At 37.3% G+C, this 72,089-nt stretch overlaps 1 long non-coding RNA gene across 1 annotated transcript; it reads right to left on the reverse strand.

The window, feature by feature from the left end:
* Positions 1-20,041: 20,041 nt before the first annotated feature.
* LOC118629268 lies at positions 20,042-48,734 on the reverse strand. The gene is made up of 4 exons (XR_004959464.1): positions 48,715-48,734; positions 34,346-34,417; positions 27,776-27,856; positions 20,042-20,141 (listed from the first exon to the last, which is right to left on the reverse strand). It is a non-coding gene; the product is annotated as an uncharacterized LOC118629268 (long non-coding RNA).
* Positions 48,735-72,089: the final 23,355 nt, after the last annotated feature.

Raw genomic sequence — 72,089 nt, forward strand, 5'->3', positions numbered from 1 at the left:
ATATTTCAACAAAATAAGAAAATATTGCAACTAGGTTTTCTATTACATCATTTGAAAATTATTAATATGCTCAATGAAAGCTTTTTAGGTATAAATGAGCAGCAAAGAGATAAACGATTTATGAATGCTATGACATAGTCTGTGGACTTATACCAAAATTACTTGATCACCATACAGTATCTATCTATATCAATATTTATATCATACCTATATCTATATCTATCTATATTCATATATGCTTAATGTGTATATATACACATATATACTTAATGATTATAATATACAAAAAGAATGAGATGTTATTACATTTTTCCTAATAATAAGGATACTCTCAAGTGTAAATAAAAAGTGATATTGATCTCTTCAATTAATGCCTCTTTTATTTTGAGGACCAGGCTTTTCTTTCATTGTTATAATTTCTTTTTAATTATTATTTTTTTATTGATATTAGAGAGAGAGGGGAAAGAAGAGGGAGAGATAGAAATATCAATGAGAGAGAACATCGATTGGCAGCCTCCTACATGCCCGTCACTGGGGATTTGAACCACAACCCGAGCATGTACCCTGACTGGGAATCGAACCAGCGACCTCTTAGTGCATGGGTTGATGCTCAGCCACTGAGCCACACCAGCCAGGCCATTGTTATAATTTCTTAACATTCCTTTTTCCTCTCTAAAAATGTATTCTTTTTTTCTTTTTTCTTCTCATAACAGACCAAATACTGCCTCCTTTCCGTAGACATCTGTTATCAATACATACTGTAATTTGACTTTCTGATTCACAGACCTGTGGGAGACTTTTTGCATGGCATCCATTTTGTTAAAATCTGCTCTGCCATCTCCTGCCCCAAGGCAGGATATCTCTGCATTCTGCATACCTTTAAGTAAAATCTGCTCTGCCATCTCCTGCCCCAAGGCAGGATATCTCTGCTTTATCTCTGCATTTTGAACCATTTACTCAACAAGCCAGTCTTTGCTGATCTTTTGTTCCACCCGTGATATTTACTTGGAATTGCTTTGGGGTGGTTACTCAATAACTTATCGCTTGGCAACAAATGATCTTGTTTTTCTGTTTCTTCCCCTATATATTGTGTGGATTTCCCCTGAATGAACGAGACTTGATCAGAAAAAATAAAATAAAATAAAATGTTTTATATGCCCTGGCTGGTTTGGCTCAGTGGTTAGAGTGTCGAACTGCAGACCAGAGAGTCCCAGTTTGGTTCTTGCTAAGGGCATGTACCTCAGTTGCAGTTGGATCGCGGTTGGGGTTGTGTGGTTGGCAACCACTCAATGTGTCTCTCTCACATGGATGTTTCTTTCTCTTCCCCCCTCTCTCCCTCCTGCTCTATCTGAAGATAAATGCAAAAATGTCCTTGGGTTAAGATTTAAAAAAGAATTTTAAATGTTTTATTCCTATGTAAAGAAAGCAAAGATCATTTTAAACTTCCTATAGTACTTATTCTTAAACTATATCTTAATCCAAAGTTAGACCTATGTAGTTATTAGAATCATCAGTCCAGGTATGACTGATTCTGTGGTTGCATTTTTCTGTAATTAACTGAAGGAATAAGTAGGTCATATTCTAGTATGTTCTGAAATATTTAAGACTGATCTTAAAAACTATTGCTAAGATAACTCTCCTTGTAGCATAGAATTTTAGTTTACTTATTTTGTACATATATTTGAAATAGACTACTATAAGAAATAAACAAGTCATTAGAAAAATTTGCTTTACCTTTATCTTCCAATGGACTTATTTAAAATTTTCATTTTTGTCAGATGAGTTTTTAAAAATTAGTTTTTGTACAAAATAAAGCAGTAATTATTTTATTTGAAATGGTCAAATGTTTAGATTACTGGTAAAAAAAAAAAATATTTAGAAACAAATGTATGAGCTTTAAAGGTTAGTCAGAACTTAACACATATGATATAGTTATCATAGCTCAATATGCATCAAAAATGTACTCTTGATATGTCTAAACAGTTGTTAATTTTTTTTTCTGTATTCCAACTGACTAAAACAATGTTAAGAATGTATCTTTATAAATGACTGCTAATTGATAATGGAAATAATTTAGTAATGGACTATATAGAATGTTAATATTGAAGCCATATATTTATGTCTAGATTTAAAATTTTTAAACTCATTTGATGTCATTTTGCTTTACCTTGATGGATATAAACTGTTGTTTCAGTTATACAGAGCCACAGGATTTAATTTATGGCAAGAGCCCTGGCCAATTTTGCTCAGTGGTTAGAGCATCGGTCTGCAGACCACAGAGTCCCGGGTTCGGTTCCACTAAGGGCACGTATCTCGGTTGCAGTTTGTCTCCAGATCCGGTTGGGGTTGAGTGGATGGCAACCACTCAGTGCGTCTCTCTCACATGGATGTTTCTCTCTCTCTCTCTTCCTCCCTTTCTCCCTCCCTCTATCTGAAGATAAATGCAAGAATGTCCTCCGGTGAGGATTAAAAAAAAAAAAAAAATAGCCCAGCTGGTATGGCTCAGTGGTTGAATGTCAACCCATGCATCAAGAGGTCACCAGTTCAATTCCCAGTCAGAGCACATGCCCAGGTTGTGGACCAACTGCCTAGTTGGGGGGCATGCAGGAGGCAGCCAATCAATGTTCTTTCTCATTGATGTTTCTATCTCTTTCTCCCTCTCCCTTCCTCTCTCTCTAAAATCAATAAAGGAAAAAAATAAAATAATAATAATTATTATTATTATTTATGGAAAGAGCTTTTTCATTGAATTGTTGTGCTATATAATGTGGGGAAAATGTAATTTTTTTTTTTATGGTCTCTGTAAATGTGAAAATAAGTCTCATTCTGACTTCATAAAAAAGAGTCAAAGAAATATAGTGTCCCAAAATATGTATATGCACACACTTTGAATAATTTGAAAGCCAGTGTTTATTAAAATACATTTCATTTTCAAAATGTAATAGAAGCTACAGATACCCTGTATCTTCTCCCCAGGAGCCTCCCAGAGAAACACAAACCTGCTTCCACCTTGGCTTTATCCAGTTGACACATTCCATACTTAAAACATTGAGGACTCTAAGATAATAAATTTGTGTCACTTTAAGAACCAAGTCTGTTACAGCAGCAATGAAAAACTAATGCAAGTACATTTTCAAAAATATATTTCTAGTAGCTCCTGGATAGTTTATTGGTAACAATACTCTTAATACCTGAGTGCCTGGCACATTGCTGAAGTAATTATATTTGATTGATTTCCAGATTTAACTTCTGTAACAGGTCAATCAATCAGATATCATTTATTGAGTTCACACTTTATAATCCCTGAGAAAAGTCACATGTGTAACTTGTTTTTGGAAAGAGTTTGGAAGAATTTTAAAGAAGACAAAACTTTATTTTGAATATTACCATTGTTTCTGATAGAGACAGCAAAATTTCACGTGGAAATAAAACAAACAAAAAATACAATGACATAGACATCTATATAGCAATACAGAAGCAATGCCACCATAGTCTAAAAGTCAGTAATTTTATGAGTATATAAACCAGAATATTATTTTAGAAAATCTCTCTCTTAGAATTGTAAATGCAGAAATGGAGTTCAGAATCTCCATTTTTAGCAGAGATCAGCTAAAACTGATGACAATTAATAACGCCTACTAAAAGTAACCTTAGTATCTGTGTTGTTATCTATGTCTATATAATAGTGAAAATAACATTTTTTTAAAATTGGGTGGAGGGAGGGAGGCAGAGAGAGAGAGAGAGAGAGAGAGAGATGGATCAGTTGTCTCCCACACATCACTTCCAGGTCTGGGATCGAACCACAACCAAAGTGCATCCCCTTGACTAGGTATTGAACCCACGACTCTTCAGGCCAACACTCTAACCACTGAGCCAAACCAGCCAGGGCTAAAAATAATATATTTATGATCAATAATTATAAGGCAAATTACTCTTTTGTCTCAAAAAAATATATGGTCTGCTATTTTATTGTCAATACTACTACAAAAAACATGATTGATAAATGATAAAAAAAATGTATAGTTATTAGTTTTCATCATATATAAACATCTCTCTTTTGTTATTCCTCAATTCTTCTTAATAAAAGAAAATAACACAGAGGAGAAAAGAATAAGAAATAACACGAAGCACACACAGGCTCCTCTTCTCTGATGATAATGGACAAGGTTCATATAGGGGAACACTTTCTGTCACCTTTTTTTTTTTATAACAAAGCACAATTGGACGTAATGTATTAAATGTGGGATCAAACATAGTAGTTGCAATGGGATAAAGATATGGTCAGAAACACCACAATGCATCGGAGCTGTTCTGTTTGCCTCAGACAACAGGACAAAAATAAGACACCAGAAAAGACAGAAATATAAACCTCCTACCTCCCTCTATACATTATGGAAAAGGTCTTGTTGGCTTGTTTGTTTTTCAGATTTTCACAAACTGAGGTCAAAATGTTCCTATTTTGAGACTGTATAAGGAGTCAAATTGTGTTTTTCTCTGGAGTCCCTCAATGTCACGTGGGTCATAAATCATATTTGCGAGAATTCCCCAAATAAATAAGAAACCTTTGAATTTGTCTATTCCAGGTTTTGTCATTAACCAACAAAATGCTAGTATTTCAGGGGAAAATTACAATCCATCACAATGGGTTCAGTTGGTAAAATTGAGGGGGCATTTAAAGTACTCTAAAGGGTTGGTAAATAGTAACTAGTTGAAATTAGGGAAGCAGCTGAGTGTGAAGGGAACATGAGAAAGAAAAAGCAGGTTTTAATGTATAATGATACACTTCATTTAAGTAATAGAAGACTACATACCAATCTCACTCGTGAGCATAGATGCAAAAGTCTTCAACAAGATTTTAAAGAGCTACGTTCAGCATTACAGAGAAAAGGTAGTACACTGTGGTCTAGTCAAGTTAACCCAGCAATATAAGCATGTTTTAACATCTGTATGTCCTTAGATTTTTAGCAAATTGAAAGGGAATACTGTATGATCATCTCAATCTTTATGTTAAAATGATAAATTCAATTTTTATAAGTTATTATAAAACTCTTCACAAAATGTAAAATAGAGGGAGGAATAAAGAACTTTAAAAATGTCTGTTTTTATTTGTGGAATATAATGAACATAACAGTCTGAGGAATGGGGTAGTCCCAGAGACGTGGAAGTGGGGTACAGACTGACTAGCCCTAGAAGAGGGGATGGGGGAGAGAGATAAACCACAGAACTTACATGCATGTGTGCATGAACAGTGGACAGGGACAACAAAGCTGGGGAAATGGCGGAAAGGGAGGGGGCGGGGGGAATCAGTGGGGGAAAAGGAGAAACATCTGTAACACAAATAAATTAATTAATTAAGAAAAAATAAAAATACAAAAGTCTGCTTTTCTAAAAATGGATTTTGTTTTTGCTAATCCTTGCCTGAGGATATTTTTTCTGTTGATTTTTATAGAGAGTGGAAGGAGGGGAGGAGAAAGAGAAACATTAATGGGAATGAGAGAGACACACTGATTGCTTGCTTCCCACTCGCACCCTGACCAGGGCCGGTGCAAATCTGCAACCCAGGTACATGCCCTTGACTGGGAGTCGAACCTGAGACCCTTGAATGCGTGGACTTACACTCTAACCACACAGGCCAGGACTAAAAGTCTACCTTTTAAAAATCAAGAACATAATAAAGATGGACATTATCATTGTTTTTATTTACTGTAATTCAGAGAGTCATAGCACATTGAAAAAAAGGAAAAAAGTATTTGAATTATTAATAACAAAAATCATTATTATTTTTAGGTACTATTGTTACAGTATATAGATAAACATCAAAAGAATCTATAAAAAATGTTAGAGAAAATAAGAGAGTTTAACAATGGCTTATATACTACAATAAAATGAGTGCTATACACCAGGAGGGTACAGTTAAAGAATGCAATCATCATATTACCATTTTTATCAAAATCACCATTTATAATGCTATCAAATATAAAGTTCTTAGAAAATTTTTAACAAAAGATATGTAAAATGTTTACAGAAAAATATAAAATGTTATTGAACTATATTAAAGAGGATTCAATTAAAAAGGTACATCATTTGCATGGATCATAAGTCCTCCAAATTTATATATAGATTCAATATACTATTGATCAAAATTCTAATACAGTTTTTTGGGAAGTTGACAAGTTAAATCTGAAACATGTAAAAAAATAGTTACCCAAAAGTAGCTTCACACAAATAACTTGTATTTTAATAATTAAAAATGAAAAGTCAAAAAAGAGATGAAGAAATGAATGTCTGGGAGCCATTCCCTATAAAGAAATTTCCACATACTGCTACCATGTTTGCCATTGCACACATGTTTAATACATTGCAGAAGTGTTTTATTTCACCGCCTTGATTTATTTTACAACTATGGAGGTGCTATTATTTTCCCCATTTTACATATAAGAAGATATAGTTTATGAGAAATTAAGTGACCTAATTAAGGTTATACAACAACTCACTGGAGATTGCAGAACTGGAACTCAGGATTACCTATTCTAGAGCCCAAGATTTATGACATTATAACTAGAAGTCCTTACTGATTTGGAGGAATCAATTGTCTCATATGTCTTCAACTTAGGTATATTATAAATTTATTATAGAAACCTATTTTAAGAAAGCCATAGTATAAAAGAGAGTCAAGTTACAAAGAGATTTTTCTAAACAAATTGAAATTACACATTTAAAAAGTTTATCTAGTTAATAAATAATGAATTCATAAAACCAACAAACCAGATCAAATAATATAAGATATTGCCAAAAGAATAAAATTGTTTTTTTTAATATTTTCTAAATAGTATTTATAAATTCTTCTTGTATCCACCAATCTTTAAAGATTCATCAGTGTCCCCAAGATAAGAACTGCAATACCAACTTAAGTTCCAATAGATAATGACCACTTTATTATGCAGGTTATAAACTACATGAAATTTCATGTCAAAATGGAACTACCTTTCAGATAAAGTGCAATAATATATAATAATCACAATCCAAGTACCAATCTTCATGTTTGTCTTTTGATCAGATTTTTGGTAGTTCCCAGGAAATAAAATAAATGCATTTATCTGGCATGCTCTAGTTGTGACATGTTTTTATATCTTTTATGTCTATGAACAGGAACAGAATCTATGTTCAATTTCCACATACACATTGTTTCATGGAAACATAAATGTTACCTAATCTTTTATTTTAAATAGCCTGACGTCGTATAGATGATCTCTTGGATATCCTCCAGATTTCCTCTAAATACTGATGACTCAAAAAATAAGGAAAATGTGACTGAAATAGCAGCTGGGTATATATTCTGGCCTCCATAACCTACTCATAAACCCTACACTGTAAGAAGTGACATAGAACTATCAAGCATCTGGATCGGAGATAATCCTCTAATCATTTAGAGTCATGTAGACAGCAGCAGGTTTACTTGGAAGGAAAATGTAGTATACAACCTTGAAAACAGGTCCAGACAGCTTCTTTTTATTATAGTCGCTTCTTTATTACTTGTGTAATAAGACAAATCCCTTGTTTCCATCTCAGCGGATGACCTTGCTTCACACTTTGTTGACAAAATAGAAAAAGAAGAAAGAAATGCCTTCAGAATCCCTCCAGTCAATCTGCCGCCTCATCTGTATCTTGTCATGTACTATCGGCTTTCTCTTTATGACAAAGAATGAAGTATCCCTAAATCTCCTAAGGCCAGTCTTTTCATATATGCTCAGGCTTCTGACATCTTGTTCCTATCTCCTCCAAGATCATCAATTTCTCCCTCTTATTGTATCATTCCCACCATTTTAAATATAATTTTTTCTTGATTGATTTTTAGAGAGGAAGGGAGAGAGATAGAAACATTGATGAAAGCAAATAGTGATTGGCCTCCTCCTGCATGCCCCCCACTGGGGATTGGGCCCACAACCTGGGCATGTGCCCTGACCGGGAATCGAACTGGGGACCTCTTGGTACATGGGTCAATGCTCAACTACTGGGCTACACTGGCCAAGCTCATTACCATCATTTTAAAGACAACAACAAAATAAACAAAGAAGCATCTCTTAATTCTGTATCTGCTCAGTTATTTCATTTTGTTGTTGTTCCTTTAAGTAAAAAATTCTTGAAAAAGTTACTAATTGTGCATCCATGATCCACTTTATCACTTTCCAAATCTTTTTTTTTTTCACCTGCATCACTGAAACCACTCTTGTCAACAATGTTCTCAGTAATGACACTTCTTACTCAGCCTATCCACAGTATTTGACACACTTGATAATTAATCCCCCATTCCCAACCCCCCAATCCCTGTCACAGCCTCATGGAATCCATGGAGCATGACACTCCTGGTTTTTGTTCTATCCCACACACTACTCCTTCTAAGCTTTCTTTTCTGGCTTCAGCATCTCTAGTTGAAATACAAATATTTATGAGTGCAGTGCCCCTTGTTCTATTCTATTTATATTTACTTTCAGAATATTTCTTCAACTCTCTATGGATGTTCAAAGTTACATATCTGGTTCTGATCTATTTCCTGAGCTCCAAACTCCTATATCTAAGTATTTATAACGCATCTTAATGTTCATGTCTGAAATGCACTAACTTGATTTCTCTCTTGGCCCCAAAGTAGTCAACTGATGTTTAAATTGTAAACATCACATTTCAAACTTATTTTTAGAGTCTACAAGGAAGTCCCAGCTCTCAGCTACCTCTCCTACATCATTTCTACGATGTTCTTCTTACTTCCCTGTATTCAGTTCAATTCTATCTCTTTCAGACTTGACTAAAACCAGTATATACATTTTTAAATTTCTCATATGTGGTCCATTCCCATTGATTCTTAGTTTTCCTTAAAACTGCTAAAATAGGAGGAAGAAAAAAAAGGCAGCAGAGTGAATGGAAGCCACACAGATGATCTCCCAGGACCAAATGGGAACTACAACTAAAATAAAGACAAATCATTGGAAAACAGCAACAGAAAGCAGCAGGAGAGCACCATATAATCAGAAACACTGGTAGGTCTGCCAAGGCGCAAAAGGGTGGTGGGCTGGGAGCCCAAGGAGAGCAGCAGGCTTAGCTGTGAGCAGTGCCCTCGGGGTTAAAATCCCAAGTCACCCCTACAGCACAGAGGGCCAGGACAGAGCATTAAATTAGCCTCAGCCACTCACCTTGGGCTCCAGCAGAAGGAGGGTGGACTGGACTGGAACTCTGTGGAGATACCTGGTATTTGGAGGGGGCTCACAGTTTTTGCTGAGTTGCAGCCACAAAAGACGGTAGCCAGCTTACTCCTTCCCAGCCACACAAAATGGTGGCCAGCTTGCTCTTTCCCAGAGCTGTAGGGAGAAAACGTGGCCCTCCCAATCAGAGACTCAACCTCACCCAGGATAGCCAAAGAAATGCAAATTGAGCATCATTAACAACCAGCATCTGCCCCACCCTCTGGAAATCCTCTTATGCAGAACACCTGTGGGCTACATCTCAAGGGACTGAGTAACTGATGTCAATAGCCTCCAGGCAAAAACCTAGAGGATAACTGAACCTTTCCTGGGCTTGCAAATATACCCAGGAAAGTAAGACATGATAGTGGAATTTAATGTGGGCCCTTCCATGCTCATCCAAACTCAGTAGAGGGAGCAACAAACAAGCAGAACACCAACACCCACAAGGAAAATTTGGCGGGCTTCCAAACCCACTGAGATAGCCAAAATGGTGAAACAAAATAACAAATCTCAAATGAAAGAACAAGAGAACTCTACTGAAGATGAGATGAATGAAATGCAGTTAAGCAAGTTACCAGGTAGACTTCAGAGCCATGACCTGGAGGAAGCTCAACAGCATGAGAAAGGATATCAACACCATGAGTAAAGATATTGAGACATTGAAAACCAACCAAGTGGAAATGAAGAATGACATAGCGGGAATAAACAACACATTGGAAGGACTAACCACCAGACTAGAGGAAGCTGAGGACGGGATCAGTGAATTAGAAGACAGGGTAATAAAAATCTACCAATCAGAAAACCAAAAAAAAAAAAAATTAAAAAACAGGAAGACAGCTTAAGAGAACTGTGGGACAACTGGAAAACTTAATAACATTCATAACATAGGAGACCCCGAAAAAGAAGAAAATGAGCAAGGGTTAGAGAATATATTTGAAGAAATAGTGACAGAAATCTTTCCTAACTTGGTGAAGGAAGAAGGCATTCAAGTTCAAGAAGTACAGAGAGCCCCAAGTAAGAATAACACAAATAGGCCCACACCAAGGCACATAGTAATTTAAAATGCCAAAAATTAAAAACAAAGAGAGAATCCTAAATGCAGTAAGAGAAAAGCAACAGGTTACCTACAGAAGAACCCCAAAAGGCTATTAGCTGAATTCTCAACAGAAACACTATAGGCCAGAAGAAAATGGCATGAAGTAATCAAGATCATAAAAAACAAGGATCTGAATCCAAGACTACTCTATCCAGCAAGGCTATCATTCAAAATACAAGGTCAAGTAAAGAGTTTCCCAGACCAAAAAAAAAAAAAAAATGCTAAGGGAATATATTAGCATCAAACTAGAACTGCAAGAAATATTGAAAGGACTACTGTAATTAATAGAAGAAATGAAAAAGAAAAATATAACCACACTAAACAAAAATGGCAATAAATAAGTACATATCAGTAATCACCTTAAATGTAAATAGATTGAATACTCCTACAAAGACACAAAGTACCTAACTGGATAAGAAAGTATGACTCACGTATATCTTGTTTACAAGAGACCCAACTCACAGAAAAGACTCACATAGGTTGAAAATAAAGGGATAGGAAAAAATCTTTCGAGCAAACAGAAAGGAATAAAACACTGGGGTTGCAATACTCCCATTTGATAAATTATATTTCAAAATGAATGCCATAACTAGAGACAAAGAAGGCCACTACATAATATTGAAAGGATCTATCCAACAGGAAGATATAACCTTGATAAACATATATGCACCCAATACAGGAGCAACTAAATATATTAAAAATATTCTGGAGGACCTCAAAGGAGAGTCAACAGCAATACAATCATAGCAGGGGACTGCAAAACCCCACTGACATCACTGGATAGATCATCCAGACAAAGAATTAAAAGGAAACACAGACTCTAAATGAAGCACTAGATCAAATTGATTTAATAGATATCTAAAGATAATTACACCTCAAAACATTCTTCTCAAGTGCACATGGGACATTCCCAAAGATAGACCACATGTTAGGGCACAAACTAAGTCTCTACAAGTTCAAGAAGATTGAAAGCATATCACGCACTTTCTCAGATCACAATGTCATGAAACTAGAAATCAATTGCAACAAGAACATGCAAAGACATTTGAAAACATGGAGGCTAAATAGCATGCTATTGAACAATGAATGGGTTACCACGGAGATCACGGAAGACATTAAAAACTTCCTGGAAACCAACGAAAATGAACACAAAACAACACAAAATCTATGGGATGCAGCGAAAGCAGTTCTGAGAGGGAAGTTCATAACACTACAGGCCCACCTCAAGAAACAAGAAAAATTTCTAATTGAGTACCTAACCTCACAACTTAAAGAATTAGAAAGCAAACAAAAAGAAAACCCCAGAGCAAGTAGAAGGAAGAAAATAGTAAAGATTAGAGCGGAAATAAATGACAAGGAGACTAAAAAACAATTCAAAGGATCAATGAAACAAAGAGCTGTTTTTAAAAAAGACAAACAAGATCAATGGACCCTTAGCTAGACTCACCAAGAAATAAAGCGAGAGAATCCAATTACACAAAATCAGAAATGAAAGAGGAGAAGTAACAACTGACACCACAGAAATACAAAGGATTGTTAACAAATACTATGAACAAATATATGGCAACAAATTGGACAATCTAAGCAAAACAGACAAATTTCTAAAAACACATAGTCTCCCAAAACTGAACCAGGAATAGATAGAACACTTGAACAGACCAATAACAACAAAGGAAATTGAAGATGTAATCAAGAAACTCTCAGCACACAAAAGCCCAAGCCCATATGGCTTCTTGGGGGAGTTTTACCAAACTTTCAAAGAAGAACACCCATTCTCCTCAAACTATTCCTAAAAAGTCAAGAAGAAGGAAGCCTTCCAAACTCATTTTATGAAGCCAGCATAATTCTAATTCTTAAACCAGAAAAAGACACTACAAAGAAAGAAAACTACAGGCCAATATCCCTGATGAACATAGATGCCAAAATCCTGAACAAAATACTAGCAAATCGGATCCAGCAATACACCAAAAAAAGTATTCACCATGACCATGTGGGATTTATCCCAGGGATGCAAGGCTGGTACAATATTTGCAAATCAATAAATGTGATACATCACATAGACTAAATGAAAGATAAAATCATATGATTATATCATTAGGCGTCAAAAAAGCATTCGACAAAATCCAGCACCCATTTCTGATAAAAACACACAGGAATTTGGGAAGGGAGGGATCATATCTCAACATAATAAAGGCCATATATTAAAGACCTACAGCCAACATCATACTCAATGGGCAAAAATTAAAAGTATTTCCCTTAAGAACAGGAACAAGAAAAGAATGTCCACTTAGGCCACTCTTATTTAACGTAGTACTGGAAGTCTTAGCCACAGCAATGAGACATAAAAGAAAAATAAAAGTGTTCCATATTGGAAAGGAAGAAGTGAAACTGTCACTATTTGCCGATGACATGATATTATACATAGAAAACCCTAAAGACAATAAAAAATCTACTAGATTTAATAAATGAATTTGGCAAAATAGCAGGATACAAAGTTAATGTCAAGAAATCGATGGCATTCTTATACACCAAGGATGAACTCAAAGAAAGAGAAACTAAAAAAACAATCCCATTTACCATTTCAGCCAAAAAATTAAGATACCTAGGAATAAACTTAACCAAAGAAGTAAAGGACCTGTTTGCAGAAACCTACAGAACATTGAAAAGAGAAATAGAGGAAGATATAAAAAAGTGGAAGCACATACCTTGTTCATGGATTAGAAGAATTAGCATCATTAAAATGTCCATAGTACCCAAAGCAGTCTATAAATTCAATGGAATCCACATCAAAGTACCAATGAGATATTTCACAGAACTAGAACAAATACTTCAAAAGTTCATATGGAACCAAAAAAAAACCCAAATAGCCACAGCAATCTTGACAAAGAAGGACAAAGTAGGCAAGATCATAATACCGGATATCAGGTTATACTACAAAGTACTATAATCAAAACAGCCTGGTACTGGCACAAGAACAGGCACATAGATCAATGGAATAGAACAGAGGACCCAGAAATTGACCCAAAACATTATGCTCAATTAATATTTAACAAAGGTGGCAAGAGCATACAATTGAGTAAAGACAGCCTTTTTAGTAAATGGTGTTGGGAAAATTGGACAGCTATATTCAAAAAAATGAAACTAGACCATCAACTTATTCCACACACAAGAATAAACTCAAAATGGATAAAAAGACTTAAATGTGACTCGTGAATCCATAAAAATCCTAGAAGAAAATTTAGGCAACAAAATTTTAGACATCATATGCAGCAGATTTTTCACTGATATATCACCTAAGGCAACATAAACAAAGGAGAAAATGAACACATGGTACTCAAAATCTTCTGCACAGCAAAAGAAACAACCATCAAAATGGAAAGGCAATCCGCTGTGTGGGAGAGCATAATTGTCGATGATACATCAGATAAGGGGTTAATTTCCAATATACATAAAGTGCTCATACAACTCAACAAAAGGAAAACAATGAATCCAATTTAAAAATGGGCAGAGAGCTCTGGCTGGTTTGGCTCAGCAGATAGAGCATTGGCCTGCGGTCCAGAGAGACCTGGGTTCGGTTCCCACTAAGGGCACGTTTCTCAGTTGCAGTTTGTCCCTGGCCCTGGTTGGGTTGTGTGGGTGGCAACCACTCGATGTGTCCCTTTCATGTCGATGTTTCTCTCTCTGTCTTTCCCTCCCACTCTATCTGAACAAAAAATGGAAGAATGTCCTCGGGTGAGAAGTAAAAAATAAATAAATAAACTAATTTAAAAATGGGCAGAGGAACAAAATAGACACCTCTCCAAACAGAACATACAAATGGCCAAGAGACATATGAAGAAATGCTCAACATCACTAATCATCAGAGAGATGCAAATTCAAACAACAATGAGGTATCACCTCACACCTGTCAGAATGGCCACCATCAACAAATCATCAAACAACAAGTGTTGGCGAGGGTGTGGAGAAAAGGGGACTCTAGTACACTGCTGGTGGGAATGCAGACTGGTGCAGCCACTATGGAAAACACTATGGTGTTACCTCAAAAAGTTAAACATTGAATTGACATTTGACCCAGTGGTCCCACTTCTAGAAATATACCCTAAGAAGCCTGAAACACCAATCAGAAAGAATATATGTACCCCCATGTTCATAGCAGCACTATTTACAATAGCTAAGATCTGGAAACAGCCCAAATGTCCATCAGTAGACGAATGGATAAAAAAGCTGTGGTACAGATACACAATGGAGTACTATACAGTTGTAAGAAGGAAACATTTCTTATCCTTTGAGATGACATGGAAGGACCTGGAGAGTATTATCCTAAGCGAAACAAGCCCAGCAGAGGAAGACAAATATCATATAATCTCACTTATATGTGGAATATAATGAACATAACAGTCTGAGGAATAGGGTAGTCCCAGAGATGTAGAAGTAGGGTACAGACTGACAATCCCTAGAAGAGGGGGTGGGGTTGGGACAGATAAACCACAGAACTTATATTCATGTACGCATAACTGATGGACATGGACAACAAAGCTGGAGACGGGACAGGGAGGGAGTAGGAGGAGGGTGTCAATGGGAGAAAAAGTAGAAACATCTGTAATAGAAATAAGTAAATAAAATTTAAAATAAATAAAAAAAAACCTTAAAATAATTTTCCCCACATGTACTTCACAACTCTTTAATTGACCTCGTTATGTTTTTTATTAAATCAATCCTTGTGTGTGTGTTTTTTTAATCACTCATAGTATTGTTGAAAAATTTCACCACTGATTTTTCAAATACGTACTCTATGGAATTTGGTGAAGAAGGCTCATACTGCTGCTATTCATGTCACCATTATTTCAGAACTGAGATGAAAATATGCCACCAAGTCCATGTAAGCAGGGCTATCAACAAGATACCTAATTGTAGCAGCAGTAGATTTTAAAGGTCTGTGATTTTCTTCACCTCACAGGAATTTCTCTTTTAAATTTATGTATATTTTCTTTTTAACTTTTAGAGGCCACCTTATAAGAAGTTCGGTTCCTAATAACGGATGATTCCAAATTTTGTTATTCTACCATCAGACCAAGAAGAAGTGGTTATATTTTTCTTTTTCTCTGGTAAGAGTGTTTGACTTTGATGACTCATCAAGTTTACAGTAAACTTGTTTTTTTTAAAAGTTTACAGTAAACTTTTATTCTCAGAATAATACTTATTCTTCCTCTATCTCGTTTTGTTGCTGTTTGACTTTATTTGAAACTGCTGTGTTTAAATATATTTTATGGTAAGCTCTGGCAAAATCTTTTTGCAAGTAACTAGGATATATAAAATAATCTACAGGACCGTGTTGAGCTGCCCACCAGCAACTCTCTCTTTTAAGAATAATTTTTTTTTTCCTTTATTGATTTTAGAGAGGAAGTGAGAGGTAGAGGAGATAGAAACATCGATGAGAGAGAACATCGACTGGCTCATCTCTGGGGATCAGGTCCACAACCTGGGCATGTGCCCTGACAGGGAACTGAACTGGTGACCTCTGGATGCATGGGTCAACACTCAACTACTGAGCCACACCAGCCGGACTCTCTTAAAATGGACCTCATGGTTTTAGTAGATGAGAAATAGAATACAAACCTAAACTGTGTAATCTGGTTTGTAAAAATTATTATAATCTAAGGCTGCAGTAATAGAAAACAGTGTCCCAAAGGGGAGAAAACTAATTGCATTGTATTCAGTACTTATTAGATTGTACTGTTCAGTAGAAGCAGAGGGCAAGCCCCATGTGTGCTTTAAATTTTTCGTGTAGCCATATTTAAAAAAAATAAGATACAGATACAGCTAACTTTGTCAGTGTTTTTATGTGAAAATATATAGTATATGAAAATGTTATAATTTCGCCCTGGCTGGTTTGGCTCAGTGATGAGCGTCGGCCTGCAGTCCAGAGAGACCCAGGGTCGGTTCCCGCTAAGGGCATGTACTTCGGTTGCAGTTTGTCCTCAGCCCTGGTTGAGTCATGTGGGAGGCAGCCACTCAATGTGTACCTTTCCGTCGATGTTTCTCTCTCTCTCTCTCTCTCTCTCTCTCTCTCTCTCTCTCTCTCTCTCTCCCTCTCCCGCTCTATCTGAACAAAAACTGAAAAAATGTCCTCGGGTGAGGATAAAAAAAAGAAAGAAAGAAAATGTTATAATTTCAACATGTAATTGATATAAATATTATTAATGTGATATTTAAATTTTTTCTATGTAGTTTACATTTAGAGTGCATCTCAATTCAGACCATTCAGATTCTCAAGTCATATCTGTCTAGTGGCTAGCATATTGGCCAGTGCATTAGACTATATCTGTAAGTGAATACCAATTCAAGTCACGTCTACATTTAAGAGGATATAAAGGGTACAGGGTTTCTGTTTACAGTGATGAAAATGTTTTAAAATTGATGGTGGTAATGGTTGCATGACTGTAAATATACTAAAAAATATCAATGAATCATATGCTTGAAATATGTGGATTGTATGGCAGGTACACATATTTCAATAAAAGCTGTTATAAAAAAGAGGGTATTAGAGAAACCAAAATCCACATCACCATTATGTGGAACACAGGAGAGGTTTAAATACTATAAACAGAGGGCAGATATATTTATTTCACTGAACCTGACTTTCAGTGATTCCATAATACAGCATTTTAAGTATTTCCATTCAAATTCACATGATTCTGTACAGAAATTTACCTCCTGCTGCAGCAACTCTAAAATACTGCAAGTAAAAGGCTGCTAAAAATTACAAATTGCAACCTAAGCTTCCCTGCCTACATGATGATAATTAGTCCTATTTTGGAAGGACTACAAATTATTGTCAAACAATTAGATACATCTCTAGGAAAACTCGTCCCTTTCCTTTCAAAGTACATTTTTGGAAAAGAGAAAGTACAGCAATATGTGTCCATTCACTTTGGGAATCTTCACTTTTTTTTTTTTTTTTTCCAAAAGTCAAAAATATTTATTACCTATAACATTCTATCGGTGGTAGAAGAATAAGATACGGTTCTTGCCTTAGAGAAACTTGTAATCAAATGAAAAACCTGACGTACCTTTACATAATGTTACCTTCAATAATATATATTCACAGTTACTTCAGTGAAAATGTCTAACTACTTCAGTGAGGTGTGATGGACAGAGAACTGAACACACGTTTAATGTAAACAACTTGATGAGTTTGGAGATATGTATATGCCTATGGAACCATTGCCATGAGCTATGCCATAATCACATCACTCACCTTCAAAAGTTTCCTGCTGACCTCTGTTTTTTTTTGTTTGTTTGTTTGTTTTTTAAAATAAGGATATTTAAACTAAGATCTACCCTTTTAGCAAAATTTTTAAGTATACAGTACAGTGTTGCTAACTATAGGCAGTGTGCTGTACAGATCTCTAGGACTTACTCATTTTATGTAACCGAAACTTGGTTCTCTGTGATCCTCCCTCCCTTGCCACAACCAGCCCCTGGCCACCAGCATTCTACTCACTGCTGCTGTGAGTTTGACTCTTTAGATCCCTCATGTAAATGGTATCATGTAGTAGTTGCCTTTCTGTGTCTGGCTTATTTCACTTAGTATAATGTTCTCCAGGTTCATCCATGTTGTCACAAATCGCAGGATTTCCTTCTTTTTTAAGGCTGAATAATATTCTGTTATCTACACCTATATCTATCTAATCTCATTTTCTTTATCCATTCAGCTGTCAGTGGGCATTTAAATTGCGTCTATATTTTTGCTATTGGGAATTACATTGAAAAAAAAACAGAGAAATTCAGGTATCTCTTTGACATCATGATTTCAATACCTTTGGATAGACATCTACCCAAAGTGGGATTGCTGAATGATATGGTAGTTCTACCTTTAATACTTCAATAACCGCCCATGCTCTTTGCCACAGTGACTACAACAAATTTACATCCCTACCATTAATGCACAGGGCTCTCTGTTTTGCACATCCTCATCAAATCTTGTTTGTTTATTTTTTAAATACCAGCCATCCTAACATGATGGCTGAGGTGAGGTGATATCTCATTGTGGTATTGGTTTCCATTTTCCTGATGATTAGTAATGTTGAGCACATTTTAATATATCCGTTGGCCATTAGTATGTCTCCTTTGGAGAAATGTCTATTCAAGTCCTCTATCCAATTTTAATCAGGTTATTTTATTTAGTTTTATTATTGAGTTGTAGGAAATTCTTATATTTTTTAGATAGTAGCCCTTTATCAGATATACTGTATGCTTTACAAATATTGTCTTCCATTCTATAGTTGGCCTTTTCATTTTGTTGATGGTTTACTTTGCTATGCCAAAGCTTTTTAGTTTGATGTAATCTTACTTATCTATCTTGCTTTTGTTACCTATGTTTTGGTGTCATAGCCAAGAAATCATTTCCAAAGGCAATGTCAAGAAATTTTTTTTCTTATATTTTCTTCTAGGAGATTTACGGTTTCGGGTACTACACTTAAGTCTTTAAACCATTTTGAGTTCATTTTTTGTATATGGTGTAAGCATCCAATTTCATTCTTTTCCTGTGGCTATCCATCTTTACCAGCACCATTTATTGAAGAAACTATCTTTTACACATGGTATGGAATATTCGCTTTTAAATCATCTCTAAAACTAAACGAGTTGGTGAGAAGTTATACAGATCAGGAGAATTAAATGGGGGTAATAAATAATTTTAAATTCCCTACCTCTTGTCATATATGTCCACTGATACCTTATTTCCTTAATGCCATAATACAAACTATCAGGGTAAATTATGCTGTTTTCTTCCCTGCTTAAGATAGCAGGGGGAAAATATTAATGCTCAAAATCATGCACCAAACGATCTTATGCTTTATCAATATCCATGTAGATCAACAGAGCAAATAATCCTTACCATGAAGGACTTTACTTTCAAAGTGGTAAGAGCCCTGGCCAGTTTGGTTTAGTGGTTAGAAAGTTGGCCCATGGACCAAAGAGTCATGGGTTCAATTCTGGTCAAGGGAACATACCTTGGTTGCGGTTTGGTCCCCAGCCCTGGTCAGGATCATGCAGGAAGCATCCAATTGATTTGTCCCTCTCACATTCATGTTTCTCTCTCTCTCTCTCTCTCTCTCTCTCTCTCTCTCTCTGAAGATAAATTAAAAAATATCCTCAGGTGAGGACTTAGAAAAAAATAAAAAAATAGTTCATATAAACATTGTAGAATAGAAGCAATAAGATATGTAGGGCTGGTGAAGTTAGAAGTAATTGAATGCATGTTTCTTTGGTGAATGTTGAATACCTAAAATGAAAACATATATTGACAAATGTTGTAACAGGTTACATTCAGGGTATTGACAAATTTTTTTGTTCATTTTAAGACAGAACCAGTTATTCTAAAGCAATATGATAAGGCCTTTTCTTGTATCATTTAAAAGTCAATTTTAATACAAGTTATTTTAAATATTTTTGCCATTAGTTGTAGCAAATAATTTTCATTTGTATGGGGTTTTAGATTTTGAATGCACTTTCATATACACTCATCTCATTTGATTTTTCAATAATTCTATGAGTTAATGTTACTAGCCCTAAGTAAAGATACTGAGTCCAATTGATTTTTCAGACTGCAGGTTAAAGAAAGAAAATCCTGAGAGACTGCCATAAAAATCAAATCTTCCCCTCTTGTATAAATGTACCTTCATTTCATTCTTTTCCTTTATCAACATCCCTCTCAATCAGCATCCTGGACTGAAGATATTGTTTGCTATCACCACACAAAAGGCCCAGGAACACTTTCTCATCAACTTCCCAATCCAATGTTAAGCCTGATAAGCAAAGAGAGAGCATTGCTTTCTGTACATTTTTTTATTAATAATTTGCATTCTTACCCCAACATAAATCCTGGTAGCAAAACTCGATTTGGTCCCACTCTTCTACCCTACATGCATACTGCTAAGTCTCCAAAATTATGAAATTTCCAACTCTTTATATGCATGATCTATGTAAACTTTATTTATTCTAACAGTATTAATTCAAGATATACAACAAATAAAAATAATCAGAATTGCCCTGGCTGATTTTGCTCAGTGGTTAGAGCGTCAGCCTGCGGTCCTGAGAGACCCGGGTTTGGTTCCCGCTAAGGGCGCGTACCTCGGTTGCAGTTTGTCCCCGGCCCTGGTCGGTTGTGTGGGTGGCAGCCACTTGATGTGTTCCTTTCACATCGATGTTTCTCTCTCTCTCTCTGTTCCTCTCTCTCCCTCCCACTCTACCTGAACAAAAAATGGAAAAATGTCCTCGGGTGAGGATAAAAAAAAAAAAAAAATTAAAAAAAAAAAGCAATAATCAGAATTGACTTACCAGTGAGACTATAACCAATCAAAAATAAATCAAACAGCGGTTTGGCCCAGCCAGTGTGGCTCAGTGGTTGAGCATCAACCCATGCATCAAGAGGTCACTGGTTTGATTCCCAGTTAGGGCACATGCCCAGGTGGTGGGTCCAAACCCCAGTGAGGGGCATATAGGAAGTGGCCAATCGATGTTCTCTCATCAATGTTTCTATCTCTCTCTCCATCTCCCTTCCTCTCTGTCTAAAAATCAACAAAGAAAATAGAACAACAACAACAAAAAAAAAAAACAGAAGTCTGACTGCCTGTCACAAAACAATGAAAGCCAAACTCATGAGGCAGGTGCTGGTGCAAAAGGAAAGAGGTTTATTCAGCAGCCACAGGACCTGGGGAATGTTGGACTCCCATCCCAAGGACCAAATCCCTCTTCCTGTTCAAGCCCACCAAAATTCTTACACGGATAGGGAGGAGAAGGCTTTTTTTCTATCCAATTATCTTGCTAGCTTTTGGTGCACTGGGGGCCCTATCCATTCCTCTTTCTAGCTTTCAGCATGCCCAATGTAAGAACCTCCCCCTGCTGCCATCTTGTCCAATGGGGTAGACTCCCCATTGTTCTGATTGTCTACATTAACAAGACTACTTAGTGAAATCTAACTTTAGAAATAAAAAGTTATCTTGTGCCCTGGCTAGAGTGGCTCAGTTGGTTGGATGTCCTCCTGTGCACTGAAAGGTTGCCAGTATGATTCCTGATGATAAATGTTTTTCTCTCTTCCTCTCCCTCTTTCTTCCTCTCTAAAAATTAAAAAATAAAAAAGTTATCTTGTGCATCTTTAAGTTATCTTTCAGAGTTCTTTATTGTATGCTTTTGCTCCTCATGTCCAATATAATGCATACATTTACAGTGCATGCGACACAGTTTTGTTGTTTGATATTCAGACTCACCTGCACTTTCTGAACCTCTCAGCTATCCTTTGATTCATTTCCAAAATTACTACATTTTAAATATCTTTCATCAATATTTAAAACTTGTCTCTACTTTAAGAACAGAAAATCAGCTAACTTAACAGATGATTTTATTGCTTCACTGAAAAGGCATGACCTCACTTTATTTCTCTTCAACTTCATTCTTTATATATTATCAACTGCCTTTCTCCTTATATCTTCTTTAAGATATTTGTTCTATTTCTTTACCAACATGTTCTAATTGTCTGCACATATGAGTTCACCTGTTCTGGATAAAATGATACCTCAATTGCATCTTCTTTCATTGGCCTGTTCATCTCATTTCTATTAGCTTATTCTCATCTCCTAAAACAGTTAAAACTCATCTGTACACACAATAAAAATAATACCTTTAGCAACTTTTCAAATTCTGTTCTCTTCAAGAAGAGGTTTATTTTGTAATATTCATTGTCCAATTCCTGATAACTCCTCAACAATTTAGAATCTAACAGCTTGCCTCTTACCATCACTTCCCTAAAGTTGCTCCTGCAAAGATTTCTCTCTGTATCAGTTACCTATTTATATGTAATAAACTATCCCCAAAACTACTGACTTGAAATAACTATTAAGTGTACCTGTCAGTGCTACTGCTGATCTGGGTCTGGCTGAGTTAACCTGTATAGCACTTGCTCTTATCTATGTGAACAGGTGGCTTGTTTGGGAACTGGCTGGTTGAGGATAGCTGACTGATTGTTGGCTGAAGTAACAGGAGTAATCAGTTTACACTTGTTTCATCCAGCATGCTATCTTAAGCTTGTTCAAATGATGAAAGCAGGATTCCAAAAAACAGTGTAAGTATGCAAAGTCTCTTGAGTCCTACACACAGCTGGTACACTGCCATTACTGTGGCATTCCATTGGGAAAAGCAAGTAACAAAAAGGAGTAGGAAAACAGACTACATCTGTTTACAAACTTCTTTACAAAGGCTATGGACACAGGGGTAGAAGGAGAATTTGATCATTTTTTAATTAGGACTCTATCATACCTTGCTTACTTTTCTGCAGTATTAAACAGTTCATTCTTTCATCAAACTATCTTTCTTCAGTTTTCAGGAATTTCAGTCTCCTAGATTTTGCTTCATATTCCTAGCCTACTCAATTCAATCTCCTTAGTTGGCCTTTCTCAATTCTTTGAATATATGCATTTCTCTAAGTTAATTACTTGGTCTTTATCTCTTAGATCTGTACATCTTTCTCCATTGATTGTTTATCTACTGTCTTGTCACAAGTTCTGCTTTCAGAAGACACAAATTAAGAAACATATTCTTCTTCAACAATTTTGCTTGTGTTCAGACCCTATTACCTCCTAATTAAAATATTATTTTAGTTTATTTCCTGGTATTCCTTCCTCCAGCTTTACCTTTCCTCTAATTATCTGCTGCTTAATTTTTCTTACAGCCACATCTGATCAGGACATGAGTTACTCTACAATTCTAAATCAATCACCTGTTCAAATAATTTTTATATTTGTCCATTAGTATATTAAATGTTCAGTTTGGAATTTAAGGCCTTCCACTATTTTATCCCAGTTCTTTGGCGTTACATACAATTTTATATACCTTTCACTTCAATTTTATTAATATTTTTGTTCCTAGAGCACTTTCTATATATCTTTATTCATATTCCTTTGCTTATGTTTTCTTATTCTTGAATAATCATCCCACTAGATCCATCTACTTCAGCGGTTCTCAACCAGTGGGTCAAGACCCCTTTGGGGGTCGAAGAACCTTTTCACAGGGGTTGCCTAGGACCATTGAAAACACATATTTCTGATGGTCTTAGGAACTCCTCTATCCATTTACAGGCAGTTCCGCCCACATGCAGATATGCCCACATGCAGATACGCCACATACGAGTACCCGGCGTGATGACATCATTGCGCCAACCCCAGCACATACACCCCATACAATTACAGGTGTATGTGACAGGATTGGCAATATAATGTACTTATGTGGACCATACCCACATGTAGAGAGCAGCTACTGTGTAGAAAGCTACTCTGTTAAAAGTAGCTCCTGTGTTGAAAGCAGTAGTATTGAAGGTAAAACGGCACTTCATGAGTTATAATTTCTGAGTAAATGTAAAATTCTGTACTATAAAATCATCAACTACTGCAAAAAATATATATATATCTGTACCATGGGAACTTAATCTGGATGCTGATCAGTCTTTTTATATTCAGCTGTGGTTGATGTGAATACTGCCCCCTTGTGATATTAACAGCTATGTAAAAAAAACAACACGGAATGGTAAACCATAGGAAACTTTAATAAACTGTATTAAATAAACTATGCCATATATCATCTTTTGTATTATTAAAGCTACTGTTATATATTATTTTCATTAGTAAACCATCCCATGACAATGGATCACGTAGAGAAGAATGTTAAGAAAAGAAAATATACTGAAGATTTTTTACAGTATAGTTTTACCTCAATAATTACAGCAGGAATTGAGAAACCGCAATGTGTTATTTGTTGTGAAATTCTATCAGCCAAATCTATAAAGCTGAACAAACTAAAATGCCATTTTGATAGCAAGCATCCAAGCTTTGCCAGCAAGGAAACCAACTATTTTAGAAGCAAAGCTGATGGACTCAAGAAAGCCAGACTTGACACTGGTGGCGAGTACTACAAACAAAATGTAGCAGCTGTTGAAGCTTCATATTTGGTGGCACTTAGAATCACCAAAGCTCTGAAACCTCACACCATTGCTAAGAATTTGTAATGTTTCCAGTGGCCAAAGACATTGTTTGAGTTATGATCGGAGACGAATTTGTTACCAAATTGAGTGCAATTTCCTTATCTAACCACACTGTCTGCAGAAGAAGAGATGACATGTCTGCCGATATTCTTGATCAGGTAATCCAGGAAATTAAATCTGCTCCTCTTCCAATATTTAGCATCCAGTTTGATGAATCTACAGACATTGCAAACTGTTCACAGTTACTGGTTTATGTGAGGTATATTAATGATGGCAACTTTAAAGATGAGTTTCTTTTCTGCAAACCTCTTGAAACAACAACTACTGCATGTGATGTATTCAACATAGTTAGTTCATTTCTGAAAGAGCATAAGATCTCTTGGGAAAAGGTTTGTGGTGTTTGCACAGATTGTGCTCCAGCTATGCTAGAATGTCGATCTGGATTTCAACGTTTGGTACTGAATGAGTCACCAGAAGTTGTCAGAACTCACTGTATGATTCATCCTCAGATATTAGCAACGAAGACACTACCACAAGTGTTACAAGAAGTAATGAAAAGCATCATAAGTTCTGTCAATTTTGTAAAGGCAAGCACTTTAAACAGTTGACTGTTTTTGCAACTGTGCAATGAGTTGGATGCGCCGAACAATGCCCTGCTATTTCACACTGAAGTGATATGGTTGTTGACAGGAAAAGTTTTAAAGTGTGCTTTTGAGTTTCGTGATGAACTCAAAACTTTTTTTAATCAGAAAGCAAGATTGCAATTCAAAGCACTTTTCAGCGAGAAAAGTGAACTGCAGAAACTAGCTTAAATGGTTGACATCTTTGCCATCTTGAATGAGTTAAATTTATCACTGCAAGGATCAAATGCAACATGCCTCAATTTGTCTGAAAAGATCCGATCATTCCAAATAAAACTTCAGCTTTGGCAAAAAAAAAAAAAAAAATTGAATGAAAATAAAATTTACATGTCGTCTACCTTATCTGCTTTCTTTGAGGGACATGACATTGAACCAAACAAAAGGATCATGATGATAATTTCTGTGAAAGAACACTGCACATGCTTGCAGACGAAATTTCATCGTACTTTCAAAATCTACCTGACACCCCATTTGCATTTGCCAGAAGCCCATTTACAAAGTTGAAGATGTTCCTGAGACAACACAAGAGGAGTTCAGTGAACTTATCAACAGTGATGCAGCAAGAACTGATTTCTCTATGATGCCAGTTACAAAATTCTGGATCGAGTGTTTGTAATCATATCCTGTTCTATCTGAGACTGTGTTGCGCCTTCTTCCATTTCCAACAACATATCTCTGTGAAACAGGGTTTTCCAGCTTGTTGGTTACCAACTCTAAATACAGAAGTAGACTTGTTGTGGAAGATGATCTTCGCTGTGCTCTTGCAAAGACTGCCCCGAGAATTTCTGATCTGCTGAGAAAGAAGCAATCTCAACCTTCGCACTGACGTTTCCCTTTTACGCATATTGTCACAAACTGCAGCAATGTCGTTTCTGTTGTTATATTAAGACTGTTACCCATACTACACCACACTTCAAAACAAAATTTCATTTATTTGTAATTACAAATAACTATTTCACAATATATAATTGCGTATTGTTTTTGTGATTAATCACTATGCTTTAATTCTGTTCAATTTGTAACAATAAAAATATATCCTGCATATCAGATATTTACATTACGATTCATAACAGTAGCAAAATTATAGTTATGAAGATGCAACAAAAGTAATTTTATGGTTGAGGCTCACCACAACATGAGGAACTGTATTAAAGGGTCGTGGCATTAGGAAGATTGAGAACCACTGTTATAGAGGCACATAAAATCAATGGTTCTTTTTTCAGGGTATTTCTCTTATTTGATTGTCTTGCTACTTTTTATTTGGTATCTCATAAAATCATCCTTGAAAAGTTTTCATATCCTAACTTCCTTTTTCTTCTCATCCATTTATTCATGAGGAGAATTAATGTGTTTGTTTCCAGAATGCAATGGCAGAAAAACAGAGTGGCCAGCATGTATGTAAAGATGTAAAAGTGAAGTTGGGAGGATGAATGGACAGATTGCAAAGACTGATGGTTGGGTTGCCTGTGAGGTCAAAAGTGGGTAGGGTTGGACACAATGCAAAGAAGAGAGATAATGTTCTTTTTTCTCTCCCCTCCCCTCTTATATTCTGATTCTCCCAATTATTAGGACAAGGTACTATATCATATCATATTAATTCCTATTAAGAGTAAGTTGGCAGCATATGGAAACAACCTCAGTGCCCATCAATAGATGAGTAGATAAAAAAGATGTGGTACAAGGTAATATTACTAAGCCATAAAAAGGAGTGAAATCTTACCATTTGTAACATCATGGATGGACCTAGAGGGTATTATGCTAAGTGAAGTAAGTCAGACAGATAAAAACAAATACCATATGGTTTCACTTACATGTGCAATCTAAAGAACAATATCAACAAACAAACAAAATGAAAATAGATTCATAGATGCATACAACAAACTCATGGTTGTCAGATGAGAGGGGCTGTGGGGGGATGGTGAAAAAGATGAAGGGAGTGAGAAGTACAATTGGTAGTTACAAAATAGTCGTGAGGATGTAAAGCATAGGAAATATAGCCAATAATATTCTTTTTTTTTTTTTATCCTCACCCAAGGACATTTTTCCATTTTTTGTTCAGATAGAGCGGGAGAGAGAGAGAGGAAGAGAGAGAGAGAGAAACATCGACGTGAAAGGGACACATCTAGTGGCTGCCACCCGCACGACCAACCAGGGCCGGGGACAAACTGCAACCGAGGTACGTGCCCTTAGCGGGAACCGAACCCGGGTCTCTCTGGACCGCAGGCCGACGCTCCAACCACTGAGCCAAACCAGCCAGGGCTAGCCAATAATATTCTAATGACTATGCATGGTGCCAGATGGGTACTAGACTTATCAAGGGGACCACTTCTTAAATTATATAAATGTCTAACCACTTTGTTATACACCTGAAAGTAACAGAAAACAAGAGTGTCAACTGTAATTGAAAAAATAATTTTAAAAAAGTGATAAGTAGCAGCATCCAATTCTGGCATTTTTCTTTAACTGGTAAGCTTGTGTGAAAGAGTGTAACCAAAGATGTGACTTAAACCTTTCCCTTTTAGATGGAAGCATCACTGTCCATCTGAGAAGCATTCTCTTAAAAGATGCACCCCTGGAGCACCATCAAGTCCAAGGTAGCATATTTCTTTTACCCCTACAGTGTTATACTTAGAGGAAAAATAGCCAACGGGCCTATACGCTAATCATACATAGGCAGAAGAGGAGTACTTGTCATCCAAAATAGTCCCAATTGTGTTGCAGTAATAAACTGAAAATATTGGTGGCTTATAACAATAGACTGATGTCTTACCTTACATGTCCATTTCAGATTCCCTGCAGCTCAGTTCCACATAGCCCTCCTCTGTGAACCAGACTGATAGAGCTGGTCACCCTGGAAAAGGAAAGAAGAATGTGGTCAACCATATGCTAATTCTTAAAGCTTCTTTCTGAAGAAACATACGTCATGTATGCTCACATTTCACTGACCAGAGCAAGTCCCATTGCCACACATGATGCCAAGGTGGAAGAATAAAACTGTCCTTCAGAAGAAGGAGCAGATACTAATGAACAATAGCCTGAGCTATTGCAGTGGAGACCTTCAACAGGCCCCACGTGAACAGGTCCTCTGTTATTTCTCTAACATCATTTCCTACCACTCCTTCATGTTGCTCCTGCCACACTAACTTCTTCACTATTCCTCTTCTGCCCATGACCTCTGTGAGCTTGCTCCTTCAGCCTGGAACACGTTCTCCCAAATACCTACATGACTCATCTGCTTGCTTCTTTAGGGCCTTTACTACAAACTTACCTCCCCCACCAGGAGGTTTGTGGCAATCCTATAGAAAAATGCAACCACTTTGTTGATATTTCTTACCTTTTTACTTTTCTACTCTCTGAGAAAACATATATACTATTCATATTATTTATTATCTCACTCCCTCACTAGATTAGCTGCATGAAAGCAGGAATTTTTATTCAAATATGAGCCACCATCACCTGAAATAGCACCCAGAATGAGGTGGACATGCTATGCTTGTTTGTTGAATGAATTAACTCATAAATGAATGGGACATTTGATGGTCTCAGTTTAGCTATTTCCCTTGTCAGCTTATCTGTCTCCTGCTACAAGCTTTACCTTTGCAATCCTCCCTTCTTCCTAGCCTGGACTTCTCTTTTCTTCTACACTTGAGCTCTCCTCATACACTCGAGACACTTTTGAGTCAGGGTGATATACAGAAAAAGTGACAAATTAAATATTTTGAGATAGAGATTGTTTTCAGTTTTTGCCTTTGAAATAGCTTGTGATTCGAGGAGAGTTATTTCAACCCTCCAGGCCTCAGAAAACATGCCATAATGAAAAGAGTATGACATTTACAATCAAGATATCTGAATGTTAAGTCCCACCCCTACCACTCACCAGCTTGGTCTTAAGATATTTGGTTTGGTAACCTTCTCTCAGCTTTATTTTTGCTTTATTCATCTGATTGTTTTGCAAAATTACTCCAGAAAAATTGCCATCTGTATTTCAGCTCCCCCAGAACCCTCTTTAAGCTCCTGAATTGTACTAATTGCAGCCTATCCCTTTGTTCCTTCAGCCTTAAGGGCTCTATGAAGTAGTTACCTTTGGGAAACAGAGTTCTCTTTTTACCCTTTTTCAGTAGTTACAACTTTACACCTCGTTAAATCCACATTAAATTCTCTCTTGTTTTCTGTCCCCTGACATGATCCTGACTGATACACCACCCGTCCTATCAAAGTCATGGGGTTATTGTGAGGATAAGATGAGATCATGTCTAAGGAAACGTGGTGTACACTCAGTACTGTCTGAAAAATGAAGTGATCAGATTGGAGTCAGCCATGCAGTGCGAGCTTCACGCACCTTGGACAGCTTCCCCCAAAGGACAAAGACTCGAACAGCAAGTCTGAGAGTTAAAAATATTTAAGTTAGGCAATAAGAACGCTACTCACTCATCTGTGTGACTCAGAGGCAATGCACACACACAAAGACCGTGGCTGCTGCAGCTGTTGGAGAGGGGAGAAGGGGTGACGGGGGAGCTGTGTGAAGTCCAGTAGAGGGCACCTTGTTTAATGGAATGCATTAATCAGTAAAAGGGTTTTTAAAAAGATAAAAATAAATGTGTAGCTAAATTCCAGGCTGGAGCTATAGAGAGCTGAGTTATGGAATGAACAATTCTGGAGTTGCTGGGCTGGGAGTGGGGTGGGGGCAGTTTGAGGAATTGGCCTGTGTAACAGGAAGATAGAGAGAGACAGAGACGGTGAAATTGGAATGATTTGGAGCATGTCACTGCAAAATTAAGGCAATCTCATATTCTAGAGTAGGTTAAATTACTCCACATTGGTAGAGGTCCCCAAGACAAAACACTTTTGTGGGGATCTTGATCTTTCTGGTTTCTCACAGGCAAGGGCCCATTTGTAACTTACTTCAGTCACTAGATTATCGATGACAATAACTAAAGTCTGTAGAAACTCCCTCTAAGCAGGACAGAACCAGTTTGTTATGGTGGAGTACAATCGGAAAGTAAATTGTCATTGGACTTTAGGGATATAGTTCGAAAGGATTCCTGGTTTATTTGGCGTGTATGGTCTAGCTGCAATTGCATGGACATATTTGATGGCTCTATGGCCTTCTCTCCAGGGTAGCTTTACGGGGGAGGACAGGCATTCCAGTACCTGCTGTTTGTGTGATACCTGCTGGAACCTCAGACGGAAGGACTGTTATTGGCTTGACTGGACGAGAAGAGACCTGACTCCATAAGGACCTGAACTAACACTCTCTCCCCACCAACCCATCCGGCCGAGCACAGTGCCCAGGCTGGGAAAACCTGCAGTGCTCTGTCGTCCTTTTCTCCCAGCTCAGGAAGGCGAGCCAGCGGCTGCAAGGTAGGAAGCTTTTATTTTCCTCGGAACTGGTGAGTATGTCTTCCCTGTGTTATTTCTCCCTCAATTAGAGAAAAAGTAATTGCTTTTGGTTTATATCTTAAACCGCTGCCCTTGGTCCTGACCTCTCCTGATACATACTTTCAAAAATTATCGTAAGGATAAAACAAATACCATGGGATAAGAGCGATCACACACCATTCCCCTTTACATTTTTTTAATTGTCTGGGTGGAAGGAAATAGGAAGATGGATGGAAACCACTGGTCTCCTAGACCTAGATATAGACAAAGATGTTTTCAATGAAACTTTTTTTTTTTTTTTAATTCTCACCCGAGGACATTTTTCTATTTTTTGTTCAGATAGAGTGGGAGGGAGAGAGAGGAAGAGAGAGGAAAAGAGAGAGAGAGAAACATCAATGTGAAAGGGACACATCGAGTGGTTGCCACACGCATGACCCAACCAGGGCCGGGAACAAACTGCAACAGAGGCACGTGCCCTTAGCGGGAACTGAACCCGGGTCTCTCTGGACCATAGGCCAATGCTCTAACCGCTGAGCCAAACTGGCCAGGGTGTTTTCTTTCTTTCTTTTTTTTTTTTTTTAATCCTCACCTGAGGACATTTTTCCATTTTTTGTTCAGGTAGAGTGGGAGGGAGAGAGAGAGAAACATTGATGTGAAAGGAACACATCGAGTGGCTGCCATCCGCACAACCGACCAGGGCCGGGGACAAACTGCAACCGAGGTACGTGCCCTTAGCGGGAACCGAACCCGGGCCTCTCAGGACCGCAGGCCGACGCTCTAACCGCTGAGCCAAACTGGCCAGGGCGGCCAGGGTGTTTTCAACGAAACTTTTAAAAGTAAACAGAACACGCGTACAGATGCCTAGTGGAATACTTCACATGTGAATATGCTTGTGTTTGTATATGTGAAATCACAGTACTTTGGGAGCCCAAACTCTATTATTACTAAAGCATTCGCTAACTTAAAAACGTAAATAAAACAAAACACAACTTGTAATATGGTGACTATTATTATTTTTTAATCCTCATCAGAGGAATTTTTTCTATTTATCTTCAGACAAAGTGGGAGGGAGAAACAGGGTGAGAGAGAGAGAAACATCGACATGAGAGGGACACACCGACTAGTTACTTCCCGCTCAACCCCCATCAGGGCCGGGGATGAACCGCAACCGAGGTACGTGCCCTTGGCCAGAATCAAACCTGCGACTCATTGGTCCACAGGCCCATGCTCTGCTGCTGAACCTAACCGTCCAGGGCTGTAATATGGTTATTTTGCTTGTGTTCCTGCAAGAAGGGGTAACTGTTGCTAGATATTGTGTAAAAACTACCTCAAGCTGGAAAAAAAACAAAACTTTTTTTTTAAACAGGATGCGTCTTGTATTTTTCTGAAAGAACCTGGAAACAAGGGGCATGTACACAGAGTGTGGACGGCTGTCACCCCATGGAGAGAAACCCAGGAAGTGGCGTTTTACCAGAATCCTGGACACCTGCCACAGAGAGCAACGTGAAGCGTTTTACACTTTTCCTCACATAAAAAGGAATAAAAGTGACACTATGGGACAATTATTGTGAGTGGTCATCAAATACAGTAGAGCAGGGACTGAAGATGCCTCCCCTGGTTCTGACCTCACACTGTCATTGGATTTGTAGTCTCCAAATCACATCTTTAAGGGCTCTGTATATGACCAGTCAAGGATTTCAAATTTAACTGCCTGTTTCAATTCCACTGGAATCCTAAATACATCATACTTCCCATAATCCTCATCTTGTTCTGTTTAGTCAACAAATATTTATGACTATTTTAGGAACTTTTTCCTTATTTGCCCATGTCATTAGTCAGAGAAGATTAGGAACAACTGAGAAACAGGTTTTAGTATTGCATTACTTGAAACTGGATTTAAAATAAAGGCAAGAGAACCCTGGCTAGTTTGGCTCCGCAGTTTGCGTCAGCCCACTGACCAAAGAGTCTTGGGTTTGATTGTGGTCAAGGGCATGTACCTTGGCTGCGATTCATCTCCAGCCCTGGTCCGAGTCATTCAGGAGGCAACCAATCGATGTGTCTCTCTCACATGGGTGTTTCTCTCTCTCTCTCTACTCCTCCCTCCCTCCCACTCTATCTGAAAATAAATGGAAAAACATCCTCGGGTGAGGATTAAAAACATTTAAAAAGATAAAATAAGTGCAAGAGATACAGGCAAAGCTTAGAGATTTCTGTAGAAAGAGACATTTCAAGGATCCCCATAATTCTGAGTAAAGCTTCTATTACATCATCATCATTTCATCAGTAATAATATAATTTAATTTTCTGTGTTACATACTATCAAATCACAGACAGTATTTTATAAATTTTTTTTATTTTATAAAAATGTGAATGTTTATCATTTACAAGTCACTTTTCTTACCCTACATTTTAAGTACATTATTTTAAATCATTCCACCTAAAAATGTTATATATAATGTCATACTTGTGAGTGTTTTTTAAAATAGTCTAGACACTAAACTAAGCATTTTGCAACTGCCTTTGCACATAGAGAGAAAATAAAAGAGAATGCATTTGGAATGATTTTGCTCCCTGGAACTCATAAAACTGAAGTCAATCAGCTCCCCCCACAAAAAAAAAAAAAAAAAAAATTCTCATTTAACTTCACTGTCATCCCTGTTTATACAGGAGAAAACTGAGGCTTGGGAATGTACTCATTCTAACAGCTGTGCAACTGGGTTAGACCGCTGGGTTCCGTCTGCAGAGAGGCGGGCTCTATCTGTCCGAGGTGCCGTGACTGAGAGAAGGCAGCTTTGTTGCCCAGTGGAGGTCAAACTGTCTGACACCCTATCTAGGCCATGCCCTTCCCAGCATGTATTTCAAAATGCCTTTTATAAGCACTGATCATTTGAAGCTTATTTTCCTCTTTTATCCCCCATTCTCCTGTTATCTGCCTATAGTAACTGGTTAATCAACCTTCAGTTCAATACATATGGTCAACTTGGTTTTAGATGCAGGCACTGTCTGGGAAGCTACCGTATAAGAAAGAGAGAAGAAAGGAAAGATTTGATGAGATAAAGGGCAGTGGAACCTACTAAAGCGGGTTCGAGTTTTGTGGTGTCAGAATACTATACAATGTAGGGGTACCCACCTTAAGAAAAAGCTCAATACAGCAAATATAAAAGTAAGTACAACATTAGTAATTATAATGAGAGAATAAATACAAAGTTACAAATTTAAAAGCTCAGACAATACCAAATGATCACAAAATCCAAAAACCAATAATCATGTTTTTATTGGTTAAATAACTTTTCCCTACTTTTTTGGCTGCATTCATTTTGTCTGAAAAATTTTATGATATCATTTTCAATAGAGAAAATAGCAATAATTCAATCTTTCCCTAACATGATTGACCAACATCTGTTTTGATTATTGACTGCACTGTTCTTAGAACTGCACTAAGTTTGTTTCCTACAGATACGGGAGTACTGATAAATCTACTTCGTCTGATTTCCATAAAAATTATGCTTTTATTTATTTATTTATTTATTTAATCCTCGCCTGAGGATATTTTGCCAATGACTTTCAGATAGAGTGGAAGGGAAGGAGGGAGAGAGAGAGAAACATCAATGTGAGAGAAAAGTATATTTTTTTACAGGAGAGAACTTCATTTTGATGAGAAACCAAAATAAATACTTATAATTTGGGATACATATTTATTGGAAGAATTTTCCATAGACTAATTTTTGGTCTGTACATTCAAATTGTGTTTCTCGTCCACTAGCCTTATATTTCCAGTGCTAAGGGTTGTAGACACCCTTTTTTTTTTCCTTCATAGGATCTCTGGTCCTGATGCATTATCTTATCCCACTAGTCAGCCCTCTGAGAATTCCTGGAAGTCATTCCTATGCAAGGACAGTAATCAATAATGTAATTATACATGGAAGTAACTGCAAAATACATCTATCCCTTTGATACAAACCGAATGTATATCCAGTTCAACTTCCTTTTAATATCTTCAGGGCATTAAGGATCTTCAAAATGTCCTCAACCTCTTCAGAGATATAAAGGGAATAGAGAGAAGTTTAAGTCCAAAGAGAATGAAATCAAGATAAGAGATCTTACCTTTTATCAATTTTCAAATACATAATTCAGTTTAAGCACATTAGTAGATCCCTCTCAGGCATAAACCCTTCCCTGAGCACTTACAATAATTACTTTTTAATATAAAATTTTTATTGAAGATAACTTTCCTTCTTCCCAAATCATAAGTGTATGACTTGATAAATTGTTGTGTTACAGACTCATGTTACTAGTACTCATATATCAAACAGAACATAATCATTTCCCCCAAATACCTCCTATGCCTTCTCTATCACTCTCCCTGACAGGGTTGACCATTATGTTGAGTCTAAAGTCACAGTTCAGGTTTACCGGTTTTTTGAGCTTTATTTAAATAGATTCATACTATGCACTCTTATGTCTGACTTCTTTAGCTACATACACATTTGTGAGATTCACTTATGTTGCTGCATACTATAGCTGCTTCATTTCCATTGCTGTATAACTTTCCATTGTATAAATATGCCACGATTTATATACTTGTTCTATGGTTAATAGCATGTTGGCAGTTTCCAGTAAAGTCTATTACAAATAGTGCTGCTATGAATATTATTTTCTATGTCTTGAGATATAGAATGAAATTCAAACAATTGTACAATCTAGAGTGATAATTGTTGAGTTATAGAGTATTGTTGTCAGCTTTAGAAGATACCACTACATACTTTCCCCTAATGTACGCATTTATACACATCTTGGCAGAAACTTGGTAATGTCTGCTTTTGTATTTTAGACACTATGGAGAGTTTATTTATAGCAATATCAAAATGTTATCATTGGCATTTTCACAATGACCAGTTAAGTCCTCCATCTTTTCATATGTTTATTTGCTATCCTCTTTTGTAAAGTATCTACTAAATCTTTTGGGCATTTTTCTATTTGTCCTTTTCTTATATATTTATTACAGTGCTTTATATTATATGGATATTTTCAGATTGGCTTTGTTTTTTTGTTTTTAAGACACATCTAAATTAGACAAGAAGTTAAGATATATATATATTTTTTATCCTCACACGAGGATAATTTTGCATTTATCTTCAGATAGAGCTGGAGGGAGATGGGGGGAAGAGAGAGAGAGAAACGTCGAAGTGAGAGAGACACATCGACTGGTTGCGGGGACTAACTGCAACCAAGGTACATGCCCTTAGTGGGAACTGAACCCGGGATTCTCTGGTCCGCAGGCCGACATTCTAACCACTAAACCAAACCAGCCAGGGAAGAAGTAATGAAATTTTAAGTGCATTTGTAAAAACAGTGAAGTTATGACTTAGATGGGAAGCAAGAGACTGTGTTTAATACCAAATCCTGAGAGAGCATTTGCATTGCCAGATATTTTAAGAACTAATTTTTTTCATCCTTGTTTATAATGATTTTAAAATGTATAGGTCATAAAAGATGATATATAATGCTATGTAAAGACCTTACTTGGTTAGAATATTGAGGATTACATGTTTTTATTTTCTAAGTTCTCAAATGCCTTTAAAAGAAACTTATTAAGAACACACTGGTTTTTTAAGACCAGAAAGATTTTAACTTATTTTAAAATTATGATCTTTTCACACTTCTTAATGGGTTAACTTTATGTGATCAGATCTGAAAGAAAATTTCAATGTGATATTTTCTATGTCTATTATATTTGTGAATTGAGGAAAATTCCCGAATAAAAAAATGTGTTCCAGATTTCATGATGATTTTTTTTCTTCATCCCTCTATAAGAGCTCTAATAGTTGTGTTGAGTGTTAGAATGTGTTCTGGCACAGTGCTAACAAAATGAATACTGAGGAGGGCTACTGTTTCTTAAGTCTCCCCTTTTCTTCTGTTTCTTCTTCCTTCTAGATACTTACTTCACACTGCTCAAAATATTTTTTCCATCAATTAAGTCACTAGAAGTAATCCAAAGTGAAAGAAGAGATGTTCAATGTACTTCTCTCAGGGTAGAATAATTCAAAAAAGCTCTCCTCAAAAGAAGAGCATGAAAGGAAACAAATTCCATAAATGATGAATCATCAACAATATTGTTATTTTTGTTTTCACAAACTTAAAATTCACACACATTTGTCATATCCAGAGATCTCAAAGATAATTTCAGGCTGGATATAATGGAACCCATGCTGAGAATATTAATCAAAGTAAATCCAAGATTCTGGGAAGTATTGCTTTCTTTTAGGCAGAAATTTACATTGCTGATTTTATACAAAGCAGGAATTTACAAAAAGAATAAAGACTAGCCCTGGCCATTTTGGGTCAGTGGTTGGAGCACTGGCCTGTGGACCAGAGAGTCCCAGATTCGGTTCCCGCTAGGGGCACGTACAAAAAATAAAAATAAATAAAGACTACCAAAGATGTAAAAATATGATAATTGCAGTTAATATCTGTCTCATGCCTGAGCACTGGGTAAAAATCAGCTCAGAGAACTGAAAATTGTTAACATCTATATTCTGTATTTCTTCTTTTTAAGCTCATCTGTTAGGTCAAAAGCGAAAGGCCTTTGTTAACTGTACAGGTTGGATTGTCCTAAGCTTTGAAAATGTGTTTTAAATAGAGAATGAATCATTATGGACAAGCATATTGGATTTGCACGTTATTTGACTGTTTTGGTACTTTACACTTGAATGTTTTCCAACTCTCTGTACATAGAGGCTTCCCACACATTGAAACGTCTTCCAGTTGTATTCAGAATAAAGGAAACCAGACAAGGAAGTCTATCTTCCAGAGTCCCCTCTTTATATATTCATTTGGCTGTCAAAACAGACAAGGGCTCTCTGACAAATGTCTAAATATCACAGTGTTCATGTAGGCTCATTGTCTGAGCTTTGTGTTTTACATTTACATTTAAATATGTTTATTGCTCATATAAACATTTTTCTCATTTTAGTTTTAAATGATATGTACACTATTTGTTACATTTATGAGAAGTCACATTTTGTGCAGTAAAGATAAATCAGTTGTCATTAGTAAAGTGGAGTTTTATATATTCGGGGAGAAGAAATATATGAAAAAAGTTTTTATATTATTTGACTCATAGCTTTTAGTAAGACTTGATTAAATAATACAAATATGACAAAACAGTGTTTCTCTTTTCCAGATTACTATCAGAAATACAACAATTAAAGGTCTGTCTTCCTTCACTCCAAATAAAATGAAGTATTATACTTTTAAGTCTGTAAAGTATTTCAGATAAAATTAGGCCTTAAAAGATATGCTCGAATCATCTAAAGGTTTCAGGTGCATTTAAATTCTGCACATACACAAATCAGGGGAAGGAGTTTGATACGAACAGCTAGACGGAGTCCCGGCATCTTGGGGTCAGTGCACTTTTCTTCGCTGTCTGGGATCCCTCACTCCCTAGATGCCCAGGAATCTAGTCCCGAGTTACATCCTTTCTTCCTCAAAGGAAAGCTATATGCCTGATGAATTTTTTCAAATAAAGGGATACTTTTTTTTTTCATCTTTAAGATTCCTTGTGCTATTTGGATTTAAATAAAAATTTCTGGGAGAATGTGCTGTTTAACCCAAAGAAATGCAATTTTGATGCCTAGACTGTGTCCTTCCTCCTCCCCCCTTTCTTCCTCCCTCCCTGCTTCCCTCCCTCCCTCCTTCCTTCCTTCCTTCCTTCCTTCCTTCCTTCCTTCCTTCCTTCCTTCCTTCCTTCCCTCCTTCCTTCCTTCCTTCCTTCCTTCCCTCCTTCCTTCCTTCCCTCCTTCCTTCCCTCCTAAATCACAGAGAATTGGGCTCATGTGGGCTATGGGTATAGAGTACAGGTTTAAGGATGTTAGTAAAGGCAAAGTCAAAAGCATGAAACACAAAGAAGGCAAGAACTTATTTAGTGGTGATGGCTTAGGATTTGAACAAAATTTTAATACAAAAGGGAGGCTTAGAGCTTATGGGCTGATTTAAGACATAGTTTACAAGAAGATTTCAAAGACTGGAGTCAAAGAATGAACACTGTAGATAGAACTCTCTTGTCCCTAGTAGCATCCAGAAAGTATCTATTGTTATATTGTCCTAGATAAATGTTTTAGATATTGACAGAATTAAAACTTTCACTGATGCCTCTGTCCAGGCCCACGTGGTGTGAACAGCTTCTCCTTCGAGCTTTGAAATATTCTGATTCAGCCCTGGCCTGTTTGGCTCGATGGTTGGAGCATTGGCCTGTGGACCGGAGAGAACCAGGTTCGGTTCCCGCTAGGGGCACGTACCAAAAATAAATAAATAAATACATACATACATAAAGATTCTGACTCATTTTGTTCTTTTAGAAATGTCACCTATTCTGCACATAGGGGAACATTGGGGAGATTTTAAAAAGCTCCCCTGATTCTTGTTTATGCTTACTATCTGCCAGGAATGGTCAGGAACCTTATCAAAGGAATCCTGAAAATCTCAGGTACATTTCCATTTACATAACGAATCAAGTTTTGTTTTTTTTTTTTTGCATTTATCTTCAGATCGAGCAGGAGGGAGAGAGCGAGAGAGAGAGCGAGAGAGAGAGAGAAACATCGACATGAGAGAGACACATCGAGTGGTCACCACCCACACGACTCCAAACAGGGCCAGGGACAAACCGCAACTGATGTACGTGCCCTTAGTAGGAACCGAACCCAGGACCCTCTGGTCCACAGGCTGATGCTCTAACCACTGAGTAAAACAGGCCAGGACAATAATCCAGTTCTTAATATAAAGGTTTTCCTGGTGCAACTGGCTTACTTACTTACCTATTAGTTTATTTGTTTGTTTATATATTGTAATACTATTTATTTCACTTATGCCCTAGGTGATGAGATACAGTGCTGAACAAGACAAAGAAAGTCCCTGTTCCCATAGAAGGATCTGGGCAATTAACTAGTATGTAACTTATACCACTCAGTTTTAACTTTTAATGAAAAGTCCTTCTTATGTCAACAGATTTACTTATTAATAACTGAGGACTTAAGCTTTGTAAAAAGGGCATATCCAAAATAATTTGTTTTCAAATATTCAATAATATTTTATAATTGACATCATAAATTATAGAGAGAGTTGAAGAAATGTATGTAGTTTCAGAAATGATCAAAGAAAACCATCTTTAGATTATCCATCCTTGGTTCAATAAAATTAGATATAATATTTAGGAATTTACACCTGAATATAGGTATCTGAGTTAAGAATTAAAAATTAAAGGAGGAAATTTGAAATTTCTTAAAACTTTTCATTTGTATAAAGACCACTTAATATCTAGAGATTTTATCTTTTCATTTTATTTTATTTTAAAAACAAAAGATTATTGTAAAATCTGGCGTTACAAGGTATACATAAAAGTATCTTCGAAGAAATTTTATCACTTGTAAATTTGGTCTTTCCATAAGCATGGTGGCAACTTGTGGCAATACTGAATTTTATTTCTGGGTATGTTCTTATTTTATCAGAAAGGTGGGATTCTTTAAGAAAAAGAAAGCTACTCTAAGTAACAATGTATGATGTGATATTACGATTAGACCTTAGATCTTGATATCTTTTTTTTATTATTTATTTTTGTATTCTTTTTTTTATTAATTAATTTTTGTTACAGATGTTTCTCCTTTTTCCCCCACTGATTCCCCCCTTCCCCTCCCTCCCTGCCCTGTCACCAGCTTTGTTGTCCATGACCACTGTTCATGCACACATGCATGTAAGTTCTGTGGTTCATTTCTCCCCATCTCTTTTTTAAAGTCTACTGTTTAGAATGCCATAGCCTTCAAGATCCAGCTCAAATTTACTTTTAACCACAGTAATATGAACAGAGTTCTTTAAAATAAGTAAATGCTTGATCAATTAGTTTTAAAACAGAAATGTTAAAATTCCCTAGTGACTTTAGAAATTTATCAATTTGTCTTTTTGCCAGTGTTTTCTATGTTTTTAAAGCCATGATCACAGACACATACAGATGCTTTATTTTTATAACTTCCTAGTGAGTTTTTCTTTTATCATTAACAACTCTCTTAAAATCAATAATGATTTTGTTCCCCTAAGTATATTTGGCATGATAATAATGATGACTGAGTATACTTCATTCTTTATTTTTTCTTCCCTTACAGCTTTGGTATTTATAAAGACAGAATGTATACATTCTGCTTAATGTTTTTACCATATATACACTTGTTAGCAGAGTCCTAAGCCATTTATATCTCTAAATTCCTCCTGAACAAGAAAAAATTACTTTGAACACTTTATTGTCAATTTACCACTCTTTTTAATATTACTGTTTTCTATTGTTTCAATTTTATTTTTAAATGTTTGCAGAGGTACAGGCCCTCAATCAATCAAAATGTCATGTTGCCAGAATTCCCAAAGTTTATTTCAAACAACTTAATTATGATCTGGTAATATTGCTGCTAATGTTTTCTGTATATATTATTTAAACCATGTTCCACCTGAGTAGCCATGAAGTTATTTACTGAGTACACATTTTGTGTTTACTGTGTGGCAATGGAACACAGAGATGGATAAGATATGAATCATACACTTAAGAAGGCTTTAACAAAATATACATTGGCCTTCATTCAAGAGAAGTTGATATAAGTATTCCTACCTGTCATATTATATCTGTCATGGTGCTTGTGTGATCTTGCTTAGCCAATGGTTTTCACTGAGTGGAAAGTGAGTAAGGGGAGTGATGCCACAGTCCTAACTTAATGGGCTACTTCCACCTCAGGAGGGAGGTATTAATATATGCCCCCTGAGATAGATGGAGATGATACACAGCACCCTTAAACTCCCTACCATTGAAGCCAAATTTTCGTCTCTAAAGGAGGAATTCCAGAACAAGTGTTGCAGACTGAATGGTCTCACTGCAGGATGCTGGAGAAAGTACTTGTACAGTGTCTTCAAAGAGACTCTACTGTAACTGTTTTCCAGCAAAGGCGCCTCCACTGCATCACTGCCAGATGAAAAGTTTACCAGTAGCTCCTCTCCAGTTTGAGCTAGGCCATGCTTTCTCTGAGGGCTGTACAGCTTAGGCTAGCAGGTTAATTAACAAGCACTTAATCAACATCTACCATGTGGGAGCACCATGTAGTTCTGTTCTCCACCCGTGCAAGACCTGCTCACACATCAAAGCTCAGCTCCAGTCTCTGCTCCTTCACCTCTTCTACTGATTCTAACTCAGGTTGACATTTCCCATCAAAATGACCATCATACACGGCTGGGAAACCCTTTTTCTGCCAAGGGCCATTTAGATATTTATAACATCACTCTCAGGCCATGCAAAACTATCAACTTAAAAATTAGCCAGCTGGGTGGAAAAATGGCAGTGGAGTGAATGGAAACTACACAGATGATCTCCCAGGATCAAACTAGAATTACAACTAAAATAAAGACAAATCATCAGAAAAAAAGCAACAGAAAAGCAGCTGGAGAGGACCATATAACCACGGACACTGGTAGGTCTGTGGAGACAGGAGAGGGTGGTGGGGTGGGAGCCCAAGGACAGCAAAGGTCTTAGCTGTGAGCAGCACCCTTGGGGTTAAAATCCCAAGCCAGCTCCACAGTGCAGAGGGCCAGGACAGAACATTAAATTAGCCTCAGCCACTCACCTTGGGCTCCAGCAGAAGGAGGGAGACTGGACTGAAACTCTGTGGGGACACCCGGATTTGGAGGGTGCTCAGAGTTTTTGCTGAGATGCAGCCATACAGGACGGTGGCCAGCTTGCTCCTTCCCGGAGCTGCGAGGAAAAGCAGCAGCCCCTCCCTCAGAGATTCAACATCACACAGGTGAACCAAGAAAAAGAAAATTGAGCCTCATTAACAACCAGAATCCACCCCACCCGCTGGAAATCCTCTCACACAGAACACCTGAGAGAGTTTTTCATTCAACTGAGAATGCCAACTCTCGGCCTGCCAGGATTGGTGCAAGGCAGTGAACCTAAAACAACACACTGGTTGGCATGAGGGGGTATTTGCAAGGTAGCAAATGCTCCAGATCTCTGGGCACAGTCCCATTTATTTGCAGACTGGTACCCCCACATCACAAGTGTATTCAAGTAAATTATTTCCTTGAGATGGCATTACTGCATACACCCTAGCTTTGTCTCTTGCTTTTTATGGGAAGAGACTTTGAAGCCAAAAGATAACAAACCCTTATTCACACGCAAATGAAGTGCCCAACACACCTGGTTGGGCCAGGTTCCCCCCCCCCCCCCCCGGGCTAAGATTCCAAGAATGTATTAACACAAGGTTGAGAGTGCTTAACACAAGGTTTAAAAACATCCATCTTCCAACAACCCAACCCCACAGAGAACCCAAGGCTCTTCAACTAACTGATACTAATAGCCTTGAGAAAAAAGTTAGAGGATAACTGAACCTTTCCTGGGCTTTCAAACCTACCCAGGAAAGTAAGACTTGACAGTAGAGTTTAATGTGGACCCTTCCACACTCGTCCTAACACAGTAGAAGGAGCCACAAACAGCAGAACACCAACACCTACAGGGAAGATTTGGCAGGCTCCAAAACCCACTGAGATAGCCAAAATGGTGAAACAAAGAAACAAATCCCAAATAAAAGAGCAAGGAATCTCTACGGAAGATGACATAAATGAAATGCAGTTAATCAAGTTATCAGAGGTAGAGTTCAGAGCCATGATCTTGAGGAAGCTCAAAAGTATGAGTAAGTACATCAACACCATGAGTAAAGATATCAGAACAATGAAAATCAACCAAGTGGAAATGAAGAATGACATAGAAGAAATAAACAACACATTGGAAGGACGAATGAGCAGACTAGAGGAAGCTGAGGACCAGATCAGTGAATTAAAAGACAGGGTAGAAAAAATGAACAAATCAGAAAACCAACAGGAGAAAAATATTAAAAAACAGGAAGACAGCTTAAGAGAATTGTGTGACAGCTGGAAATGTTAAAACATTTGCATCATAGGAGTCCCCAAAGAATAAGAAAATGAGAAAGGGTTAGAGAATATATTTAAAGAAAACTTTTCGAACTTGGTGAAGGAAGAAGGCATTCAAGTTCAAGAAGCACAGAGAGCCGCAAGTAAAAAGAACCCAAACAGGACCACACCAAGACACATAGTAATTAAAATGCCAAAAATTAAAAACGAAGAGAGAATCCTAAATGCAGTAAGACAAAAGCAACAGGTTACCTATGAAGGAACCCCATAAGGCTATTAGCTGAATTCTCAACAGAAACACTACAGGCCAGAAGAAAATGGCATGAAGTAATCAAGGTCATGAAAAACAAGGATCTGAATCCAAGACTACTTTATCCAGCAAGACTATCATTCAAAATACAAGGTCAAGTAAAGAGTTTCCCAGACAAAAAAAGAGGCTAAGGGAATATATAAGCACCAAACTAGCACTGCAAAAAAAAATGTTCAAAGGACTACTGTAATTAGCAGATGAAAGAGAAAGAAAAATATAACCACACTAAACATAAATGGCAATAAATAAATATATATCAGTAATCACCTTAAATGTAAATGGATTGAATGCTCCAATAAAAAAGCCACTGAGTAGCTGATTGGATAAGAAAGCATGACTCATCTATATGTTGTTTACAAGAGACCCACCTCACAACAAAAGACTCACATAGGTTGAATATAAAGGGATGGAAAAAAAACTTCCAAGCAAACAGAAAGGAAAAAAAAAGCTGGGGTAGCAATACTCATATCTGATAAAGTAGATTTCAAAATGAAGGCCATAACTAGAGACAAAGAAGACCACTACATAATATTGAAAGGATCTATCCAACAAGAAGATATAACCTTGGAAAACATATATGCACCCAATATAGGAGCACCAACATATATTAATAATCTTTTGGAGGACTTCAAAGGAGAAATTGACAGCAATACAATCATAGTAGCGGACTTCAACACCTGGCTGACATCACTGGATAAAGCATTGTGACAAAAACTTAACAAGGCAACACAGACTCTAAATAAAGCACTAGATCAAGTGGATTTAATAGCTATCTACAGAGAATTACACCCCAAAAGTGCAGAATTCACATTCTTCTCAAGTTCACATGAGACATTCTCAAAGATAGACCATGTTTTAGGGCACAAACTAAATCTCTACATGTTCAAGAAGATTGAAATCATATCAAGCATTTTCTCAGATCACAATGGCATAAAACTAGAAATCAATTGCAACAAGAACATGCAAAGACATTTGAAAACATGGAGGCTAAATAGCATGTTATTGAACAATGAATGGATTACCATGGAGATCAAGAAAGACATTAGAAACTTCCTGGAAACCAATGAAAATGAAGTCAAAACAACACAAAATCTATGGGATGCAGCAAAAGCAGTTCTGAGAGAAAAGTTCATAACACTACAGGCCTATCTCAAGAAACAAACAAAAAAAATTTCTAATTGACTACGTAACCTCACAACTTAAAGAAGTAGAAAAGAAACAAAAATAAAACCCCAGAGCAAGTAGAAGGAAGAAAATAGTAAAGATCAGAGCAGAAATAAATGACATGGAGACCAATAAAACAATTCAAAGGATCAATGAAACAAAGAGCTGCTTCTTTGAAAAGATAAACAAGATTGATGGACCCTTAGCTAGACTCGCCAAGAAACAAAGAGAGATAACCCAAAAACACAAAATCAAAAATGAAAAGGATAAGTAATAACTGTCACCACAGAAATACAAAAGATCATTAACATATACTATGAACAATTATACGGCAACTAATTGGACAATCTGAGTAAAATGCACAAATTTCTAGAAACTCACAGTCTCCCAAAACTAAACCGGGAAGAGATAGAACACTTGAACATACCAGTAACAACAAAGGAAATTGGAGAGGTAATCAAGAAACTCCCAGCAAACAAAAGCCTAGGCCTGGATGGCTTCATGGGGGAATTTTACCGAACGTTCAAAGAAGAACTAACACCCATTCTCCTCAACTATTTCTAAAAATTCAAGAGGAAGGAAGCCTTCCAAACTCATTTTATGAAGCCAGCATAATTCTAATTCCAAAACCAGAAAAAGACGCTATGAAGAAAGAAAACTACAGGCCAATATCCCTGATGAACATAGATGCCAAAATCCTAAACAAAATACTAGCAAATTGGACACAGCAATACATCAAAAATATTATTTGCCATGACCAAATGGGATTCATCCCACAGATGCAAGGCTGGTACAATATTTACAAATCAATAAATGTGATACACCACATAAACAAAATGAAAGATAAAAACCATATGATCATATCAGTAGATGCTGAAAAAGTATTTGACAAAGTCCAGCACCCATTTTGATAAAAATGCTCAGCAATGTGGGAATAGAGGGATCATATCTCAACATAATAAAGGCCATATATGAAAGACCTACAGCCAACATCATGCTCAATGGACAAAAACTAAAAGCATTTCTCTTAAGAACAGAAACAAGACAGCGATGCCCACTTTAACCACTCTTCTTTAACATAGTACTGGAAGTCTTAGCCACAACAATCAGACAGGAAGAAAAAATAAAAGGGATCCAAATTGGAAAGGAAGAAGTGAAACTGTCATTATTCACAGATGACATGATATTATACACAGAAAACCCTAAAATCTACTAGACTAAATAAATGAATTTGGCAACATAGCAGCATACAAAATTAAGGTCAAGAAATTGACGGCATTCTTATAAACCAATGATGAAGTCACATAAAGAGAAACTAAAAACACCATCCCATTTCCCATCATGGCAAAAAAAATAAAATATAGAAATAAACTTATCGAAAGAAGTAAAGGACCTATTTGCAAAAAACTATAGGACATTGAAAAAAGAAATAGAGAAAGATATAAAAAAGTGGAAGGATATATCTTGTTCATGGATTGAAAGAATTAACATCATTAAAATATCCATACTACCCAAACCAATCTATAGATTCAATGCAATCCCCATGAAAATATCAATGACATATTTCACATAACTAGAACAAATACTTCAGAAGTTCATGTGGAACCAAAAAAAGAACCCAAATAGCCACAGCAATCTTGAAAAAGAAGTTCAAAGTAGGTGAGATCACAATACCAGATATCAGGTTATACTACAAAGCGACTGTAATCGAAACAGCCAGGTACTGGCACAAAAACAGGTATATAGATCAATGGAATAAAACAGAGAATCCAGAAATGGACCCAAGACATTATGTTTAATTAATATTTAACAAAGGTGGCAAGAGCATACAATGGAGTAAAGACAGCCTCTTTAATAAATGGTTTTGGGAAAACTGAACAGCTACATGCAAAAAAATGAAACTAGACCACCAACTTATACCATACACAAGAATAAACTCAAAATGAATAAAAGACTTAAATGTAACTCATGAATCCATAAAAATCCTAGAAGGAAATGTAGGCAACAAAATTTCAGACATCATACGCAGAAGAATTTTCACTGATACATCACCTAAGGCAACAGAAACAAAGGAAAAAATGACCACATGGGACTATATCAAACTCAAACACTCTGCATAGCAAAAGAAACAACCAACAAAATGGAAAGGCAACCCACTGTATGACAGAGCATAATTGTCAATGATACATCATATAAGGGATTAATTTCCAAAATATATAGAGTATGCATACAACTCAACAAAAGGAAGACAAAAAAGCCCAATTAAAAAATGTGCAGAGGCCCTGGCCAGTTTAGCTCAGCAGTTAGAGCGTTGGCCTGCAGTCCAGAGAGACTGGGGTTCGGTTCCCGCTAAGGGCACGTACCTCGGTTGCAGTTTGTCCCCAGCCCTGGTTGGTCCTGCAAGTGGCAGCCACTCGATGTGTTCCTTTCACATTGATGTTTCTCTCTCTCTCTCTCTCTGTTCCTCTCTCTCCCTCCCACTCTACCTGAACAAAAAATGGAAAAATGTCCTCGGGTGAGGATGAAAAAAAATGTGCAGAGGACCTAAATAGACACCTCTCCAATCAGGACATACAAATGGCCAGGAGACATATGAAGAAATGCTCAGCATCACTAAACATTAGAGAGATGCAAATTAAAACAACAATGAGGTACCACCTCACACCTGTCAGAATGGCCACCATCAACAAATCATGAAACAACAAGTGTTGGCGAGGGTGTGGAGAAAAGGGGACTCTAGTGCACTGCTGGTGGGAATGTAGACTGGTGCAGCCACTATGGAAAACAATATGGTGTTACCTCAAAAAATTAAAAATTGAATTGCCATTTGACCCAGTGATTTCACTTCTAGGAATATACCCTAAGAAGTCTAAAATACAAATCAGAAAGAATATATGTACCCCCATGTTCATAGCAGCACTATTTATGATAGCTAAGATCTGGAAACAGCCCAAGTGTCCATCAGTAGACGAATGGATAAAAAAGCTATGGTACAGATACAAAAGGTATTACTATGCAGCTGTAAGAAAGATAGATCTCTTATCCTTTGAGACTACATGAGGGACCTGGAGAGTATTATCCTACGCGAAACAAGCCAAGCAAAGAATGACAAATATCACATCATCTCACTTATTTGTGGAATTTAATGATCATAACAGTCTGAGGAACAGGGTAGTTCCAGAGATGTGGAAGTAGGGTACAATCCTCAGAAGGGGGGATAAGAGGGGAAGAGATAAACCATAGAACTTATATGCATGTACGCATAACCAATGGACATGGACAACAAAGCAGGGGACGGGGCGGGAAGGGTTGGGGAGGAGGGTGTCAATGGAGGAAAAAGAAGAAACATCTGTAACAAAAATAAATAAATTAATTAATTAATTAATTTTAAAAAATTAGCCTGCTGTATTTCGTCAAGCTAATTTGGTGATACATATGATTTTAGCTGGTATTATGCGGCCTATGGGCCAGACGTTCCCCACCTTGGAATGGCATTTTAATATTTTTTATTGTTTGGTTCTTTATTGCTGCATAAATGTAAACTTTGATTTTTCAGCACAATTGTAAGCACGATGGTTTTATTTTTTTAATGTTGTTTATGGTAGTTGAGTCTTACTTGGTGATTAATTTATTGTTACTTAAGATCTATTTCCTAAAACGTATTTCAGAGAACACTAGTCCTTAAGATCTTCTGGGAAAAAGGGCAGTGGGTGGTGGTCTATGTGGTTGAGTAAGTTTGTGAAATGCTGCCCACTATTTCCTTCCTCTTGAAAACACATAAGACAGCCCAGCTGGTGTGGCTCAGTGGTTGAGCATTGACCCATGCACTGAGAGATCGCGGTTCAATTCCCAGTCAGGGCACATGCCCAGGTTGTGGAACTAATCCCCAGTGAGGGGCATACCAGAGACAGTCAATTGATGTTCTTTATCACTGATGTTTCTATCGCTCTCTCCTTCTTCCTTCTTCTCTCTCTAAAATCAATAAAGAAGACAAATTAAAAAGAAAACACATAAGACAATTTGCAGACAATTAAGACGGAAAATTCATATGTTTAACATACAATTTTAACTAGATATTTCTTAAACTTAACTGATTCCTACATTAATGCAATCAGATATAATCTTCAGAAATGACATCTGAATTTAGATATCTGAGTTAAAAATTCAGTGTTACAGGTAATATAAATTTTGTTTTGGTTTGTTTTTACAATGGCAGCATAGATATTTTTAAATGGATATTTTAACTTTTTATATAGGTATATTTTCAAATGATAGCTCTTCCTTTTCCTGTTACCGAACTTCATTTAACATCCCTTAAAACCAGTATTCTACAAGATAGTTTTCAAAGAATGCATTTTTACATTATAGCTATGGTTATTACCAATTGTTCCATCAAGGTAGATGCCATATCTGAGAGAGAGAATCTGTTAGCACATGGCTGGGTATTTGGAACGTCTAGAAGATGTCCAATAATTTTGTGCAAGTACTGAGTTAAGTTTTCTTACTTAGACTTTGAAGCTACAATATGAGTGACATGAGAAAGACAAGTGTGACATCTATCACCTTAATGATAGTCAGGGTACATCCAGTTGATCAGATTATTTCTGTCACAGTATTTTTCCTAAATAGACAGGGATTGTCATTTGGTCAAAACTGTCTAAATAACAGCTCCTATGCCAGAGCCTTCCAATAAGCTCAGAATACATTAAACCAGACAGTTTATTTGTCATCAGACTGAAACTATAAGCAAATTCACATTATTTAGTTCTACTGGATACAGTCTGTGTGAATTATGCCTAAAAAGTCAGAGGGAGAAAATTACTCTAATGGAAGTGGTGTTCTATGTTGAAGTCTTCAAATAAATGGCTACAGATTTTAGGAAATCCTTCAGTGATTGATATGTCTTACTCCTGATGATAAATTTTTTTTTTTTTTTTTGCAATGCATATTCATTGTAAAGTTTTTATTTTCCTTTTGAAATTAGTAAATCTTTAATGGAAAGATTTTTTTCCTATCATACTTTGCCTACTAATTTTAGCATTAATTGATTACTCTTGCCTGCAATACGTATTATTAAAATATTTACCAAGGGGCAAATTTTTATCATTCCTCCTACATTAATTATAATTCTACTGTAAGGAAAAGATGTCACTTTTACCCCATTTATTTGTTTATGCATTCAATTATTTATTTATATCAATATAGACTGATGATATTTATGAGCTCCCTTGCTTATCATTGTTTAGTTTTTTCCTCAAATTATCCCAGCTTTGACTGTTGGGAGCTTTATGTTGGCTTGTGAAACCCCCATCCTTTTCTTATTTTAACATTTCCTTAATTTCCAGCACTCTACAACATTCCAGACTCATCCTGTACATCCCCAGCAATGTCCCAGCCTAAAATCTACCATTTTTTCAAGTGCTTTTGTTTCTTTTCAGAAATTGTTTACAGAAACCAAGATCTCAGTAGGTATACAGTGTTCTCATTTCTGTTATGCTTTCTTAGTAAATATAGCTAGAAAATACTTGTATGTATAATAAGCCACATATAAATACATCCTTTTTTTTTCTATTCACATTATAATTTATGAATTCCAACTGATACCTTCTTTGTTTTTTTTTTTGTTGTTTTTCCTCACCCGAGGACATTTTTCCATTTTGTTCAGGTAAGGTGGGAGGGGGAGAGAGGAACAGAGAGAGAGAGAGAAACATCGATGCGAAAGGAACACATCGAGTGGCTGCCACCCGCACAACCGACCAGGGCCGGGGACAAACTGCAACCGACGTACGCGCCCTTAGCGGGAACCGAACCCGGGTCTCTCAGGACCGCAGGCCGCTGCTCTAACCGCTGAGCCAAACCGGCCAGGGCCCAACTGATACTTTCAATTCCAATCCCACATCGCAGAGTTCACTCTGGCCTTCTCCTTTGCTTCTCTGTAACTCCTTCCTTAGATAGTAGGAAACCTAGATCTCCTCACCCACCATATATTTCTAAAGGATACATTTACAGAGACAGTTTTGGAATTGCTAATCCATACCCCAGGGAAAATCAAATTTACTAACTGAAGTGTACGAGTTGTGTACAGTTCTTTTTCTTCTTTAACCTTAGAGTATATGGTCAAAATATTTTTTATGAAGTTTCTCTGACCCTTTCAGTGGGGTGCTATATTGCTCATTTGTAATAGGTTCATTTGTTATTTTTGTATTTTGTTTTTTACTCTTCCTGCATATCCAGTTGGAATTTATGTATTGATTCTGTTTATGAAGTGCCCCAATTCTAAGACGAAGAACTATACATAAAGGTATATCAGAGAACTTTCCTCCTCCCCTTCTCCTCTTTCACTCCACTCACATTCCCCTGTTCTGCCCACTCTGTTCCCACCACCGGTGTAGGTAACCCACCTCATTTTTTTCTAAATTTTATAACTTGAATTACTTTTTGAAAAAATTAGCAGATATATTGATATTTTCATATTTACCTTTCTTTCTTTATGAAGGCTACATACTACATTCTTCTGCTCTTTACTTTTTACAGTTAAAAATACATCCTGAAAACTTCCAGTCAAGATGGCGGGGTAGGTAAACGTGGTACTCACCTCCTCCTGCAACCACGTCAAAATTACAACTAAACTACCGAACAACCATCCTTCAAAACCACAGAAATCTAGCTGAATGAAAGTCCTACAACAATGAAACTAAAGAAGAAACCACATTGAGACTGGTAGGAGGAGTGGAGGTGCAGATGGACTGGTCCCACACCCATGTGTAGTGGATAAAAATCAGGAGGACACCTCGGCTGGGAAGGTCCTCCATGAGGAGTGAGGGGTTCCTGTCCCACACCAGGCATCCAGCTCAGGGTTGTAGTGCCAGGAAGGGAAGTCCCATGACTTCTGGCTGTAAAACCATTAGGAAATGAGGCTGAGGGAGGCTGACACTATGGGAGTCCCAGGAAGTTCTTCTTAAAGGGCCTACGCACGGACTTACGTGCACCTGCTCCCTCCAGCCTCCAGTGTGGGGAAGGCAGCTTGAAAGGCACCAGAGACACAAGGAAGAACTGAGTTGTTTGGCATCAGGGCAAGACCTGTAGGGAAGCTTTCTCTCAGATAGACAGATGTGCTAGCAGGGGCCATTGCTCCTTTGGTGAGCCCTTCCCCCACAGAGCAGGCAGACAGGTGCCATATCTGAGACTCCAGCAACCTGGTTCACACTGTTTGCCCTGCCCTTGTGATCCCCTAAGGCCCTACCCCAGCCAACTTTTGGGCCCACCCAAGTTGTTTCCAGTGGCTTTACCATAGAATAGGCCTGTCTTGGCTCCTGCTTCAGACTTTCCTAAATTCTTTCAAACAAGCAACATCTGGCCTCTGTGAACCCCATACCGCTCATGAAGTGGCCCCAGGCCTGGCACTAGCACAGACAGCCTTGGTTCATAGCTTGGCCTCTTCTGGGCACCTCTAAGCCCAGCACAAGAATCAGCCATCAGCATATAGCTTTGTAACTTATGCCTGGTGGCCCTGGGTAGGACACAGGCAGTGGCTGACCTTGGCCTGTGCCTCCCAAGAGGCCTCAGAGCCAGCACACCCAGTGGACAGCTTCAGACCATGTCAAAGCACCACCATCCAACCACCTCCACAAGTAACACATTCAAGAGGTAGACTCAGTGAGCACCAGAGCCCTGCTAAAGTAAGTCTTGCTCTGTGTGGAGAGCCCTGTACAGCTGATCCTCCAAGGTGGTTGGAGGCTGGTAGTCAGTGGTCACAGCCAGTTCTTGCAGATCATCCTCAGTGAATTCCTCCCATTGATGTGCCAACAGCAATCAAGACTCAAACACAACAGAAGAGTGTACAGTACATATGGGGGATGCACCTGCAGTGCCCAGCTGGTGTGATCAGGGAGGCTGTGCCACTGAACCCTACAGGACAGCTACTAAAATAGGCCACCCTGCCAAGCCTAAGAGATGTAGCAACTCTACCTAATACATAGAAATAAACCCAGGGAGGCAGCCAAAATGAGGGGACAAAGAAACATGTCCCAAGTGAAAGAAAAAAAACTCCAGGAAAAGAACTAAATGAAGTGGAAATAAGCAATCTAACAGATGCAGAGGTCAAAACACTGGTTATATAGATGCTCAAGGAACTTAGTGAGGACCTCAAGAGCATAATAAAGAACCAGTCAGAAATGAAGGATGCACTTACTGAAATAAAGAATAATTTACAGGGTATCAACAATAGAGTAGGTGAGGCCGAGAATCAAACCATCAATTTAGAATATAAGAAAGCAAAAACACCCAATCAGAACAGCAAAAACAAAAAATAATCCCCCCAAAATGAGGAACTTCTGGGACAATTGCAAGTGTACCAATGTTCGCATCATGTGGGTGCCAAAAGGAGGAGAGAGAGAGAGAGAGAGAGAGAGAGAGAGAGAGAGAGAGAAATTGAAAACCTGTTTGAAGAAATAATAACAGAAAATTTCCCTAACTTGGTGAAGGAAACAGTCATACAAGTCCAGGAAGCACAGAGAATCTCAAACAAGATGAATCCAAAGAGGCTCACACCAAGACACATCATAATTAAAATGCAAAAGGTTAGCCCTGGCCAGTTTGGCTCAGCAATTAGAGAGTTGGTGACCCGTCCCGCAGGTCGAGCAACGAGGACTCTAGAGGGGGAGTGAGGATGAGGAGGGACAAGAGACACGAGAAATGGAGACAAGACAGGAGTCTGATTAAGTCTCGTTTATTCTGGGGAAATTTACACAATATATAGGGCAGGAAAAACAAGATCATTTGTTATCAAGCGATAGTTATTGAGTAACCACCCCAAGCACGGGTGGAACAAAAGACTGAGTAAATGGTTCAAAATGCAGAGATAAAGCAGAGATATCCTGCCTTGGGGCAGGAGATGCAGAGCAGATTTTACTTAAAGAAATGTAGAGATAAAGAAATGCAGAAGGCAGAGACATCCTGCCTTGGGGAAGGTGATGGCAGAGCAGATTTTAACAAAATGGATGCCATGCAAAATGTCTCCCACAAGTTGGCCTGCAGACCAGAGGGTTTCAGGTTTGGTTTCTGCTAAGGGCACGTACCTCAGTTGCAGTTTGTTCCCACCCTGGTTGGAGTCATGTGGGTGGCATCGATGTTTCTCCCTCTCTCTTCCCCCCTCCCTCCCTCTCACTCTATCTGAAGATGAATGCATAAATGTCCTTGGGTGAAGAATAAATAAATAAAAATAAAATATGATTAGGTTAAAATAAAGCATTGAGTGAGCCCTAAGCTAATCTGTTTTTTAGAAAACACAAAACGTTAAAGACAAAGAGAATCTTAAAAGCAGCAAAAGAAAAGCACTTAGTTACCTATAACAGAGCTCCCATAAGACTTTCAGCTGATTTCTCAAAAGAAACTTTGCAGGCCAGAAAAGAGTGGCAAGAAATATTCAAAGTGATGAAAAGCAAGGATCTACAATCAAGATTACTCTGTCCTGCAAAGCTATCATTTAGAATTGATGGACAAATAAAGAGCTTCCAAGACAAAAAAAAGATAAAGGAGTTCATCACCACCAAACTAGTGTTATATGAAACGCTGAAGGGTTTTCTTGATGAAAAAGATAAAAAATATGAACAATAAATGGCAATAAATACTTATCAACAATTAAATCCACAAACCAAATGAACAAGCAGAACAGAAACAGACTTATAGAGAACTTTTTGATGGTTGCCAGATGGGAGGAGCACTGTAGGAATGGGGCAAAAAATGTGAAGGGATTAAGATGTACAAATTAGTTGTTAGACTGACAAACATCAGAGGGAAGGGGGATGGTGCAGAAAGAGAAAAACCAAAGAATTTATATGCATATATGAATAACCAATGGACACAGACAACAGTGTGGGGAAGGCAGGAGAGGGGTGGCAGTGTGAAGGAGGGCATCAATGGGGGAAAGAGGGGGGGACATCTGTAATAATTTCAACAACAAAGATAAATAAATAAAAAATACATTTGAAAATTATTCCATATCACTAAATAGAGAACTTCCTCATTCATTTTTATAGCTGTATATGGAGTGTCTATGCATATGAACTGATGAGAATGACTAATTTTATTTATTGATTATGATGACTACTTACATTTGAATCCAAATAAAATGCCACATGACTTGCTGCCTGAATTTTTGTCTCCTCCCTGGCATCATGGTTCAGGAAAATATAGATCTCTGAGTTAGGCTCACGTACATGTTCTGGCTTGAGTTGGCTTTTGCTTCCTCTTGTGATCTCATGTTTGAAATTAAGTCATTACTTTCTGGTTCTCCCAGTCTGTCTTGCCCCAGGCACCTTTTATCAATGTTGGTTCCACCCTGACTCCCACTGTGTGTCATTTCATTGTAAACTCCCCTGGCCATGGTGTTCTTGCTTATAACTAGACCTAGTCCAGCTGGGTCCAAACCAGCTGACCTCCTCCAGATTCCATCTTTTGTCTCTCACTTCTCTACAGCACTCACACACTCTTAATACAATACCTGGATACTGTCCAAGTTTCAGAATAAGGCTGGAGTTTAAAATGAAGCACATTTATTTTAAAAGAGGGTTATTTCTTTTTTACTATAGTTTTGCAATGCTTTTACTCTATTTATTTAGGACACTCTTAAGGCAGCTTTCTGATGAAATTCATCCATTATGGTAAATACTTTCATTTCATTGAAACCTACTAAAGTGGAAAGTATTTTGGAAATAAATGAAATAGGTTGTTTTTGAAGACCATGCATGGCAAGATTTAGCAAATCTTGATAGTTTGGAAATCCCTGATACTTTAAAGGGAAGAAGAAAAAATGTATATACAGCTCTGTGCTAGAAAGTTCTTAGCCTCACATATCTTCATTTTTACAAATGCAGTCTTTAAGATCCTGATGAATTATTTCAAAAAATCCAACTCGTCTGAAAAGTAAACTTTTTCTTTATCCAAATAACCCTTAACATACAAATCATGCTTGCTTTCTTCCTCTTCTTTCTTTCTTCCTCTTCTTTCTTTCTTCCTCTCTCTTTCTTTCTCTCTTCCTTCCTTCCTTCCTTCCTTCCTTCCTTCCTTCCTTCCTTCCTTCCTTCCTTCCTTCCTTCCTTTTCTTTCTTTCTTTCTTTCTTTCTTTCTTTCTTTCTTTCTTTCTTTCTTTCTTTCTTTCCTTCTTTCTTTCCTTCTTTCTTTCCTTCTTTCTTTCTTCCTTTCAGGATATAAAAAAAGAAGAAAATAGAGGGGAAGAAGGAAGGAAGGAAGGAAGGAAGGAAGGAAGGAAGGAAGGAAGGAAGGAAGGAAGGCAAGCAGGCAGGCTATTTTTATGTTCAACTCTCTTCTAACTAAAATGTTATGAGATCATCTTCCTTCCCTCTTTCTGTTGACACATAAGAGTTGAGATATTAGATCTGAGTATATGAAAAACAGGGGATGGCCACTAGAAGAATAAGTGAAAACATGTGCAGTGAATATTTGTGATAAAACAAACCATTTCATTATCCACAGGCAGTTTAAGCCTTTTTACTACTTTCTCATCTATGGCAGAAATCAATTTGACTCTCTTTCACATCAATAGAACATCTCCTAGATGAACCCTTGAGGTGGGTATATAAAGGGTATCTGACTTTTTCATTAATGCCATAAATAGGGCTTAACAGCAGTCAACATTAATTGCAGAAGGCTTCTCTAGCAAAGTAGTATACAGAAAAAATAACAATTTCCCATTAATTCTGGCATTTAAAGGTGGAAGGTGATCTGAAGTTTGTACCATGAAAACATTTAATCTAAAAAGGGAAATGGCACAATAGTGGTTAGGGCTGAAGAATTTATTTTTTCAGATCAGGTTTAATTTTGCTTGAACTATAAATGCACACACACATATTTGCTACTCTAAAAATACACTGTATATTTACTTGTCACAGATGTCTGCTGAGTCACTGCACAATATGTTTGGGATAGGTGAAAATTATTTGAACAGCTAATGGAATAGCAACTAAAATAAATATAGTATTTTAAAATAAAATTACAGCCCAGCTGGTGTGGCTCAGTGGTTGAGCTTCGACCCATGCACCAAGAGGTCCCCAGTTCGATTCCCAGTCAGGGCACATGCCCGGGTTGCAGGCTTGGTCCCCAGTAGGGGGTGTGTAGGATGCAGCTGATCTATGGTTCTCTCTCATATCCATGTTTCTATCTCTTTCTCCCTCTCCCTTCCTCTCTCTCTAAAAAATCAATAAAAATATTTTTAAAAAAATAAAAAAAAAAAAACAGTGTAAATTACAGAGATTAAACATCCTGAGACATTTTAAGGTAGCTTTGCCTAACTGATGAACAGGGTATTCACGATCATGTTTTTTTCCTCTGCATTTATCATTGTTTGAAACAGATCGGATGTTGGCTTGTTCCACCAAGTAATTCCTGAGATACCCCATTTTATTTCTAAATGTTCCTTTTGTTGAGACGAGTATAAGAAAAATAACAGGTTAGTGTGAAATATGTTTGTCCAGGTGAACATACTGACTAACTATGAAAACACAGACATTGTTAGGTGCCAAAAATATAATAATAATCATGGTATTTCACTTCATAGAATTTTAGCCTATTATAATCCAAGTAAGCAAATACGTATATGAAATGTATACATTTTATACATGTATACAATATGTACACAAAATGAATACATGTTGAAAAGAGCTGTGGGGGGCAGCAGTAAGATGCCAAGAAGATAACTAATGGGAGAAGCAGTCATGAAAAGTGCCTCAGGTGTGCAAATTGAAACTTAGACCTGGAGTTTGAAGAGGAAACTGCAGGAAGTTAGCAGAAGAATGCTGTAGCAGAGAAAAGAGCTCAACATGTTCAAGGATCTGAAAGGAGGCCCGTGCAGCTAGAGTATAGTGCAGAGGCGACCAGGCGGGGGAAGAAAGAGAGATGGGAAATTGGAGTTCTCAGTGAATACAATGCATGACAATCACAGATGGCACCTGGAAGAATGGGGATTTGCAGTCATAGATTGGAAGAGCAGAGGTTTAGTTTTCAGATGTATAGCAGCTCTAGATAACTGCAAATTCGGAGTGGGACCAAGGGGACATGTGGCTTAAGTGGCAATGTTGGGAAAGTTTCAAAAGGGATATTATGAGAAGACTGTTAAGGGACTGTCCTCGTGGTCTTTGAGACCAGGTTAGTTATTATGGAAAGCAAGACTGAGCCAAGGGCTCTTTAAACCAAAATCTTTTTAACATTTGGGAAGTATATTTTGTTATGCTAAATTCAAATCTCTATGATTAGCACATCTTTTCTAAATTCTAAATGGCCAAAACAAACAGCTATTCAAAACACTGAAGATTTTTAGTTTTCTTCACATACATATGGAATAGTAGGCAATCTGTTGTACTTTATTTACTTATTTTTGTTGCACTTTAAACTAAAACTATCATTTTTACATTCAACAACAAATAGTCTATATTATAGCAGAAGCAAATAATCTAGTCATTAAAATATTTGGAGATAGTGATTCCTAAACTTGCTGAAGTGTAAGAATCACCTAGGATGCTTCTTAAAAAGGCAAACTTCTGGGTGTCATCCCAGGTTCATTGACTCACAATCTTCTACAATAGTGTTTTGGAAATTTTTATTTTTAATAAGCACCTAAATAATTCTTAAGATCAGGCAAGACTGGGAAAGGCTGCTGCAGTGAAAACACAACATACGATGGGGGAGGAAATCTGAATCCCAGATCTACTTCTCTGCTTACCAGCTTTGGATCAAATTATTTAATATTCCTTGGGTCTCAGTTTTCTTTTCTACAAAATAATTTTTGAGGCCCTACCACATGAAAATTTTTTATCATTGGCAATTCTATGTATAGTCTGTGTAGGAATTTTCCACATACATTAAATAAATAGTTAAAATCTTGTAACTTCAAGCAACATTAAAAAAAAAAAAAACTCAGCAAAATACAAATGGTTTGCTAAACATTCCTTGAAATTGATATAATAGCATTTTTTAACTTCTTGGTGTTTTTAAGTGTTAGCCACCTTACCAAATAACCTAAGAAATTTTGTAAAAGTAAACTAAGAGATTTTCAAATTCTCATTTTTGAATCTCCTTAAAAGTTTCCACTGATATAGCTAATCAAAAGAGAAAACAGCTCAGTTAAAATTAACTTCTTATACCCAACTATTCTTAGAGTCAAAGGAAACCACAACAGGCAGCAAAAGAAATATGATTTTTAACAATAACATTTTCTAACATGTCTTAGATTTAAAAGCCACATTTGTCACTAGTAATATAGCACAACTCCTTAGATATCTATTAGTTTTTTTGTTTGTTTGTTTGTTTTAAATCCTCACCCAAGGATATTTTTCCATTGATTTTTAGATAAATTGGGAAGGAGGGAGAGAGAGAGCAAAACATCGATGTGAGAGAGACACATCGACCATTTGCCTCCCGTACAATCCCAACCAAGGTCGGGAATCGAACTGCAATTGAGGTATGTGCCCTTAACCGGAATTGAACCAATGATTCTTTGGTCCACTGGCCAGATATCTATTAGTGTTTTTAAAGCTGTGGGTTGCAATGTATTAGTAGATCATAACTAAAAATGTTCTTTTCTAATTAAAGTACATACAAAAAACCATGGCCAGTGACTCAATTGGTTCGGCATTGTCCCATGCACCAAAAAGTCATTGGCTCAATTCCTAGTCAGGGCACGTGCATGGGTCTCAGGACTTATTCCTGGTAGGGGCCATGCAATAGGCCACTAATCGATGTTTCACTCTCACATCATTGTTTCTCTCTCTCTCTCTCCCTCTCCCTTCCCCTCTCTCTAAAAATTAACAACAAAAAATCTTTTAAAAATCAAAAGACATCACATATAGTAGGTTAAGTGTTATTTTGTGAAAGTTTTATTTGTTGCATACTCATATTTATACACATTTTATTTTTTATTTTTTATCCTCACTCGAGGATATTTTTCCATTTTTTGTACAGATAGCGTGGGAGGGAGAGAGAGGAAGGGAGAGAGAGAGAGAAACATCGACGTGAAGGGACACATCAAGTGGCTGCCACCCGCACGACCAACCAGGGCCGGGGACAAACTGCAACCGAAGTACATGCCCTTAGCGGGAACCGAACCCGGGTCTCTCCGGACCGCAGGCCGACGCTCTAACCGCTGAGCCAAACTGGCCAGGGCTATACACATTTTTGTATGTACTCTAAGATTGTATGTAAAATGAATTTCTCACTGTGGTCATACTATACTATATAATGTGAATTACTTACTGCTATATTATAAATAACATTAGTTTGACATTTTATTTATTTATTTACTTATTTAATCCTCACCTAAGGATTTTCCATTTATCTTCAGAGAGAGTGGGAGGGAGAGGAGGGGGGAATCAGAGATGTGACAAAGACACATCGATTGGTTGCCTCCCACACGACCTCGACCAGGGCCAGGCACTGAACTGCAATGGAGGTGCGTGCCCTTGACTGGAATCAAACCCGCAATTCATTGGTCCTTGGGCCAATGCTCTAACCTCTGAGCCAAACTGGCCAGGGCTAGTTTGACATTTTAAATAAGATCTGTGACTACTATGCATGAAAATATGAGAAAAACAACATAGCGCAGCTCCACTACAACATGATCACTAACTCAGTGGGCTCTGCACACTTCGATTCGTAGGGACTCACTCTACCCAGTTGGTGCTCTGCCTCCAGATATCCAAACAGAAAGACTAGCATTGGTGCTGGAACCAAACTCAAAGCGAAACACATACAGCAGTGTTACAAGGGAAAGCTTCAGCTGTTCAAAGTCATATTCACATTATCTTACCTGCCTACATTACAGGTAGATTTGAATGTCATTGCTTACTCTTTGTTGTAAACATCCTGAGGGCAGAGATCATGAGTTCTGTTCAAGGCAAAATCAGTTTATTTTCATTGATATAGGGAGAACCTGAAGACATCAACTGGATTTAATACTTTTCTTTCAACAAGCAGTGGATTTCTTTTCTTTTTTTCTTTCTTTAAAGAGGAATTGATTAGAACTCCTTGAATTTGGCTTACAGGAGTGTTTATGAATTTGGGAAATATTTCCAGATGAAAGAAGACCTGGGTTTTTGCCATGTCTTTCCCTGAACTTGACACATGCAGTCATATTTCATATCCAGAACACAGGACCAAAACAAAAGTGAGGGCTCCCAGTGGGAACATGGAATATGCAGTTCTAAGAACTAGATGTTCATTGAAACACTGAACTGCAACTCGCCGAGGTCCGAGAGTGACAGTGTTATAAATGAATGCTATCAGAAGCTGCTGGAATTGTAACAGTTGTCTCATTCGAAAACACCAGAAGTTCCAATAGGGTCATACTGATTATTCTGGAAGCAAATCTGAATATTTCCAATGCATGTAAGAATTTTCTTTGAATATATAGTGATAAAACTCCACTAGGTTTTGTTTGTATGCCAAACAGAAATTTACCTATGTTTCTATGTTTACCAACTCTTCAGTTGCTCTGAAATGTTTCTCTTGCTCGGTCGGTGTGGCTCAATGGATTGAGCATTGAGCATTGTCCCATGCACCAAGAGGTGGCTGGTTCGATTCCTGGTCAGGGCACATGCCCAGGTTTCGGGATCGATCCCCAGAGGGGGGCATGCAGGAGGCAGCCAATGGATGTTTCTCTCTCTCTCTCCCTCTTCCTTCCTCTTTGTATAAAATCAATAAAACATTGTTTTAACAAAATGTTTCTATTTTCACGTAGGTAAGCTTACATATAATTTTTTTTGCACATTTATCTTTAACTAGAAGTTTCAGTTTGATAGAAAAAGATTTGGATTGAAACTGGGCAATGAAATAAATAATAAAACAACAATGAGGAGGCTAAAGGAACGAGAAAGTGAAACAGAATTTTCCACTTACTTTGAATATGTATTAACTTCTGAAAAGTTCATACCCAGGTGAACCTGGAAGACAGGAATTGATTGGAAATTATTAAATATTTATTTGGGTTTTACATTTGCCTTTTGGTCACATAAAGAATATTCTGAAACCTTAATAAAGATTATGATTCTAAGTATACTATTAAACATTTCATTACATTTTTTTTTTAAAAGGGCAACTCCTATTGTTATCATGTAATTAGCTAGTTTATATTAATGAAGAAAAGAAAGCACAGGGAAGTCAGACATTGTAAGCATGGTCACCTGGGAAGCTTCACCAGGAAGCCACAGCTTCACACAGCATTGTCCTTCCAAGGGGACTAACACCCCTTCCTTTCCCACCTGGTACTAGATTGTTGGAGGAGAAGGGGGAGAGACAGGAGCATGTGCAGTAGAAGTCAGGGTGGTTTGGAGAAGGAGGTGCTTGCCTGTCAGTCTAGCCTGGGGAACAATGGATTTGCAGAAGCTCCTGGTTAAAATCCCTAGACTAAGAGTTTTCTCTCTTTTTTTCTCTTTTGCTGCATGACCCGCACACACCTGTGCATTCGCATGTTTTCTCTCCATAGCCATGTGTTTTTAGCAGCAGGATGCTGCACTGGACTGTGCTTTAATATGGAGCAGAAACTATGGACAGTGGCTTTTATTCTGACCCTGCTGAAGACAAGATTTGGGCTTTTTCCATGGCGTGGCAGAAGTAAAATGGGACATTGGAAATCCAGGGGTTTATTTCTACCAGAATAAATATCACTCTTTCCCTGCGAGTCTTGGGAAATTATTTTCCTCCCAGTGTCACAAGAACTCCAATTCCACCGATAACACTGAGATACAAGATGAGACACATAAGTGGGAAATAAGAACAGGGAATTTTAATTTGGCTGTAATTTCTCTAGGCTTTATCTACTCTAACTCCTATCATCTCACTTAACTCACTTTGCTGCCCTTTAAACCTCTGCAAACAGATTTTAAAGGAAATGGTCATTCCCAGTTCATCTTCCCTGAGTCTAGGTAACCTTTTAGCTACAAACCTACTGTCTCTTTCCCTAGAATACAAAGCAATGACGGGAACAAGAATTTGGAGTTATACTTCCTGACAGTGTCAGATTTCGTGTGAGCAGAGACCGGTGCCTTCCCACCTAACAGAGGAGACATGCCTGGGGTGGCTCCCAACCTTGCCCCGTTCCTGGCCAGGGAACCTCAGGGTGGTTGTCACAGAGCCCTGAGCCCTGCTGGAGACCATGAACATGCTTTTCACTGGTTTGGGAAGTAGCACACCCATGTACACTGATATAGAAAAGAACAGCCTGAAATGATAACCACTGAGTTGCCGCAAAATAAATTCAATTAAAAAATAAGCAAACAAATAGCACATTCCCTGGGACTGGAAAGGAAGCACATTTGCACTTGTGATATTCCCCGTTGAACTCTGTTATGTGTTAGAATGTGTAATGTTTGTCCCAGTCTTTATTTTATGGAATTCAATTACTTAATTTTTCTAAATATGAATAGTCTTTTCCTTGTGGTCATATTTTGATGGATAGCTCTGTTTTGACGCCCTTTTGTCTCTTCCCTAGGCAGTTGCCTCTTGCTTCTGAGGTGGCTAAGGAAAACACATTTTTTAAGTCAGATCTGTTAAAACAGACAGTGTTCCTTCTTTTGGACTGAAATCTCAAATCTCCAGGTAATAGGCTCAGTTGACTGTCCTGATCTGAGACTTTCAACAGGATTTTAGAAAAGATTTGCTTTTGTTTGTTCTTTGTCGATAACTGGAATAAGGGGAGAGTATTATTTTTAGCCTTTCAAAAAAAAAAAGGTTTCAGAGCTTGCTTTGAGAGGGGGGCTAGTGACTGGGATGCTTCCAATGCATCCCATTCATTGGATCACTAATATTACACTGTGGAGCCTGCCAAATTGTGATATATCTCTCAGTAGCAAGCAACTAAAGGGAAGTAAATGACCAAATGTACTTGTTACAAGTAACTTAAATTATCTTGAGCAAACAAATGTGTTTCTATTATTACTATGTGCCGTGAAAAAGGTAAAGGTATATGAGAATTATTTTTAATTGCATAAAAGTGCATATATTGATGCCTTTATATTTCATATGTGTATAATATTTTATGCATAGAAAAACAGAGGATCTAAAATTTGATCAAATATCTCATGTGGGTCATGAGATAGGTCATGGGATTATGGATCTGGGAGAATGTATTCAATGATTTATCTGAAGTTAGTTGGAATTCACAGCAGGAGCAAAGAAGTATTATGATCTCTCTCAACTGGCTACAGCTAGACTATCAGGTAACAACACTCAAGCACATAATTTAGTTGTGTGTAGTACTGCTCTTGAAAGGTGAGGACCAGCGTCTACTCTTTGCTTTCTCAATTGCTTGTGGGAGAAATTAAAATTGTATCTCCCACATACTAGTAGGGGGAACTTAGAGCACTGTGTTGAGAAACTTTTAAATACTGTGTCCAAATCCAAATTTAACAGGACAGAATACTGTGAATGATTGGTGATATTTGCATACACACTGAAGGGGGGTGGAGTACTGCCCCCTGCCACACATTCTCCCTCCCTGGCCCAGCCATTGTTACCCATTTTATCATTCAGCCATTTATCTGTTTTGAAATGGCTTTTAAACTTCAACTATATGAACTTCTGGGGTAGATCCTAGGAAATCGCCATATATGTTGCAGCCAAAATGTACTTGAGAGAAATTAAAACATAATTTCTAAATATAGCATCATCCTCTAATTTCCTTTTCCCCATGTGGGGCCCCTATTTCAGATGCATATTTTTTTTTTGATTGTTGAAAGTATTATAGATATTCCCCCTTTTTCTCCCATTGACATCCCCCCACTTCTGTCCCCCCATCCTTACCCCATGCCTTTGCCACACTGTTGTCTTTGTTCATTGGTTATGCATTATGCACAAAAATTCTTTGGTTAATCTCTTCCCATCCCCCAACCTCTTCCCTCTGAGATTCATCAGTTTGTTCCCTGCTTCCATGTCTCTGGATCTATTTTGTCAGTTTATTTTGTTCATTAGATTCCACATATAAGTGAGATCGTGTGATACTTGTCTTTCTCTGGCTGGCTTATTTAACTTAACATAATACTCTCCAGGTCCCTCCATGCTGTCTCAAAGGGTAAGAGAGCCTTCTTTTTTGCAGCTGCATAGTATTCCATTATGTAAATGTACCACAGCTATTTGTTCACTCAATTACTGAAGAGCACTTGGGCTGTTGCCAGATCTTAGCTATTGTAAATAGTGTTGCTATCAACATAGGTGTGCATATATTCTTTCTTATTGATGTTTCAGGCTTCTCAGGATATATTCCTGGAAATAGGATCATTGGATCAAATGGCTTTTTCATTTACAATTTTTTGAGGAATATATTTTTTAGATATACTCTTTCTACTCTATTAATCTCCTTTGAGTAACACTCTTACTCTTTGCTTTTTCACAATCTTATGCTAACGTCTGTCAGTCTGTAATAATCACCAGTGAACTATTTGATATGGTTTCCATTTAACTGTAAAGTGGAGATTGGGTTATTGCATCTGCGCAGTGTCCTTGAGAAGACTTAGGTAATTAACTCCTCCTACAACATACATTTGCCTCATTTTTGCCTCTTTCTAAGTCCCCAGTGTTTCTTTTCTTATTTTTTTTTGTCTTTTTATTCATTTTATTACAGATGTTTCTTTTTTTTTCTCCATTCACACTCTCCTCCTCCTAATCACTCCCCCTCTGCCCTCAGCATTGTTGTCTACGTCCATGGTTACACATACATGCATATAAGTTCTATGGTTTATCTCTCCCCCTCCCCCTCACCTCTTCATCTGAGGTTTGTCAGTCTGTACCCTATTTCTATGTCTCTGGGTCTATTTTGCTCATCAGTTTGTTTTGTTCATTATATTCCACAAATAAGTGAGATCATGTGATATTTGTCTTTCTCTGCTTGGCTTGTTTCACTTAGGATAATACTCTCCAGGTCCCTCCAAGTCATCTCAATAGACAAGAGATTTTTCTTTCTTATAGCCGCATAGTATTCCATTGTGTATATGTACCACAGCTTTTTTATCCACTCATCTGTTGATGGACACTTGGGCTGTTTCTAGATATTAGCAATTGTAAACAGTGCTGGTATAAACATATGGGTATATATTTATTCTGATAGGTGTTTCAGGCTTCGTACATTTTCCTAGAAGTGGGATCACTGGGTCAAAGTTCAATTTTTTAACTTTTTGAGGTAACACCATAGTATTTTCCATAGTGGTTACACCAGTCTGCATTCCACCAGCAGTGTACTAGAGGCCCCTTTTCTCCACAACCTCACCAACATGTGTTGTTTGATGATTTGTTGATGGTGGCCATTCTGACAGGTGTGAGGTGATACCACATTGTTGTTTTAATTTGCATCTCTCTGATGATTAGTGACATTGAGCATTTTTTCATATGTCTCTAGGACATTTGTATATCCTCTTTGGAGAGGTGTCTATTTAGGTCCTCTGCCCATTTTTTGATTGGGTTCTTTGTCTTCCTTTTGTTGAGTTGTATGAGTATTCTATATATGTTGGAAATTAACCCTTTTTCTAATGGATCATTGACAATTACACTCTCCCATATAGTGGGTTGCCTTTCCATTTTGATGATTGTTTCTTTTGCCATGCAGAAGCTTTTTAGTTTGATATAATCCCATGTGTTCTTTTTCTCCTTTGTTTCTATTGCCCTAGGTGTTGCATCAGTGAAAAATCTGCTGCACATGATGTCTGAAATTTTGTTGCCTACATTTTCTTCTAAGATTTTTATGGATTCATGAGTCACATTTAAATCTTTTATCCATTTTTAGTTTATTATTGTGTATGGTGTAAGTTGGTGGTCTACTTCATTTTTTTTTTGCATGTAGCTGTCAAATCTTCCCCAAACCATTTATTGAAGAGGCTGTCTTTACTTCATTGTATTCTCTTGCCACCTCTGTCAAATATTAATTGAAGCATATTGTCTTGGGTCAATTTCTGGGTTCTTTGTTTTGTTCCATTGATATGGACATTTTAATGTTAATTCTTCCAATCCATGAACAAGGTATATGCTTCTACTTTTTCATATCTTCCTCTATTTCTTTTTTCAGTGGCCTGTAGTTTTCTTTGAAGTGGTCCTTTACTCCTTTGGTTAAGTTTAATCCTAGGTATCTTAATTTTTTTGCTGCAATGGTAAATGGAATTTTTTTTTTTTAGTTTCTTTTTGTGAGTTCATTGTTGGTGTATAAGAATGCCATTGATTTCTCGACAGTAGTTTTGCAAACTGCTACTTTGCCAAATTCATTTATTAAATCTAGTAGATTTTTGTTGGAGTCTTCAGAGTTTTCTATGTACAATATCATGTCATCGGCAAATAAGGAGTTTTACTTCCTCCTAACCAATTTGGATCCCTTTTATTTTTTCTTCCTGTCTAATTGCTGTGGCTAAGACTTCCAGTACTATGTTAAATAAGAGTGGCAAACGTGGGCATCCCTGTCTTGTTCCTACTCTTAAGGGACATGCTTTAATTTTTGCCCACTGAGTTTGATGTTGGCTGTAGGTTTTTCATATATGGCCTTTATTTATGTCAAGATATGATTCCTCTATTACCACATTGCTGAGTGTTTTTGTTAGAAATGGATGTTCGATTTTGTTGAATGCTTTTTCAGCATCTATTGATAAGATCACATGGTTTTTATCTTTCATTTTGTTTATGTGGTCTATCATATTAATTGATTTGCAAATATTGTACCAGCCTTGGATCCCTCGGATAATTCCCACATGGTCATGATGAATAATTTTTTTGATGTATTGCTGGATCCAATTTGCTAATACTTTGTTAAAGATTTTGTCATCTGTGTTCATTAGGGATATTGGCCTGTAGTTTTCTTTCTTTGTAGTGTCTTTATCTGGTTTTGGAATTAAGATTATGCTGGCCTCATAAAATGAGTCTGGAAGTCTTCCTTCTTCTTGAATTTTTTGGAATAGTTTGAGGAGAATGGGTGTTAGTTCTTCTTTGAATGTTCAATAAAACTCCCCCATGAAGCCATCCGGGCCTGGGTGTTTTTTTTTTGCTGGGAGTTTCTTGATTACATCTTTAATTTCCTTAGTTGTTATTGGTCTGTTCACGTTTTCTCTCTCTTCCCAGTTCAGTTTTGGGAGACTGTTTTTAGAAACTTGTCTATTTTTCCTAGATTGTCCAATTTTTTGGTGTATAATTATTCTTAGTATGTTTTGGTAATCCTCTGTGTTTCTGTAGGGTCAGTGTTACTTCTCTGCTTTCATTTCTGATTTTGTTTATTTGGGTCTTCTCTTTTTGTTTCTTGGTGAGTCTGGCTAAAGGTCCATCAATCTTGTTTGTGTTTTCAAAGAACCAGCCCTTTGTTTCATTGATCTTTTGAATTGTTTATTTAGTCTCTATATATATTGTTTATTTCTGCTCTTTTAGTACTTCTTTTCTTCTACTTGCTCTGGGTTTTTTTTTTTTGTTTACTTTCTAGTTCTTTAAGTTGTAGGATTAGAAAGTCAATTAGGAATTTTCCTTGCTTCTTGAGATAGGCTTGCAATGTTATGAACTTCCCTCTCAGGACTGCTTTCACTGGATCCCATAGATTTTGTGTTGTTGCGTGCTCATTTTCATTGGTTTCCAGGAAGTTTTGTTTTGTTTTAAAATACATTTTATGACCGACTGGTGTGGCTCTGTGGATTGAGCATCGTCCTATGGACTGAGAGGTCCCTGTTTGATTCCTGGTCAGGGTATATGCCCAGGTTGGGGGCTCTATCCTCAGAGGAAGAAAGAGAGATAGAAAAATTAATGAGAGAGAACATCAATTGGCCACCTCCTGGGTGCCCCCCACTGGGGATCAGGCACACAATCTGGGCATGTGCCCTGACTAGGAATCGAACCAGTGACCTCTTGGTGTATGGGTCGATGCTCCACCACTAAGTCACATTAGCCATGAGGTTTTTTATCAAAATTTCTTTCTCTTTAATTGCTGTCTCAGGTTTCATCATGGAGAGAACCCAACGATACAAGATATGATTAGAAATGTAGACAAAATGGTTATGTGGTATAACCAAAATAGTATACACACACACACACACACACACACACACATATCTATATCTCTCTCTATATCTGATATATATACATACATATACATACATATATATATATATATATATATATTTATTTGCTTAAGGCTGAAGTTGCTTTTGCACTAGTAAAACATTGTAGAATAAGTTTCCTAAACTAAAACATTTTTTTTATCTTCACCCGAGGACATTTTTTCCATTTTTTGTTCAGACAAAGCAGGAGGGAGAGAGAGGAAGAGAGGGAGAGAGAGAAACATCGACGTGAAAGGGACACATCGAGTGGCTGCCACCCGCAGGACCCAACCGGGGCCAGGGCCGGGGACAAACTGCAACCAAGTTACATGCCCTTAGTGGAAACCGAACCTGGGTCTCTCTGGACCACAGGCCGACGCTCTAACCGCTGAGCCAAACCAGCCAGGGCCCTAAACTAAAACATTTTAAAAGTGCTTACTTAACTTTGTATTTTCTTCCAAGCATTGTTTTAGTCTAAAATCTACTAAATGGTGGATATTTATCTCTTCTTAGTGAATCTCTCTCTAAATCTCAATGTTTCCTGTAGATATGATGGAAATAAGCCCATTTATCAACCATTGTACTCCATAATCCTCTATTTCCCTAATATTTGGAAAACGTTAAGCTTAACTAAAATTAATAACTTCATTTTTAATAAATAAGAACTTCTTTTATACTTTAATAACTGAAAAAAAAAGTTCTTGATCACCTCTGGATTCATTCATTTGTTCACAAATATTAATTAAGCACCTACACTGTCCTAAATAACTTTTAGGGATAAATGAATCAGATGTGGTCTCTGTTTCTATGCATTTTACAGTCATGGAATACACAAACATAATACAGTGTTAAAATGCAACTTTCAGAATAATGGAAAAATTAATAAACAAAATATAGTTGCAACTAATTTTCAACAGTCTAAAGTAAATGGATAGGGTGAAAGGACAGACAGAAAAGATGGTTGTCATTTAGGAAGACCTTGATGTAAAGAATATTTAAGTTGAGATTTAAAGGATTAAGAAGAAAAAAAAAAAAAAAACAAGCCACACAGAGCACAAGAAGTGTATGTTCCAATTAGATGGAAATGAATGTTCAAAATCTCCAAAGTGGATAACAATTTGACAATCTTTTTTGGAAAAGAATAACAAGGAGTGTTTTCCAGAGGTTCCCACTCCCTATGTATTCCAAGTAAAAGCACCTCCGAAGAACCACATATAAATAGTGGGGGTTGTCTACAGAGTGAAAACTGACATCTCAGCCTGAAGCAGAACACACTCTGAGCCAAAGAAACGGAAGTTCTTTGCATATGCTTCTAAGATGGAGTGCCATGAAAGTGGCCTGAAGGCTCTTGGTGTTTGTGGGACACTGTGGCCTGGATAAAGCTGACGGTTAAAGGTTAGCTGAGACTGACCCTGATGGCAGAGAAAAATGACAAGGCTGTAGTGGGAGTGACCTGTACTTCCTGAGTTTGGACTAAAGTGGGAAGTAGGACATGCAACTGGCTTTATCCTTCTCCAAAGAACTTCTCCACAAGGATTATCTGTAGGAGGTAAGGAAACTCCACAGAAAGAAGCTGTGTGTTTACCACTGGAGCAAGAGTTAAGGGTAGAGTCATTAGAAGTGAAGAAAAGGGAATGGTCTATACCTGAGAATCAATGTGGGATGGTCAAAAACAAAGGTGCCCTAGAAGAGAAAAGGTTTGTATGAGGGCATTTGCCATCAGAGGACCCAATGCCAAAAAAAATAGCAGCACCAGCCACCTATGATTTCTGTTTCTTTTCCATTAATCTTACTTTCACCTTGTTCCTGTTTGTGCCCCCAAAGGAGCTAGAAATAGCAGCAGGAGGAGGAGCTTTCAGCCTCCTGCCCACTGCAGGCTGGTCAATCCTGATCTGGGGCATGGCAGCAATACCGCCGTGAGAAGAGAAGCCATGAACTGGAAGAACATTTGAAGTTTTAAATTCCATTGCAATGGACCTTTAATATCTGAAAATGAGGATTGTTCATTAAGCTCAGAAGTAATTGCAAATTAATGGTTCTTTTCGAGATATTATCCAAGGGAATGGAAGGAAGAGCACACAGAATGGATTTGAGGGGCAGTGGTAGGAGAAAAATTAAATTACTTGTTTTTTGCACCCTCCTGAAAATAGCTTGTTAATAACTTAGTTCTAATTAGAAATTATTCCCAAATTCCTATTACTACCTTTAATGATGTGTATATAACTGGAGAACTCAGATTTCGACAGAATCTCTATTTTAGGTTACATATGTTTAAGAATAAAATGGTCTTTTGTGTTCAAAGTTGATGAAAGAAACGTCTCCTTGGCATGAAATCAAGCATCCAGAAAATGCTGGAAATATGCAGAGACATCACTTTCATTTTATATTTAAAAATTTTTGAAATGGAGTTTTAAAGGTTGAGACCAGTAATTAGAAGTGGAATGTACTATTAATTGCCTAGTGCTGACCAACAGGCCTTTCTGTGATAACAGAAGTGCTCTCTACCTGCACCACCCATTACGATAGCCACTAGGCCATAACTGATTACTGAGAACTTCATTTGAAATGTGACTACTATAAACAAGGACTGGTTATTAAATTGTACTTTATTTTAACTCACACTTAAATAGACATCTGTGGATAGGGGAAGCACAGGTCCAGACTAAGGAATAATGCTAGTCTACAAACTCAGTATAAAACACTATTTTAGAACTGACATATTTCCCTCCTTGAACAGTCTATGTTGGAGTCTTGCTGTACCTAAATATCCTGTGGGGCTACATTTTCCTCTCAGCTACATCACTGTCTACTAATCTATAATGCTCTTGCCCTCTTTTATTAGTCTGTCTAGTGTTTTTACAATATTTAAAGACAGGAGGGTATTTTCCCCCACTGTAGAAAGCATCCTAATTAAGACAGATCAGTCATGCTGCTGTTGTTTATGTCACGATTTTCCTTATAGCTGGAATTAAATGATGCTGCCAAAGGGCATGCTATTGTTTGGCAGCTTTTAATATTATTGTCCATATCAAAAGACTAAATAAATGCAGTCAATATTCCGAATTCCTAACTCGCTAGTAGTTATTCCAATAAAGAGATATTCATGCTACCAAGCATCAGTGCATGCTCTTCACAGCCCTGATAAATCTGCTCCCAGAAAATAAACCATGTTCAACTAGGGCTTTAGAGAGAATATTAGTAAACACCAAGCTCAGAATTTGATT

Source organism: Molossus molossus, unplaced genomic scaffold (genome assembly GCF_014108415.1).
Source record: "Molossus molossus isolate mMolMol1 unplaced genomic scaffold, mMolMol1.p scaffold_m16_p_14, whole genome shotgun sequence".
Lineage (NCBI taxonomy): Eukaryota > Metazoa > Chordata > Mammalia > Chiroptera > Molossidae > Molossus > Molossus molossus.